We start from the raw sequence: 72,089 nt of genomic DNA, 5'->3' as shown, positions 1-72,089 counted from the left end.
GATACAGGGGATTGTTAGAGGATCCAAGAAGGTACAGAAGTCTGGTAGGTAGGCTGATTTATCTGACCATTACTAGGCCTGATATTGCTTTTGCAGTAAGTGTAGTGAGTCAGTTCGTGCACCTCTCCGAGGATTCCTTGCTGGGATGCTGTTCATAGAAATTTGATGTACCTGAAGGGAGCCCCAGGTTGAGGTCTGATTTACATGTCAAATAATCATTTGACCATTGAGGGTTGGTTAGATGCTGATTGAGCAAGTTCTCCATCTGATAGGCAGTCTACCACATGCTATTGTACACTTACTGGTAGAAATCTGGTTAGATGGAGAAGTAAGAAATGAAATGATGTGGCTATATCAGTGTAGAGGCCAAATATAGAGAAATCACATGTACTTCATGCGAATTGATATGCCTGAAGACACTTATGCAGGAGATGGGTTTACTATTCCTGAACCTATGAAGATGTATGGTGATAATAAAGTTGCAACTTATAAAGCCAGCAAGCCAGTGTTTCATGAGAGAAGAGAACTAAACATGTCAAAGTAGACTGTCATTTTATTAGAGAGAAAGTCACTAATAATCAGGTATCTACTCTGTATGTCAAATCTGAGGATCGGTTGGCAGACATCTTCACTAAAGCTCTTGGTTGTAATTGCTTTCAAACAATTTGTTCCCAGCTGGGCATGGTTAACATATATGCTCCAGCTTGAGAGGAGTGTTAAAAGTCCTTCTAATTATTATTTCTCTTTTATTTTAAGTTAATGGGACCTATATGTCCTATTTAAGTTTGTATTGTGCAGTTTTTCCCTTTTATTATTTTTTATTAATATAAAAGTGGTGTGGGAGGTGCATGAGACCCAATTGGGACACATGTCATTTGATCTCTCTCTGCCTTCTCTGACAAAACACACTGAGAAAGAGGAGGCTATATGGTTGTTGCTGCTGGAATGGAGTGTTGGATCCCATGTGACATCGATCCCTCCTGAAGCAGCCTATGCTTCCAGGGCTTCCCATTGGCAGGGTCTACGACCCCAAAGTCAATTGGCAAGTCCTTGATGTTGATAAAGCCCCTGGAACTTTTGTGAACTCCTTCACCAGTGTTTGTCTTGAACCAGGTTCTTTGCATAAATTTCATTGATTGGTTGATTGCTTTAGACTGGTTATGTTTGATGTGCTTCACTATGACAAATTTACAGCGCAAATGTGAAAAACTTCTGTTTCTTTTTCTTCCAAACTATGTTAGAAGCAGACTTGCCTTCTATTGGGTTTTGATGATTCCTTGGTGGGCTGCTTTCCACTTTTCCTCCTAATGCATATTTTGCCTTGTTGCTTCTTGCGCTTCAATCCTCCACTGTCAACGTATGTGATTACTGTCAACCCTATCACTGAATGAGCAATGACTTATTACCTGAATCGTGAACCCTTGACCAATATGAAAATGATATAGGCAAAATGACTGAAGTGCTGATACATTAATACAATGAAAGTATTGTGCACGTCAGAAACGCAATCGCATGCAAGTCCCCGCTAAAGACCAAATGATAAGTGTTACCTCAAGCGGTGTAAGAATTGTTTGATGCTCTATGCATATACTTAACAGCTAGCACCCCACTGAACCGACACTTGAAGATCATCCTGTTGGAACAACCATTGACAGCTTCTCAAACAAACATTTGTGCCATGTTCAGGTCATTCATTTGATAAAGGTGGTCAGTCAACTTGAGATCCGTGTTTATGTGATGAGGCAAGGATGCAATCCCAGCTGTTAAATGATGTTGGATTAACTGAAGTTGACTTTGATGTTCGTCACATCATGGAATACTAAGACCAAAACACTCATATGTTGACCTCTTCATAATCATTTCAAGGGGAGTATCATCCCACTTTCCATCTATGAGCCAAGTCCTATCACAATGCCTCCACATAAATGATGAGCAACCATCCTAGAATCTTCTGTCCAATGAACATGGAGGGGTCGCTCTTCTTTCCGCTAAGACCATCATGAACCATTATACCTAGAAACCTATTTGAACCATGCCCATGATCACTACATGGTCGAGATCATTCATGTCTATGGATTGTAGTCTAGCTGAGGCTGGCTTATCCAGACCTCTACGAGTTGTGCTCATTAGATCACTTCTGTGTAAATGCTACCTTCTTGGCTTTGCGTTTACCCCATTTCAAATGAGCTTCAGTGAGAACCATTCAAGTCGGATGAGTTCTGGAGCCTAATTGAGAGAGAGAGAGAGAGAGGTCCTAGTTTGTGCTTTAGCCTTGATGAGCCCTTGAAGGTGATTAACAATATCATTATTTTTGTTTTTTTTTAGTGTTAATCTCAAAATTTTGTTAGGAACATGAGAAGCTACATAATAGATGGGGCCATTTTTAAAATGTCTATGATGTCTTTAAACAACCTTTTTTTGCAGAGGTACAAAATATAAACTTTTGATACCAAATCATTGTTACAACCATACACTAATTTTTCAAGCACTCTTGTTATTCCATTCATAATTACATCCCCTGGTGGCATGTCAATGAAAAAATATCTAGTGTTCCAAGAATTGCTGTACGAAATAAAGCTTTTATGATGAGAATCATCTTTGGATTTTGCTTTTGTTGTGATTCAGTTGTTCATAGGATAGTCATTTTTTCACATAGATATGCTGATTTGAAATGTTCATATCTCAAAAATCATCCATCTTTCACACTCACAATGTGTGTTTGCGCGTGTGAGCAACCGCGAGTGTGCTTTTCTGTGTATAGAGAGAGAGAATGAGGAAGAGAGAGAGAGAGAGAGAGAGATTCGGAGGTGACATCTTTGACTTAAGCACGTTTTGAAATGATGTCATTTCCATGAATGGGAAAAGGAATTTTATTTTTTGGCCTGAAACACTTTGTATATGAAATTGGATGATTTTTTTCTTGAATATCTGATTCTATGAAATTGGATGATTTTTTTCTTGAATATCTGATTCTGAACCATAAATTCAGAAACTAAACCACTTTCGTATGCTTTACTGCGAATTTGCATGATAATTTCCAAATGATTTTTATATTGGGTACTTCCAGAATGAAAAGAAAATACAAAGGGAAATTAATGGAAGGTGATTGTTTAGCTTAGGACAAATTGCATGCCTGTACTTTCCCTTTAAATGACCAACCATTCAAATCTGGTTTGTACCCATATTGGATGACTAGCCTGCCTGCCTCTGTCTCTATCTCTCTCTCTCTCTCTCACTCTCACTCTCACCCACACCCACACACACACCCACACATATGAAAGAAAAATCTCTCCATTAATGACCAGATTACGATTAGTTATTGGAAGTGATCAGAAATTTTCAAATTTCTTGAAAAACAAGTAGCAACTAAATTTCTATGAAACCAATAACTGCACTGAAAAATTACCAGAAACTTGACTAGAATCTCTTCACTGAAACAGATAAAGATCTCGATCCGTCATAAAAACTCCAAAAGTAAACTAGAAGATAAAGCAACATGTGAAAATTCGCAATCTGCTGTGTCTCTTTTACAAAATCTCATGTTATCCAAAGTGATTCTTTACCTGTTTATTTATATTTGCATCTGTGGTATGCTAAGAAGCATATTTTCACCCATGTGTCTCTCCTAAAACAAATGCTTCTCAGAACACATTCACACCATTCAAACCACCTGAAAATCTTACAAACCAAAAAACCCAAAGGAAGAAAAAGGTTCATGCGATCCAAAACCAGAAACTATTCGTTCAGAACTCAGAAACATCTTCTTACATATACTTATGTCTAGATATACTTATGTCTATATGTATATGTATAACTATATATGTGGTACACGGTTTCAATCCTGTATCAGTCTCATAGTGTCATCTACTATCAAGTAGAAAGCCAGTCTACTTATCCTCACACCACACATGCAGCATCGTTTGAAAGTAAAAAAACCAAGTCTAAAACCTTGACAAACCTTCAGTTCTCACCGCTCGAAATAGAAGGCACCCGGCTGGCTTGGCCATTTGAGCCACTACCAGACCCAGTTGATCCACCTCCCGAACCACCACCGAACCCACCTGACCCACCAGAGCCTCCATAACCGAACCCACTCGCCCCATGGGTTCCATCACCACCGAACCCGAACCCCGACCCAGAGCCTGAACTCGAACCTGAACCGTACCCGTAACCATACCCGCTTCCACCACCTTTGTTTGAGTGACCAGACCCAGACCCGAACCCCCACCCACTTCCAGGTTCAGAGCCATAGCCCCACCTGTAGTCCCATGTTCCATCTGGGCTCGAGCCATGCCCAGAGCCATACTCTGATTTTCCTCCCTCATTGCCGGAGTTACTGGAACCCGAACCCGCAAACGGACCGGATGACACCTTTGTGACACTAACTCTAGGTGCTACAGTTGTTAGCACTAGCGTTGGAAAGAGAAGGGTGGCTACTATCAGGCTTTTGGTCCACATCTTTGGTGCTAGTTTTGTTAGTTTGTTACACAATGTGATGTGTAAGCGCTTTTATAGGTGGAGAAACGGGAGAGCCCGTGACGCCTATCCCCCACTACCACCGCCCCACAGCAATAATAAAAATAAGACCATATTTTTTTATACCTTTTCTCTTGCCATGAATGAACTAGATCAATTTCTAGGCCATGTCAGTGGGGAAATTTGGGCCGTCCACTGTTTCTGTGGGGCCGATTTGGATGGCCTGAATTAGCTGATTGTGTAGTTAGTCACACGAGTGAGGTGTGTTTTTGGTTATTCTGGTATCATTTACTAGTGACAGTTGAGAGTGTATGTGTGTGTGTTTTTGTGCACACATGTGTGGTCCATCAATTTTCAAAGGATCACCTTTAGCTGACAACACGTATGGGAGACACGTGTGCATCAATTATTGAAGTTTGGTGACAGATTAATTTGAATTTTGATTGTTTGGGGTAGCTTTCTCTAAATTCTTAGACATGGAAATGGTGTTTTTCTTCTTTTTTTCAATTTTCTTAAGTCACGTGTTTATGAACATATATGGAAGTGTTTACATGTTTGATGAACATATATAAAAGTGTGATTGGGGTTAAATAATGCATATTTTAGGGTGGAATAACTGTTGGTTATGTTTTTTAAGGTTGATTTAGCTTCTTAAAAGTTTAAAGGAGATATCATAGTGGGAAGGACATTTTTGCTTCTACCACCCCGACAAGTGATATTTGTTCTAGAAATAGCAAAGGAATTAATGACTGCTAAAAGGCATTGTACCTTTTGTCATGGTTTTTGTTATGGATCATGTGAAGGGAAGTAATTAAAGGATTCATAGAACTCTATAGGACTTATAGATGCAAGTAAAATCTCTCTCTCTCGCAGTTTTTGTTATGAATCTTGTGAAGGGAAGTAATTAAAGGATTCATAGAACTCTCTAGGACGAATGGATACGAGTAAAATCCCTCTCTTTGAAGGTAGTGTTATCGTATAGATAGATATGGATATATATCGCTGTATGGATATATATCTCTATGGATACCTATAGTGTACTGTGAAGGTAGTGTTATCGTATAGATAGATATGGATATATATCTCTATGGATACGTATCGTGTATAGATATATATCTCTCGATAAATCGTGCATCTCTTGATAAGATTGGGTGTAGCTGTCTTTGTTGGACAGGTATTATCATAACTCTTACTAACTGTATATTTATACTAGTTCTTATATATTTTTTTATAACAATCAATACACAGAGAGTTCTCTAGAGTAATCTAAAATTCTATCAGGTAGAAGACTATTATCGTCACTCTCGATGGGACGAGCAAATATCTTTCGCTTTCCCTGTCCAATTGCCCATCGATCTCAAGATGTGCTCAATTGGACCAGCAAATATCTTTCTCTTTCCCTGTCCAATTGGCCATTAATCTCAAGATATTCTCAATGGACATCCCAGATGATACCAATGAGTGGATTTCCTTGTCGACACTATTTGAATGGATAATAGAGAGAGAGAGAGAGAGATGAGGTCCCCCACGTTAGATGGGAAGAAATAGGAGTAAGTTTCCCTTTTGCCTAGAGAGAGAGAAACAGCATTTTGAAGCAAATCTTCTTTGCCACTTGCAAATAATGGATCCGCAAATGAGCATCATGATGCATGTGTAGTAACAAGTAGCAGTCCTTTATGGGCCCTTGTATGGGTTCACATAAAAGAGTTTTGTATGGTCATGTTTAGTGGATTGAGGAAGTGTCCCTGTTACTCTAGAGAGAGAGAGACATCCAGCTAGAGAGAGAGGGAATGAATCCATGAATGAAGAGAGAGAGAGAGAGAGAGTGTGTGTGTGTTGTGGATTGTGGGGTCGTTGGGCAATTGAGCACACAAACAAGTGCAGGGGGCAAGTTGCCAAAACTGAAACAGCTGCATATTGACTATTGAACATTGCGACTTGATAATTTTATACATCGTTATCTCAACTCAACACAGGTGCTTGGTTCTTTTATTTTATTTGCATCTTCAAGGGAATGCTCAGGTGTACTTTAAATTGTATGCTTTAGCCTTTAATTACCTGATTAAAAGTCGATTTTGGGAGTAGAGGGAAAAATAAAAAATATATAGGATCAGTTTCGAACTTAGTTTTTGATTGAACGGTTAGCAGCTAAAATCACTACAAAAGATCTCCAAAACTGGGTAAATATTGGTCTAATCTTTTTTATCTCAAGTCTTAACAAAATATTAGATGCTCCTGCCGGAGCCAAATGTAATCTTCTTCCCTTGAGCAGAAATCTACCTGAGTATTTGTTGGACCGAAGATTTTAGGGACTTAATCGACTAATCATAGTTGCCGACCTTTATATAAAAAATGCATAAGGAAAAAAAAAAAAATGAAAAAAGAAGCTTAAAATTTGAAGATACTCTCAAAAAATCCTGAAAAGAATTCCTTTTCTTTAAAATAATTGTGGATGTCTCAAAAAATCGTTGTGGATGACTAACTCTTAGTGTTAAGAACTCAAAATATTTCCGTTTCTTTTAAATAATTAATCTGGTGATTCCTATGTAATTTCCCAAATTTCAAATCAAACAAATCTTTTTGACTTCGTTTTTTGTCTGGGAGAGCAAGTGAACATTTTTCTCCTGCAGAAAGCTGATATACATGCCCTTAACTGCGTTTCGATGAGAAACAAACGAATTATGCAAGTGCTTCATATTGTTGTCTCCATGGTTAAGCATTAGATTTACTACTGAATCATAAGTTCTTTACTGAAACGAGCATGGAACTTTCTAAAAACTAAATAAGAAACCCTTTGTCTAAGTCATGTTTGAAGGAAAAATATACAATAGGACCAATTATTTTTGGTATAAGGAGGTAATATTCATCCTTAGTTAAATCAGATGGTTGGGATTGTACTATTGATCATGTTCCAACTCATCTTTTCTTTCTTTTTTTAACTTTGTGATACATGATTGCACTATAAAGTTGTTCAAGCATGTTTGTACTATAAAGTGTGCTCAAGTCTTTTTTTTTTTCCTAAATGTTGTGATACAGTTTTGTATGTCTAATTTCACATCCAACAGCTAAATGTAATTGTGACTTTTTTATATTATATCAAATAGTTTTATAGTATTATGATCCCATGTTTAAATGATATAGAGAGAGAGAATGGTTTTGATTGTAGCATTATCATTTTTTATTCATTATAATGCATCTTGTTTTGTTTCTAATATTGGGAATGCACATTCCTCTTTGTCTAGCTTTATTAGTTCTAACTCCTTCGGATGGGCAAGATTCTTGAGAACCCCTTAGTTGTAGAACTAAAAATCCCAAATACTAGGATGCTACTCAAGATGGTGTACAATAATTGCCTAAATATGAAATCAATGATTACAGCTATAAATGGAGTACCACAAATAAAGCAAAGATGAAAACCTCGCCACAATAAGACACGATTTATTTGGTTTGCTCGATAAGGCTACGTCCACGGCCTCGACAAGTGAAAATCCATTATCTCAATGAAAATTACAATTTTGAGTTACAAGAGATATATCTCTCTTAAACTTCACCAATCTTCCCTTATAAATCCAATTTCCTGATGGAGTAATACCATTGATCGTCTTCATCTTTTCCTCCGCTACACTATTATCGGAAATAGCCTAGTCACAGAGAGATTTTATCTCTCTAAAAGTAGAAACTAAACTAACCCAAAGTTCTATGGGAAATCCACCACTCCTTGAGGCAATATCTCTCTCTCTCTTGAAGACTCATCTCCTTCGTGGAAATCCCTTCTTATGATCACAAAGGGGTGACTCAAAAAGGGTTGAGTAGTATGTCCCTTTGATTCCTTTATACGGATATCATTAGAGTTTCTTTCTTGCTCCCAAAAAAACCTTTTTTTTTTTACCATAATACTCTTATTCTTCTTTTTTTTTACCATAATACTCTTATTCATGTAAGGATAATATGATGGTGATGAACCTTAATCTTTTGACGAAAACATAGGTGTCGTGATTTGGCTATCACTGAATCTAATAGATGTTTAGTTTATGAAGTGATACTAATAAGACCGCTTCAATGTGTCTACATATTTCTTTAATGTATTTTCAAAGAGCTTTTTACATGGGGTATTTTGTTAATGGAAAAATAATTAATTAACTGTTAGTTAAGCCACCATAGTCAAGTAATGATTGACTAGTGGGATTCGGATAAACCATAAATTTAAAAAAACTCGTTAAACAAAAAGATAAATGATTATACAATGGAAAAAAAATTATATAGAGCCAAGGCTCTCAATAATCAAATTAGAGTCCACTTCAAAAATTTCATTAGAAGAGGTTATTTTGGTGCTGAAACACCTTCCAATTGATCATCTCCACATCAAGATGTATGGACATGAGAAAAAAATGGATTTCAAGTTATAGTGCATCTTGTAATGCATTTTTCGACCATCAATTTTCAATATTTTCAAGTTTTTATAGATCTGCTCGGTCAGCCTTAAATTTTATAATTAAATATCAAAATATATTTTAAGGCTGTCGCAAAGATTTTTAGTATTGAATCCACATTTCTCAATACTATTTGAAGATGTGTTTTACTTTGATTGTTTAGAACCTCGGCTATACAAACTGCACCTTTTAAAATAAATATAAAAATAAACAGAATACAGTCAATAAATTGGTTGTACACTCCCGCTCTCCTTCCATCACCGTCCAATCCATTGGTTGGATGATCATACATAGCATGGTCATTGTTGTCATTATGACCATGGTTTACATTCTTCTTAATGAAATAGGCGTCATGAGTGTAATCACCATCCAATCAATAGATGGAGGCTGAGGGAGACCTGGTCCTCCATACTCCAGTATATGACACAAACATCGACTGGATGACGACAAACACTTCTCATGGGGAAATGGCAAAAATGTTTTTATTTATTTCCATTATTTCTTGTTCATCCTTAATAAGCATTAGTGTCAAGTATATGCTTAATGAGAGAGGATTCATAAGCATGATGCGATTATTCTGCGGCCTTTATGTTGTGTGCAGAAGTGTATGATCTAATATCTATCTTAAGTTGATTCAGGATTCCCAAATTCTCACTCCCAAACTTCAAAATTTTGGATACTTGAGGGGGTGTTTCGGCACATGAATATGTTTTATAGGGATTATGCCAATCCTCGTTTCTAAGAAAGTAAAATTATTTTTCGTCTTCACTTATGGACATAATCATTTATGATGAACCATATAAATCTTGGTGTTCACTATTCTTTTCGTTTTTGGTTTGTTTGCTTCATGTACCTTGGGGTTCTTCTGCATTCTTGTTTTTTTTTTATTTGTTTTGCTTTGTGGTGTTCTTTTCTTTTTCAATTTGTTTTGTGTTTAATCATGTCATTGTCCTTTTCTCTTGAATTTCACATTGTCATCTAACCCCTGTAGCTAGGGTTTTTCTAGGGACCCTTTGATCAGAGGTTTATCCCAATGATACATTAAGTTCATTCAACATCAAAAACGGATTCATGAACATGATTCAAGAATCAAGTCCAGTAATGGAGTCTATCCATTAATTAAATTGCAAATGGAGCTCAACATAATCTACAGAAGCAAAAGCTACTAAATTGGAATCAGTATTGAGCACTAGAGGGCTCAACAAATCATTTTTCCTTTTTACTTCCTCTTTTTTTCCTTTTCTTTTTTTTTTTTCCCCTTTTGCTTTTTTTTTTAACAGTTCACAAAACCTTTTTTTTTTAAGTAGATCGGCAGGGAATACATACCCACACCTGCTTTTATAAATAGTTAATTGAAATGAAAACTTAGACCAGTAGTTGAGGCTGCCATCACCATGACCTCAACCTCAACCTTATTCTCGACTCAACAAACACATAAAAAAAAAAAAGAAAAGAGAATGGGATTTGGATATCTAAAGTGGTTGATATAGTCACGCACGATTTATATTCGTCATTGTACGCAGGATAACTGAGTAGAGAAGTTTATTGTTCAAAAACGGGCCAGTGGCTATATTCAATAGAGGGAAAATATTACTAAAATGGTCGAACTGTATGGAAAAATTCATTAAGGTAATCAAATGAAGAGCTTTAGAAATGTTACTCGTCAGCTTCCTTAAACATTTTAATACTCTAAGACACAATTGATATAACCTTATATTATAAAAGTGAGGCACATCTTAAAAACTTATAAGAAAAAAATGTTATGAACCCTCCAATAGATCAATATGCTGTATATGTAAATAAATAAATAAAGGGCAGACTTCAAATCTTAAAAATAAGAGAAAATTATGTATATTTGTCATTATTATAAAAATATTTTTTAGTTTCCATTATTATAGATATATCCATTTTTTTAATTTCATGACATTTAAAAAAAAACAGAATTACCTAATTTCGGTTTTTCAAAATCCTAAATGGGCCTGAATTCCATTTTTGAAAAACTGAATAGAATGTGCCAGACACAAAGTTTCGACTCTCTCTCTTCACATTCGCCAGTTTCGACATTCTCTCTCTCTATCTGCATATTTGGAGCGTTGATTCAACAGGAGAACGACTCGACGGCTAGTGATTCACACGATAGGTCAACTGATTTATTGCAATGTGGGCACAAAGGAGAGTCTTCCATTGCAGGCTCTGCAATCTTTATCCAACAATAAAAATGGGTTTTGTCCTTGTCTCTTTTCTCCATTCAAACGCAATCTTTCCTGTCAATCTTAACTTGGTCTAGTTCAAATGGGTTTTGAGCCTTATAATCCAATAATTGGTCTAGTTTTAATGGGTTTTGGGCCTAATAATCCAATAATTGGTCTAGTTTTAACTGGTTTTGGGGTTTTTTTTTTTTTCCAACTTTACTGTTATTCTGGGATGAATCCCATGTGGCTGTTGTCATTAAATACCAGAGAGACCCTCTCAGTTAAGAAAGAAGATGGGTTTAGTCATATATATAAGTGTATGACAGAAAAACTTGGTTTTCATCAAGAATTTGAAGCCATGGAAAATCAAACTCCTGACAGGCAGGCTGTTAGATTGAATGTTCCTTCAAATCTTTAGAAGGGGTTAAAATTAATGTTATGCGATATTGCTGGGAAGATCCAAGAGGCAGTGATCACATTCGAAATATTGGATTTTTTTTTATTGTGAACCCTCTGTTGGATCCTATAACACAGTTATGAACATTTTGATTGATTGAGAATAAGTATTATGACCAAGCCCCATAAAGGGAACGCTAGAAGAATGATAGATAAGGGGATATTCCCTCATACTTAACAATGATAGATAAGGGGATCTCCCCCGTGTATTCTTATATTATTCGGTTTTTAAAAAGCTGAATTTAGACCCCTTTTAATTTTTGAAAAACTAAAAATGAACAGTTCTCAAGTTCAAAAATGGATATATCTGTAATAACAAATACTTTTATAATAACGACAAATATATACATAATTTTTCCTAAAAATAATACATGCCATTTCAAAATTTTCCTGTGGTTATGGATACACTAGATTAACAAAAGAATAAATAGGTTGGAAGTGTGCGATTGATTTTAAAAGTTCACGCTTTGTACAGTTTGCACCCATACTTAATTGCCTTGCTCCCCATATGAAAACCACGACTAATTTGGTCCTACTCGAGTGAATCTAACCAAACGAATACCCCTAAGAGTCCATACTTTTAATACTAAACTATGTTGTCCAAAGCTCAAAAGAGGCACATTCATATCAATGGGCTCAAAGTTACAGTGATCACAAGGCAGTGTTTGTAAAATCGAATCGGAACACTTACCTAGAGGCTTTGTTTGTAAAATCAAATCGGAGTGGTTAACCAGACATGAACCTAGAAGCATTTTAACCAGCCTAACGGCAAACCGGCCAATTCAACTGTTCGAACCGGGAAAATCACGGGCAATCAAAAAGTGTTGAAAAACATTAAAAATATACAATAAAAAACTACTAAAATATAAAAAAAAATGTAAACAATGATTAAAACCAAACACATTAAAATAAAATTGAAAATTAATGAAGAAATAGATTTTAACGAATCGATTTTTGAATTAAAGTGAATATTAATGACAAAAACAAATTTTAATATTCCAAATTCTTCATTTCAAAATAACCAAAAATGTTAAACAACCACTTTAGAAAAAGACTTTTTTTTTTTGCTGCGGTTTGTAAAGCCTGGGCTCTCAGCCAGTGGTTTAAAAAACGTATCGGTGCCCAAAATCGGGCACCCCAAAAACCCATCCGGATCGGTGAATCGGTCATCTGGATTAGGAATCGGTCGGATTAAGCCTTAAAAAAAAATCCAAGAAAAATATTAAAATTCATTATAAATGTTGTTTTTTATGAATCCAAAAAAAATGGAGGTACTATATTATTAACTTTTATTTTTTTCATCAACATGTGAATATTGAGATATTCTTTCCCTGTATGAACTTATGTTAACCATTAAATTTACATCACATAAAAGAAAAACCATAGAATAATCATAGATGAAGTATATAATCATACATAGGCTACAATAAATAATAGATTAAATCGATGAAAAAATAGTCACAAAAATCTTGAATTGGCAGAAAACCCTAATCCACTAAAAAAAAAGCCTAAATTAGTCTAACCTAACTAACTATAATCCAAAATTATTACAATTTAAATAACTATAATATTATATACTTAAATTGAAGTTGTTGGTTTACATTTTATAATTATTTTACTATACAAATAATAACAAATCCAAAATATCTTATAATATCATCTAATGTGTGTCACCATTAAATTTAGCACGGATCTATAGAAAAGTCAAGTCCCACACCCATGTGATAACTTTCTAGAAATCTATGCCAAATTTAATGGTGATCCTTTGGATACACCTATGTGATAACTTTTCTAAAGATCTGTGATCCTTTGGGGTCCTACACATAGGTGTGGGAGGATGTCACATGATCATTATTCTTTAAAATATATTATTGACAACTATAAAAAAAAAATAGTACATTACATAATTTATAATGTAAATAAATTAATAAATAAAATAAAATATTTGGTTATCAATGTAAAAATTATTAGAATGCGTACCAATTTTTGAAATAGCATTTTAATTTTTCAAAAATCTAATTTTTTAGATTTCTAGAATAATTTTAAAGGAAGAGATTATTAGTAAAGAGAGCGATTTCAAATGGCCTCATTGTATGAATGCTTTCTTTAAATTACCGTGTCTTTAAATTAAAAAGGGTGCAGTTCCAATAAGGATACAACCTTAAACAATCCAATTGTAATTTTGTTATAAAAAAATTATTGGTATTATCTTAAAATCTATTTTTATACCTAATTAGAAAATTTTAAATTTCAAAAATGGTTAAAATCAAGTAGATCGATAAATATATGAAAATATTGAAAATGGACGGTTTAGATAATGTGTTGCAAGATGCATTATTTTCGAGACTCGAAAACTTTTTTTTTTTCATATTCATACATCTCAATGTCAAGATGATCAATTAGAGGGTTTATTCAACATTAAAACAACATTTCCAATAGATTTTTGAGGTGCATATGTGATTCAACATTTTAAAATTGTAACATTATATAAACCTTTTCCTTAAATTAATATTCCTAAATTTATGTTAAATACCACCATGTTATAAAAAATAAAAAATATAATTAGACCATTTATTTCTAAATAAATAAATAAATAATCTAACCATAATCATTCGTCAATGAGAGAGAGAAAAAGAGCTAACATAGTCCAAACCTATAATGTATTACCTTTACCTATCTAATTTAAGCTTATAATAATCGCAACTTAATATTATCTTTTATTTATTTTTGACAAAAAATACTTGCTGTATTACCTTTTTTTTTTTTTTTTGACAAGAAAAATATGATACTTGTTGTATTACCTTTTATTTTTTATTTTGACAAGAAATACTTGTTGTACTACTTTTTATTTTTTTTAAAAGAAAAATAAAGAAAAAAACCAGAAATACTTGTTGTATTAAGAAATACCTTCTATTTTTTTCTTGACAAGAAATACTTATTGTATTACCTTTATTTTATTTTTTGGCAAGAAAAATATGATACTTATTGTATTACCTTTTATTTTATTTTTGACAAAAAATAAGTGTTGTATTATTATTATTTTTTAGAAAATAATTTTATTTTTGAAAAAAAAATACTTGTGTTACTTTTTATGGTTTTTTACAAGAAAAATAATAAAATACCACCAAAACTTTTTTATTTTTTAAGAAAATAATTTTATTTTTAACAAAAAATACTTGTAGTGTTTTTTTTTTTTTTGACAAGTTTTATTTTATTTTTTACCAAAAATACTTATTATATTACTTTTTTATTTTTAAAAAAAATAATTTTATTTTTGACAAAAATACTTGTTATGTTACTTTTTTATTTTTTTTTAAGAAAAATAAAATAAAATAACAAAAAAATTTATTTTTCACAAAAAATACTTGTTGTGTTACTTTTAAATTTTTTTAACAAAAAAAAAAATAACAAAAAATAAAAATGGTGCCGCTAAAGAGGTTCGAACTTGGGAGAAGATGTGATAACCAAATATACCACACACTGCTTGCGGGAAGAAAAAGCTCTATTAAAAAAAACACAACCTCAAAACAATGCATTATCAACACATGGCCATACGTAAAGAAGTTGGGCATTATGGCAATTCATGATGTCGTCTTAGCGTGCAAGGGAAAATTCCGATATATGACATCATCATACACCGATTTATGATGTGATTTACTGTACAAAACCCCCAAAAAATCAATACGGTGTGACTAATTTTCATGTCGAGAAAATACCGATCTATAACATCATCATACATCGAATTATGATGTGATTCACTGTACATAATCCCCCAAAGATACGGTGTGACCGATTTTCTTGTCGACCTCGACTCACCTATTCCCGTGTTGACTCAAGAATCGACATGGAAGAACCAATTTTCGAATCAATTCTTCCAATTCTCGTATCGACGAAAACTCAAAAAGAATCGATACGGTGCGACCGATAACTCAAGAAGAATCGATACGGTGCGATCGATAACTCAAGAATAATCGATACGATGTGATCGATTCCCGTGTTGACCCGAGCGATGTGTGACCTATTCCCATGTCAGCTCAATAATCGATATGAAAGAATATACAGTATGACCCAGTGTTTTAAAAAACACCGAGTCGAACCAGACTCGCCCTGTTCGACTCGGGAATCGACACAGTCTATGTCGGTTCTGGTATTTTACACGGAATCACCTGATTCTAGAGAGGACCGGGCGATCCTGTACAGTGAATCGCCAATTCACTGTACAGAATCGACGAGTCTCGTGAAGAACACGTGCTGTACAGTGTTTTACATCGGTTTATTCAAATTTTTTTATCATTTTTCTACTTAGTTTTGCCATATGATCGAATATTTAGGCTTTATGCAGCTTTTTTCAGCCTTTTCATGCATTAAGAAGTGAAAAAATTTCAATTTTTTGGATCATAAAAGTTGCGGGTTTTAGAGTTTCCGCTTTTCGTTTTGTTTCATGCCAAATAGAGTATGAATCTGCAAAAAGTTTGAGGCATATTGATCGTAAATGGGTTCATTAGAAATTTCTGTTATGAATTTGTGATTATCTTTGAGAAAAACAAATTAATTTGGAGATTGAAGCCACGAGTTCACAAAACCAAGTAAAAACTCTGCGTGTTTTTTTTCGCCTTTTGATCAATTTCAGTCCATATTTTGAAAATAATCAGTTAAATTTATAGAGTTTTAAATCATTATCATGTCTTTTATATTTACCATATTCAATTTTATTTAATTTACTCAATTAAATCCTGAGTTTTTTAAATAACACAGTGATGTCTATGAAAACAACAGAAATTTTTTTTTCATAGACATCACTGTGTTCTTCTAAAAACTTAAGCTGTAATTGAGTAAATTAAATAAAATTGAATATGATAAATGATAAAAAACATGATAAAGATTTAAAACCCTACAAATTTAACTGATTATTTTCAAAATATGAACTGAAATTGATCAAATGGCGAAAAAATAAAAAAACGCAGAGTTCTTACCTGGTTTCGTGAACCCGTGGCTTCAATCTCCAAATTAATATATTTTCCTCAAAAATAATCACAAATTCATAACAGAAATTTCTAATGAACGCATTTACGATCAATATGCCTCAAACTTTTCACAGACTCATACCCTATTTGGCATGAAACAAAACGAAAGCATAAACCCTAAAACCCACAACTTTCATGATCCAAAAAATTGAAATTTTTCCACCACTTAATGCAAGAAAAGGCTGAAAAAAGCTACATAAAGCCTAAATATTCGATCACATAGCAAAAAAAAGAAGAAAAATGATAAAAAAAAAAAGACAAAATTTGAAAAAACCCGTAAAGAACACTGTGCAGCCCGTGTTCTTCACGAGACTCGCCGATTCTGTACAGTGAATCGACGATTCACTATAGAGAATAGCTCGATTCTGAAATTGGGCGATTCCATGTAAAATACCAAAACCGGCACGGACTGTGCCGATTCCCGAGTCGAACCAGACGACTCGATTTTTTTTAAAATACTGGTATGACCAATTCCTGCGTTGACTCGACCGAGGTGTGAGCGATTCCCAGTCAACTCAAGAATCGATGTCAACTCGACTCACCGATTCCCGTGTTGACTCAAGAATCGATATGGAAGGATCGATTCTCGTGTCGACTCAAGAATCAAAATCGAAGAATCGATACTATGTGGCTAATTCTCGTGCCAACTCGAGCGAAGTGTGATCGATTCCCGTGTCAACTTAAGAATCGACATGGAAGAATATATGGTGTGACTAATTCTCGTGTCGACTAAGGCGAAGGGCGAGGTGTGATCGATTCCCATGTCAACTCAAGAATCGACATGGAAAAATATACAATGTGACCAATTCCCATATCGACTCGGGCGAAGTGTAACCGATTCCATGTCTAACTAAAAATTGATATGGAAGAATCGATACGGTGTGACCCATTCCCGTGTCGACTCGAGCGAATCCGTTGTGCCAATTTTTAAAACACCGCTCTAAACAATCAAATTAGAACCTACTTTCAAATGCTCTAAACAATCAAATTAGAACCTACTTTCAAATGCTCTAAACCAGCGTTTAAAAAATCGCCGAGTCGAACCGGACTCGCCCGGTTCGACTCGGATTTCACGAAAATGGACCGGATCATTTCAAGAATCGGGAATCGTCCGGTTCTAGAGAGAACCGGACGATTCCGCACAGTGACTCGCCGATTCACTGTGCGGAATCGGCGAGTCCGTGAAGAACACAGGTTGCACAGTGTTCTTCACGGATTCTTTCAAATTTGTCATTTTTTGATCATTTTTTTTGTTTTTTTTGGCATGTGATTTGATTTGCAGGCTGTAAACAGCTTTATTCAGCTTTTTCAAGAATTAAATGGTGGAAAAATTGGTTGTTTTTGGATCACGAAAATTTCGGGGTTTAGGGTTTCCGCCTTTTCTGAAATTTCATGCCAAATAGGGCATGAATCGTTCAAAATTTGTAAGCATTTTGATCTTAAAGCTGTGAATAAAAACCTTTTGTTACTAATTTGTGATAATCGTTGAGAAAAACAGAGTTTTTTGGAGATTGAAGGCTTCGGTTCACAAAAACAGGTAAGAACTTTGGGTTTTTTTTTTTTTCCGCCATTTGATTTATTTCACGGCATTTTTTGAACAAAATGAGTTCAATAATTAGGGTTTTTAATCTTTATTGTGTCTAGTATGATTTAAAATTTTCAATTTTACGTAATCTAGTCAATTACAGTAAGAAATTTGATATGAACAGTGACATGTCTGCGGAACCAAATTCCGCTGTTTTTTTTTTTTTTTTCCGCCTTTTGATTTTGTTTTCATGATATATTAGAAATAATGTGTTAAAAATTTAGGTTTTTGATTCCTTATATTGTTGTTTATCAGAAAATATACTCAATTGGATGTAATTTATTCACTTAGAGGTGAATTTTACAGTTAAAATCGCTTATGTAAAACGACTCTGTAAAGAACAATTTTTTTTTTTTTTTTTTTTTTTGTAGCCCATGATAGAATTGTTTGTAATCCATGATCGAATTTTTTGTAATCCATGATCGAAATGTTTGTTTTTTTTTGTAATCCATGATCGAATTTTTTGTTTTTATTTTTTTATGTAACCCATGAAAGAGTTTTTTGTAATCTATGATTGAATTTTTTGTTATCCATGATGTAAATGTTTTTTTCTTTTTTTGTAATCCACGATTTAATTTTTTGTTTTTTTTTTTTTTGTAATCCATGATCGAATTTTATGTAATCCATGATCGAATTTTTTGTAATCCATGATAGAATTTTCTGTAATCCATGATCGACTTTTTTGTAATCCATGATCGAAATGTTTGTTTTTTTTACTTGTAATCCATGATCGAATTTTTTGTTTTTTTTTTTTTTTGTAACCCATGATTGAATTTTTTGTAATCCATGATCGAATTGTTTTTTTCTGTTCTTGTAATCCACGATCGAATTTTTTGTTTTTTTATTTTTTATTTTTTTTTTTGTAATCCATGATCGAATTTTATGTAATCCATGATCGAATTTTTTGTAATCCATGATCGAATTTTTTGTAATCCATGATCGAATTTTTTGTAATCCATGATTGAATTTTTTGTAATCCATGATCGATTTTTTAGAAAATTTATGATTTTTTTTTTTTAATCCATGATCGAACTTTTTGAAAATTTGTTAATTTTTTTTTTTAATCCATGATCGAATTTTTTGAAAATTTACTGTACTTTTTTTTTTTTATTTCTTTTTATCCATGATCGAATTTTTTGAAAAATGATGATTTTTCGAAAAGATGTGAAAATCGTGATAAAGTTTTGATTATCATGATGTATTAAACATTTAAACCCAATTTTTAATTTTTATTGTTTGAGTTTGCTGTAATTTTTTTTTTTTTTTTTCCATGATCGAATTTTTTGAAAAATGATGATTTTCCGAAAAGATGTGAAAATCGTGACAAGGTTTTAATTATCATGAGGTATTAAACCATGTTTTAAATTTTTATTGTTAAAGTTTTTGTTGAAAAAATTGTATGTTGATGGATTATTTATGCAAAAAAATGCATGTTATTATATTTTCAATACAAAACTGTATTTTTTTTATTTGTTGTTCATGGATTTTTTAGTTGGAATGACTGATGTTAGCCGGCTCTTTGAAGAATTGTTTTTATTATTAATTTTTTAATGCAAAAAATGTATGTTTTTGATAATTGAGTTGTATCCATGTTTGGAGCTTGCATTTTGTATTATTCTAAATGTTTGTAATTGATATGTATGAAAATATTATTGTCCTTTTACAATAACAAATAACAACGAATATGACTACATGAACTACCGCAACATATTATCACTACATATGATGATTATTTTTCTTTTTGAACTGTCAGGTTAATTTAAACTTTTTACGTCTTAATTTAGATCGTATGTTACTAATTTTATGCTTTATTGTAGTCCATGTATGTTGATATACTTATTCCATGATAATTCTATATTTATCCTTTTGTGTGATGTAAATTAAATGTTGAACGACGGTTCATGCAGGGGAAGAACATATCAATATTCGCATATTCATTCAAAAACATGAAAATTCTTAATGAAGTACCCTCATTTTTTATTGAATTCCTAAAAAACAATATTTATAATGAATTTTAATAATTTTTTCGGATTTTTTTGAAATTTTATTCTGACCGATTCACCTTATTCCGATCCGGATCGCCGATTCACCGATCCGAATCGATTTTTGAAAAGCCCGATCCGGGTCACCGATCCAATTTTTAAACCATTGCTCTAAACAATCAAATTAGAACCTACTTTCAAATGCTCTAAACAATAAAATTAAAGCCTACCTTCAAATAGTGTCTAGAAATGTGGTTTTTAGAAATCTTGGAGCCTACTTTCAAATAGTGTCAAGAAATGTGGTTTCTATAAATTTTTGTGACAGCCCTAAAATATATTTTCATATTTATTTATAAAGTTTAAAAGTTCAAAAACAATATAGATTGATAGAAAACTTGAAAATTGACAATCCAAAAATACGTTACAAAATACACTATTTTCAAAAGTTGAAATCCATTTTTTTCTCTCTTAGATATCAAGATGATCAATTTTATGATATTTAGGTATCAAAACAACATCTTCTAGTGAAATTTTTGAAGTAGGCTCAAATTTGATTGTTTATAGCCTCGCCTCTATATAAATTTATCCCATTTTTTTTTATAAGGATGCTACCCAATCAAAACAGCATCACCTGAAAACTCACCAAAAATTTTAGTTTTGAGATTAAAAAAACTTCAAATCAAGTATCTCAACTTAACCATATAATTGTGAAAAAAAAATTAAAACTTCAAATTTCAAACCTTAAAAATAATATATATTATATCATCCAGACTAAACTATTATGCATTTAGCCCTTGAGCTAGCAACCCTTAAAAATAAGGCTTTATAAATAAATACACAATACCTACCATTACAGAAGCTTCAAAATTTTTTTTTTTGAACTTTAAATTTCATAATTAATATAAAAATTTGATTTATAAATTTTTAATGCTAAACGACCCCTAACCTTAAAAATAAGTATTTATAAATACACAATACCTATTATTTCTGAAGCTTCAAATTTTTATTTTTGAATTTTCAAATTTTATAATTAGTGTTGAAAATTGATTTTCGAGATTTTTAATGCTAAGTGCCTGATGGTATTTGGGTCTTTACCTTGTTTTATAGTAACTAGATAAAAATTTGTTTTGTAGTAACTCGATAAGAATCGATCAATTGGGAGTGAATAGGTTAACTAGATAAGAATCAATCAATTGAGAGTGAATTGGTTCTCGAACCGAGCTTAATTTAGCCTAAAACTTATTATTATATTTTTTTTAAGTTTGTCTAATATTATTTATTTCACTTCTAAATCTTTACCTCATAAATCCTTATTTTAATTTTTATATCATTTTATTTATTTTTAATTTTTTTGGATCACTAATATGAATCGATTCAAACTTGATCTAAATCATCGATTCAACGATAAGATACAAATTTGTTAATAACTAATCTGCCCAGTTGATCTGGGTTTTAAAATATTAGTTCACCCATAAATCAGTCCATAAATCCGTGTCAAATCACTAGATTAGCTATCCAAATCTAATTTGAAAAGTTTTAAATTAATGGTCCAAATAAGTATTAAAAATAAATAAACTAAAATACAAATTATAAATAGAGGTTTATATAGCAGGGATTTAGAGAAAGCCTAACAAAACAATTGATAAGCAAGAAAAAAAAAACATTATACAATATGGAATTTTAGGAGTGAATCCATACCACCCTGGCACTAGTTTCGTCGGACTGATTTTCATCTGGATCGCCAATCCAAATTGTAAATTGTGAGCTTTTGAAAAACTCATTTTCATCAGAGAATAACATGATAATGAAGAGATGAGAGAGAAAAGGGTTGCTCAGTGGTGGCTATGATTGTTTAGGTTCGATTCTACCAGCAAATGTCCTCACCTCATCTCAGAAGAGGGAGCTTTTTATCATCATTGCAACCCTGTCTTTCTCTCTCTAAAAAGTTTGAAAAAAAATGACAGTTACCAAAGCAATAAAATTAAAAAGAGAAAAAAACGAAAATTCACATTCTGCCATCAGATGAGAGCATACTCCGTAAACAGATACCAGAAACCCTAACCATGGAGACAGAATCACATAGAGAGATCCAGGGAGAGAAACAAGTAAAAAAAACCTTAACCATGGAGACAGAATCACATAGAGAGATCCAGGGAGAGAGAAACAAGTAAAAACTAGAGAATAGATAATACGAACGATCAAATAGAGAAAATAAAGAGAGAAAAATTGGAAAGAAGTGATTGCTCAGTTCAGCGGGGTTATCGACACACAGATCTCTCTTTCTCTGATGAGAGAGAGAGAGAGCTGTAATCCGGTCTGTTGAGCTTGAATTTTGGAGACATCACTGCAAAAATAACCCCCTTTCCATATCTCAGAATAAAAAGAAATCTTCGCAAGCAAAATAAAATATCTGAAAAGATAAAAGAAGCAGCATTCTGCCAAAGATGCAAAATAAAAGCCCTAATCAAACAGATTTTCTGGATTTTAATCAAAATCGTATCTTCAACGATAAATCCTTAAAGAAAGAACCCTAGAAAACCCAGAACAGAGAACCCTAAGAAAACCTTGGCCGTGCTTTGCTTTTAGATGGGTAAGACAGGTATTTAAAGGGGTGAATTTAGGGTTTCCATTGTGCACGGTTTGATGCTAAGGCAGTTCATGCGGCCCATGTCTTTTTCCAAATGACAATAAAGGACGAGTGCATGGCTCATCCTTGATTTCTTTGTACGCTGGATATAAAGGACGCGGTTTTGATGCGGGCATCTTAATAAACCTATTTTTTAATGGCTTATAAGATTTAATTTTTATGGATATGTGATCTCTATCATGGAGATCAAGAATATGAAAAAAAAGTTACTTTCAAAAATTAGAAATTATAATTCTAGTAAGAAAACATTTGGATTGTTAGTTTTCATGGTTTTAAAATGGAACACCAGCTTGCATCTATCTTTAAGATGGATGTTTTATATGTTATGGACCGCATATGTAGACACATGAAACAATTTTTCCTAGAGAAGAGATCATGCTAGCCCACGGGCTGATAGCTACAATGTCAGTCAATGATCCAAATTGAATATGGGCCAATTTGACTATCACGACTTTCATTTTGTGTTTAAATTTTCATTTTTTTTCTACAAATCCAAATCACTTGAAATTTGGAGTGTCTATTCTTTAAAAATATACGAATCTAACAAAAATATAAAAAATAATAATTCACGAAATATAGATTGACCAAAATACCCCGAAATATTTTAGAAGTATTTTGGTCAATTTATATTTTACAAAATATTTTTAAAATTTTTATTAGGTCCTCCTTGATGAGAAAAATGAATACCTAAAATTTCAAGTGATTTAAATTTGTAAAAAAAAATTAAATTAAATAAGAAATGAGATTGTAACCGTCAGATCCGTCCATATTGAATCTGGGCCATTGGTTGACACTATAGCAATCAGCCCGTAGGCTGACAGAATCTACTCCTTTTTTTCTTAATACCACTAAATTTAATGTTAACCATCCAAAACACAAGATAGTAGCTTCTTAAGTTTTTTATCTTGACTAAAAGAATGTAAATAATTTGGTGCTAGAAGATACTTCAAATCAATGCATCCTTGTAATTGTTGTAGGTAATTATTTCTTTAAAAACCCATCAATTTGGATTCAATCGACCGGGACCGAATTGGTTTTACAAAGCTATTCCTCTATAAAACTCCACTTTCATATATATATATATATATATATATATATATATATATATATATATATATATATATATAAAAGGTTATGAAAATATTGTATATTATAACAAACTATCTAGACCGTCCATCTCACCCTAAAAATAATTGTATATAAATCCGCAAGTTTTGAGCCTTTTTTTGTTCCAAAATTTATTGTCATAGTTACAAAATGATTTTAGAGCCATCATAAAGATTTTCGGTGCCAAAAATGTTTTACGCACTAGGATTTGAGGTGAGCTTATGACTTATAAAAACTTCATCCTATACATATATATAAGAGACTACAAAATGCCTATGGGCGAAAATGAACAGTATTTTTGCCCATAGGCTCAACGCCGTCCGATTTTTTTAGATGGCATAGATTAAAGACCATCACAGACTTAGCATGTCTTTGACAGTCCGTCACAAACATAATAAGTTCGTGATGGAATTTTTTACGCAAATTTGATGCAAAAAATTACGGGGGAACTGTCACGGCTCCCGTAAGTCTATAGTGGTTTTAAGCAAAACCGTCAAAGACATAGCAATCTCTGTGACGGAGGCGAAACATTGTAGTACTTCGCCTATAGGCGGTTTTAAGACTTTATATATATATATATATATATATATATATATATATATATATATATATATATATATATATATATATATATATATACTTTCCCTTCCACATCCCACTGCTTTCAAAATTATAGAATGTGATGCTTCCGACAAAGGATTAGGAGGTATTCTCAAACATGAAATTGATAATCGAGAACAATTACTCTGATATACGTCTAAAGCTTGGAATACTACACAATTAAATTATTCCATGGTTAAAAAAGAATTATTAGTCATAGTTCATTGTGTTTCCAAATTTCAAAGTGATATTCTTAATCAACATTTTCTAATCAGAACTGACTGTAAAGCAGCCAAAGATATCTTGCAGAAAGACGTTCAATATATATATATATATATATATATATATAGAAGATACTACAAAACGTATATAAGGGAAAATGAACAGTGATTTCGCCTACCCTCATTACCGTCAAAAGTTCATTGTACGGTCACGATTGTCCAGTAATGCTTCATTCTTTATTTTTTTTCTACAAATCGGAATGACCTAAAATTTGGAGAATATGTTCATAAAGTATAAAATATCAAAACAATATTTTACATGGAAACAATTGACTAAAATACCCCTAAAAAGTTTTGAGGGTATTTTGATCAATTTATTTTTCTCAAATTATTTTTTTATATTTTTATTAGGTGTGCCTCATTAAGATGTACGCATGCTCCAAATTATAGATCATTCTGACTTGTAAAAAAAAAATGAAAAATTAAATACTACCGGACAATCATGACCGTGCGATGAATTTCGCGGTAAAGAAGATAGGCGAAATCACTGTTCATTTTTCGCTTATAGGTGTTGGGAAGACTTTATATATATATATATATATGGGAAAAGTTTATATACAGCTGAGGCTCTAAACAATCAAATTCGAGCCTACCTAAAAAATTTCACTAGAAGATATTGTTTTGATGCCCAAATATCCTTAAATTCATCATCTTTGATATCAAGATGCATGGACATGATAAAAAAATGGATTTCAAGTTTTGAAAATAGTGTATTTTGTAACGTACTTTTGGACCGTCAAATTTCAAGTTTTCATAGGTCTCTCGATCTACATTAATTTTTAAGCTTTAAACTTTATAAATAAAGATGAAAATATATTTTAAGGCTATCCAAAAGATTTTCGGTATTGAAACCATATTTCTCAATACTATTTAAAGGTTTAAAGGTAGGCTATAATTTGATTGTTTAGAGCCTGAGCTCTATATAAATTGCACCCTATATATATATATATATATATATATATATATATATATATATATATATATATATATATGTATGTAATGGCAAGAGCCTAAACAATCAAATTAAGGTGAACTATAGAATAGATAAGGTTGTTTCGAATGTATGTATGTATGTATGTATGTATGTATGTATGTGTTTATATAATGGCAAGAGCCTAAACAATCAAATTAAGGTGAACTATAGAAATCACTAGAGAAGGTTGTTTCGATGCTCAATTTGATCATCTCAACTTCAAGATATATGAACATGAGAAAAAATAGATTTCAAGTATCGAAAATAGTATATCTTGTAATATACGATATTTTCTTGAACACATCTTGTAATATATTATCTAGACTGTAAATTTTAAAGATTTTCAAGCGTTTATATATCTGCTTGATCTTTTTAATCTTCGAATTTATAATTAGAGATGAAAAAATATATTTCAAAACGTTAAAATGATTTTTGATACTTAAACAACATGTTTCGGCCTAATCTTTTTGGCAATATCTAATGAATCCTAACCATATTTTTAATCAACAAACCCTGGCATATATTTTTAAAATGTTTTGGACCTGAACAAGCCTCTAAGAAATTAGATAAGCAAAAATATAAAAACCTCTAAAACACAAAGACATCCATAGAAAACAATAATCTATTAAATGATGTGACACTCTACATAATGTTGAACTGCCACTCTTTAGGGACAACTCAATTAGCAAATATGATTAGATGACATAGTGACTTCCATTCATACTATGGCAAAGGTAGAGGTAACCACAAGAATACAATTTAGGAGGAGCAAATAAATTTAGGTCAAATTGAGAAGATGACGTGTAGGAAGAGGAGAGTGAACAATAAGCAGCTAAGTTTGCAATATGAATATGGCCAGGGGGCAACCTTGTTTTGCTATCTTTTAGATTACGAATGATGCATCGAGTGTCCTCTTTCCCATCTCTAGATTTTGGCTTTTTCTATTGTTAACTAAAATTTAACCGAGTTACATATTGCTTTTAGTCCCCATGCAACAGTAAATTTTAATCGAGTTACATATTTGTTTTAAGGGAAAGCTTTCTATGCTTTTTTTTAGAAGTTATATATATATTTTCCTAGCTGTCCTATATGAATGGATGGCTGACATAGATCCAATCAGTATGTCATGCTTTTGCACTTTTTTGTTTTTGATTTTTTCTACAAAATATTTTGACACCAAAATTTGAACATCCATTCCTCTCTTAAACTTACACCGGTAAATAATATAAAAAGTATTTTTGATAAAAGAAAAAAAAACAAAATACCCCTAAAATTTTTAGGGGTATTTTGGTTATTTTTTATTATTTGGAAATAATTTTTAAGCGTGAAAATAATCTAATGTGTCAGATCTAGATCTAACGGTTAGTAGCTCACTTTATCTAATTTGGACGGCTGGATGGGAGGGGTATATAACTACTAGACAATAGGGGAAGTATAGAAAGTTTTCCCTTCTTTTAATTCACATGATGTTTTCAAAACCCAAATTGTTAGGGTGGATTGTCTGTTGCACTGATCCGTGTCGAATTATCAGTTAGTTTTGTGTTGATTAAGCAATTTGGAAAATATTAAGATTTTTTTTTTTTTTTTGATGGAGTACTTTTGCTTGTAGGATAAAAATAGGTCAAGATCCCGTCGGGTCCAAATTTTAGACCCATACCCAGACCTAGGTCGAGTCTGGGTCCATAGCCTGAATATTATTAGGGTCTGGTAGACCTAACCTAGATTATAAAGTTAAATTAAATATATTAGTTTATAATTATAATAGTTGAATAATACACACATATATATTTAATATATTTATAAAATATATTATAGTATATTTAAAAAATATATATTTTTATTTTTGGGTCGGGCCCGAGTCGCTTATAGATAATTTGGGTATAGATCTGGGTCTGGTTCCCATATTTTTTTTTTGGGTTCAAGTGTAGGTTCGCCAAAACTCGAATCTGACCTAGCTCCTTGCCAGATAGGGCCCTAAAAGATAATTAGGAATATATCATAAAGATAAAACTAAATAGAAGATGTAGTTACGAGAATTCTAAAAGGATTAGGATTATTTCAAATAAGGGTTATGGATTCATCCATAGCTACTGAGGTAAGGTGCACCTTCAATATTTATTATGGCATATAATTTTGATGTAAAGTGTTTTTAGGATTATCTCAAAATCTATTTTTATATCTAATTATAAATTTTTAAAATTTTAAAATAGTTAAAATCATGTAGATCCATAAACATATCAAAATATAAAAAATAGACGGTGTAGATAATATGTTGTGTAAAATGCACTATTTGTGAGATTAAAAACCTTTTTATTTTTCATGATCATAAAGATGATCAATCAAAAGGCTTTTCTACATTAAAAGGACTTTTTCCGATAGATTTTTGAGGTGCATACATAGTGGTTGCATCCTTAATATAAACTTTTTCCTTCGAATAAAAGATGGTGCCCTAAAAGATATTTAGTACTATATCGTTAAGATAAAGCTAAATAGAAGATCTAGCTGGACTTCAAATTTTGAAAATCTTGCAAAATATGTGCCAACTTTCTACGCTACGTGCGTTCTTCTTTCTACTTTTCTCTTTCCCTAAGTTATCTCAGACAAACAAATTTCCATTAGGAGTGCTCGTAGTTCATTTAATTTGATATATATATATATTCCCAGGGTGTGCCAGATTTATTAGCAGAGAGAGAGATTCTGAAAAGTTCGGTTTGCGGTGTGAAAATTTAAGCGAATTCTTGAGGCGAAGAGGAATTGCAGAAGAGATATGAAACATATTCCATTGCTGTTATCCAAAAGCTTCAATTTTCAGCAGGTCTTCTCCCTCCCCTTCTTGTTCTTGTCCCCTATTTCCCCTTCATGTCTAAATTTATTTATTCCCCTTCCTCTCTAAATTTGTTTGAAAGAGGACTCTGAATCCCCTTCCTCTCTAAATTTATTTGTAAGACGACTCCGAAGATCTTGCTTGAAAGTTAGTATCTTTTGATTGAAAATTCTCAAAATAAACCTAACTTCTATACAGTTCCATGAGGAAAGAGATGCAGGACGGCCCACAAATTTATTAAGAAGGTTTCTGGTTTTTGAAAGAAGCTCAATAACTTCCTTTGTGAAAGTAGCTCGATAAATTCATTGTTCGTTTGACCTTTGAAATTCTTCCGCATTAACCGAAAGGTATGAATCTCCAACTTTATCTGAGTGTTGCATTGAAAACTCTCCATAGTATAATATGAACAGGAAACAATTTTTTTGTGCTTATCATGTCAAAATATATGTCGTGCTGAATGCTTATTAAAAAATTCGTCTTTTTGCATCTTTTTTTAATGAATTTAATGGTAATTTCATGCATGTTCCAATTTGTTTTTCTTTAATTTATTTAGTCTGGTTGAATAACTCCAATCTCAGGCGGCTGCAATTTGAGTTATTTTTATTTTCTAAATAAATAACTTCAATGTTGGGTGCCAATACTTTAAATTGATTCAAAGACTATTACTAATGATGGTCCTATTGTATCTTTAGGAATCTATACTCTGTTTGAATACTTGTCCTCTCATGATGGTGACTTGACACTGCTCTAAAAGCCTAATTACCTCTGAAATTTCAAATTTTCTCGAGAATTATTGCTTTTGCAACGTGTTTTTGGGTCTCCACATATTTTGGAGGAAGCTGGGTTTGATAAGACACTGGCCTTCAATTGTGTCGAGTAAGTGAGACTCCCCTAGAAGTTGGCAGTTGTACACTTTCCATAAATCATTAGTCGTCCTCTTTCTTTTTTTTCTTTGGTGCATGTGCCCCTCATGCACATTATAGTTTATCATTGCTTTCTCTTAATCAGTTTTATTTTAACCAGTGAGCTTCTCTTTAAACTGGTCCTTCTATAGCGAAAAATTTGATGCTTCAAGCAATGGAATGCCTGCTGCCTCAACCCTTGTGCGATGTCTATCCTCTATTTAGAATTCGCTCTCTGGCCACAAGTAGTGGCCATTAGCCCATGCCCTTTCTCGATTTGTATTCATATCTTCCCAGGAGCACTCAAAGAATTTTCAAAGCTCAAACCTCGCATCGTCACCTCGCCCTTGTCTTTTTCCTCTTCAGGATTCAATGCAATAAGAGTTTTTCTAAACTCTATTTCTTACCATGCAAGAGAGATTCAATAGAGATATAAATATGGATGGATGGGTAGATGTGCATATGGTTGTGTTGTAATGCTGGCAATCTCCATTGAAGAATCTCTTGTCATTTTATATATAACGATTTATGCTTTAGATTCCATGGTATGCCCATGGTTCCTGTTAGCTCTTCCACTTGCAACATTATTTCATGAATCACCTATCTGGATCTTTTTTGTTGCAGGAAGATGCCTCGGAAAGTGAACTACAGAATTGATTATGCTGAGGACTATGACTACCATGATGATTATGACTATGATCATGATTTAGAATCTAATGGTTGGTGATAACTTCTTCTTTGGAAATGGAGTTGGCTGCATATGTTTTTGAAACTGTTATATTTTCCTCCCAACATTTACATGGTTCATTTTGTTTCGTGCATACATGTACATATGTGCTACAAAGGCGTATCTATCTGTAATGTTACTCTTACCTCTTCATATTCTTAATGTTTAATAGCATAAATATGCTGCTTCATATTTGTTAGTTATGCTTCCAAACGTGGTTTTTGCATGTCTGTTTAATTAATTTCTACTTCCCTTGCGGCCCAAATGCGTTTGTGTAAGTTGAGATGCATACTTGCTTGTCATTGAAGATGTTGTTTTGAGTTAATCTTAAAAGGTTCCGTGAATAATTTCTTCGCGGTTGTTTTTGAGCTCCCACTTTCCATATGCTGCAACTGCTCTTGATATAAGTAACTCTAAGAAGCCCAAAAGGTTACTTGGACATAGAACTAATTATTTATGGTAACTCACATTCTTTATCAGTCAAATGACATCACAGGCATCTTTCCACCATTTATCAGAGATGCACATAAAAGAAACAGCATAAAAGGGCATATAGAGAGCCACAAAATGCACCTGCCACTCCCCATAGGATCAGTACCATACAAGAGAACCATGCTATCTTCTCTCTACATGCTTTTACATCTCCTGCCAGACTTGATGTATGCTAGTTACTCTTCCAAAATTAAACTTCATGGATACTATTATAATTTTGCAAATGAAAGTAGCCAAAGCATATCAATGACAATGTTGATGAAGATTGGGGTGGCTGCCGAGTGACCTAGGTGGTGGCACTGTGCAAAAAGGAAGGGGGGGGGGGGGGGGGGGGTTGGAATATATTATATATTTTGATGTTTTTTGAAATATTACTCTACATTTGGCTACAAATTTTGAAAAATAACTATGTTTGGCTATAAATTTGAATATTACTCTATTATAGCCAATGGTCTAAGAGGGTGATGGCCTTAAACTTTACCTTAACCCGTCCTATGTCCGGTTAAAAGGGCCGGGTTGTGTTAGGTAGGCAGCCAACATAAAATTTTACCAAAATTTATCATGAATCCTGAACTGACAATATTTGCTTAGATTGAGGATATTGACCCTAAACAAAGCAGAATGACGGAACAAGATTCTTGTAGCCGACCCCAAATAGTCGGGATAAGGCTTGGATGATGATGACAACTCTATTATAGCCAAATAAAGAGTAATATTTTCAAATTTGCAATCAATGTTCAAAGAGGCGTAGGGACCCCCTAAGCGTTTTGGGGGATTGGCCACCTAGGTGGCTAGGCGGGCGCCCAACAACGGGGACGGGTGGACTATTAATTAAGATGAAAATTATATTATAATTATTAGTTATTAATTAATATCCATAAGATTTGGTTTTGGATATCAAATACTTACAAATTATCATTTTCATCCAAAGTTTAAGACTATTTACAAAAGCCCAATTTCATCTTCCAAATGAGAAAAAATTCAATAAATCGCAAAAAAATTCAGTCTTTTTTTTGGTAATAAAAAAGATTCAATCTTTCAACTACAAACATGTAAATATATCATAAAAGAAAAAAATTAAAAGCAAAAAAAAAATGATTCACAACATAATATGTTATAGCAAAATCAAATCAAAACCTTTATTCAAATACGATAATACTTTAAAAATATCAAAATCAAATCGATGTCGATGCAAACTTCGTCTATTAGGTCGCCAAAAGTCCTCAAGATCGACTACTGGAAGCTCCAAAAACACCCACGAACTATTGCCTTTGTTTTGGGAAAAAAAGAAAAATAGAAAATTTAGCGATCTTTCGATAAATCACAAAAGAGGGGTTTTTGGGGAGTTTCGCTCTATCTAAAAGGCACGGTTTTGGTTTCGGGGGCTTAGAATATTCCCCAAAACCCTTCCCCCTCTTTTAGGGGGGAAAAATGGTAAATTTTGAACCGTGCTGAGGGTTCTTTCCGCCATTTGATAAACTGTCACGAGGCTGTGCCTAGACGGTTGCCTAGGCGGCGCCTTGCCTGCCTAGGTGGGCGCCTAGATGCAAGACACCTAATTGTCTTGCCTAACTAGCGCCTAGGCGTTCTTGAAAATTTTCCACCTAGGCAGCTAGGCTGGCGAATTTTCGAACATTGTTTGCAATGTAAATTAGAAATATAGCCAAACATGGCTAAAAAATATATTATAAAATTTTAATTTACATTTTAATTTAGAAACATAGCTAGACATATATTCTAAGCATTAAAATAGAAAACCTTAAAAAAAAAGTACTCATAAAGTTTTATCATAAATGTAAAGCCAAACTTCAAGAATAAATATAAGAAAATGATAGAAAAGTTCTTGTGGCACAAATCAAGTTCTGGGTTTCGGGGGGGGGGGGGGTGGTGGCGGAAATGCCTCCCAATACAATTGAAAAGGGGGGAAAACGACAATTTTGCCCTTTCCGTGAGGCCCATTTTCGGGCTTCGCCAAAAGGGCCTTGGGTGCTTAGTTAACCGCCTAGGACCACCGTCGACCATATAGGCCCAGGGCAGGGCTGTGAGGCGTCCCAGGTGGCTGGGCAGCGGACTTTTTGAACTTAGATGAATGATATTAATGTATTGATATATTGTATTGGCCCATGGGCCTCTAGCTTTTTCGAGGTCCTTCAGTTTGGCATTGGCCATATCCGGGATACCAGTACAGAAGAGTTGTACGATTTTAAGCAAGCTGGTGACTTGTGTTTCCCCATGAACTTTGATTACTAGTCAAATTGAGCCCGCTTATAAAAAAAATGGATTCTATAGGGTGCCTTGTCTGGGCATTGAAGGTACTTTTGTTTGTTTTTTTAAATGACTTTTATTTGTTTTTTTAAATGACTTTTATTTTGTTTTTTTGAATAACTAAAAAGTAAAAGGGTTGCATCATGTTCCTTTTTAAATGAAAAAGGAATGGAGTAATATATATAGGTCAGGTGGGGCACAGAAACTTCCCAATCAAAGGGTTGTCTTATACTCCATTGTGGTTTGACTACTAACCATGTCATCTATGTTCTCAAAGCTAAGAAGTTACTTACTGTAAAGGTAGTATGTACGAGTGACCATATATATGCCAACTTCTTTATCAAATTACTTGTAAAGAAATGAGTGCATATGTCTATGATCAGGCTGCTTTCTTAGCTTGATTGTTTTTTTTTTAGGTAAATAGCTTTGATTGTTTTCCATGCTCTTAATTTGCATACTTCGGAATCTGTTGGTTTAGGAGAGGCACCTAAAGAAGACCAATCGGTTTCAAAGCCAGGGTATTGGCGTTGCGCAATTTGCACATACGACAACGACAACGATGACAATTTAACATCTTGTGATATATGTGGTGCTGTTCGCATTGCCCCAGTTGGGAATTCCTTCGAGGTGAAAGCAGGTACATGGTGAAACTGGATTATTTTATCTTGCTTGGTAGTGGTCTAATTCAACATAATCCTATTACATATCAAGTGTTATGAGTTGTCCAAGCTTTTAGTGCATCATATGGGTCCCACTTTTGAGTTATAGAGTGGAGTCTGTTTCATGCAGTTGATGACATTTGCAAAGACCCTGGAGTATCAGTATTGGCTAAGTCTCTTTTTGCGTCATTGCCTCGTGGGAAACCCAAAATGGCTATAACCATGCAGCGTCAAGGAAAATTTAGTGATTTCCAGAATGCTTTTAATATTCCCGATTCTCGACAGCATATCAACATAGGTTTGCATGTGCCATTGCAGAGAAAACATGCATTTCAAATTTTTTCTCAAATTTTCAGAAGATGATCTTGTTCTTCGTGAGAACTTGTTAATGGACACTAAACAATTTTTTTAAAAAATTTCAGTAGTTATATTGATTTACTCTTATGGAAGGATTTCTTCTATGCAAAATTTCATTTCAAAATTTCTCTGTTTTTTTATTTTTATTTCTCTGTTAACTTTAGTGTACTAATACCAGTTGTAACTGTGCTCTGTTTTTTCCAGCCCCTTTTAAGTTTGATCGTGCATCCCCAGATGATATGGTTTCTGCTGGGAAGAAATCGTATGGAAAAGACATAAAAGGTGCATTAAACCGCCATGTTTTCATTTCTAATCATATGCTTTTTGTTATTGTCCTTTGTGCTTTTGTCGGGTTTACATCTATTCTCTCTTTTAAATTGCGTTGGCCGAGAGGGTCAGCTTGGTTTTTTTTTTGGGGACAACCTTCGAGGACCGAACCCTTGATCTCTGGCTAACAAAACCTGGGATGTGCACAACTAATCTGAAGCCTAAGAGATGAAATTTTACCATATTTATTAACTAGATAAAAGCGTGAAAATTGGGCCTTTTGATGTAGGACCAAGGGCGCTTTATGAACTGGCAGAGAGAATGAAGGTCAGTGTTTTGCCTTTGCCCCTTGCCTATCTGGCATTCCCTGCACCTCTGAATAATGTGGTCCACATCATGCTTATGACTGGGCCAAAAGGACCAATTTTTTATGAGGGCAGTGGTATTATAACTTTGTTATTTCACTCTGGCCCAAAGAGACCATGAATGAGGTACAGGTTTGAGTTTATGAAATTGCCACCCTATTGCTTGTAATCTTATCATGAAAAGTCAGTAACTGCCACTAACTAGGAGGGCTTACCTAAGTGATTCACAGCCAAACTGCCAAACAAATTATTTACTCAGAATGCTTGACCTTTGGGTACCACGCACGAACTCTCTTTTAGATTAGATAAGCCAGCTAACATTGTGAGGTAGTATGGACAGTTTCAAACCAGTGATCCCCAGGCATCCATTTGAAATGGGAACTTTTTAGTCCCTCAATGCTTGCTTGTTGGATAATTTTCCCTTACTGACTTTTGCCCTATTTTAATATGAAATCACAATTTATAAAACTTTTTTTTTTTTTAATGTTATATATATATATACTCTTAAGCTGTTAAACTATGATGGCAGTGATCCTTAAATTTTAGAGTTTGAACTTTATGTGAGGTACACAAATATGGGAATCATTTAGTTTAACAATGCAATTTCCGTGACCAGGAAAGTTTATCCTTGTACTGTCGTTGCTTAAGGTTGAAAAGCTAATTCTTTTAATTTTTGTTTCTGATACAACTGTTTCCTTTCTTGGATTTATATGAATTAGTGTCTGCCTTGAATTGCACTGAATTATTCAATTTGTCATATGACCTTAGTTGGATTTTTCAAACTGTCTGTAGATTCCTAACTGGATTCTAAATCTGCTTTGGTGTTTCTTTGTAGCCAAAGTTCCACAATTTCCACCATCAAAAACTTCCCCGGTCATTGCTGAGAAGGGAAAAATGAAAGCTGTATCAAATGCCAAGAAGTATGAGGCTTCATCATCTACATCAAATAAAGTTGGTCGTCTGAATTCTAATGACAGAAGTCCGATTAGTGGTTCAGGTGTTGTTGAAGAAGATAAAATACAAGCCACGACCAGTGATTTTCTCAATTTAAAGTTGAAACCAAGCATTTATAATCAGAAAAATGATGTTAATGGTAGGAAAACAGCTTCATTTGATGAGTACAAACCAGAGCCATGGATGCTTCCTGACCAGAAAGAACAAACTCTACCATTGCTGAATCTTGCAATTGTAAGCTCACCTGACTTCAATACTTCTGAGTGATTTAGATTTGTTGTTCATTCACTTCACATTTATTGTCTTTACTTTGAATAATTTTAAAACTATTGGACTTTTTTTTATCTTCTCTAAATTTGTGGCAGGTTGGCCATGTTGATTCTGGTAAATCAACACTCTCTGGGAGATTGCTTCACCTCTTGGGACGGATTTCTCCAAAAGAAATGCACAAGTATGAGAAGGAGTCTAAGCAAATGGTACACATAGATTTCCTTCTTTTTTTTTTTTTAAACACTATATCACTCATAAAACAGAACTTACACTGTATATTCGTTTTGTCAATGTTCTTGCTTTGGTTGGAATTCATTCTTAAAGTGTTTTTACTGTAGGGGAAAGGCTCTTTTGCTTACGCATGGGCATTGGATGAGAGCTCTGAAGAGAGAGAAAGGGGTATAACCATGACCGTGGCGATTGCTCATTTTGAGACGAAGAAATATCATGTTGTTGTGCTTGACTCACCTGGCCACAAAGACTTCGTTCCAAACATGATATCTGGTGCCACCCAAGCAGATGCCGCTATTCTTGTTGTAGATGCAGCTCTTGGCTCCTTTGAAGCGGGGATGGATGGATATGGAGGTGGTGGGCAGACAAAGGAGCATGCCCAACTTGTTCGAAGCTTTGGTGTTGATCAGATTATTGTTGCAGTAAACAAAATGGATGCTGTGCACTACTCTGAGGAAAGGTTTAACTTTATTAGAGTGCGTCTTGGGTCATTTCTCCGTACATGTGGATTTAAGGAATCATCAATTGTATGGATACCCTTGAGTGCTATGGAGAATCAGAATTTGATAACAACTGCTTCTGAGCTTCGCTTGCTGACTTGGTGAGTTCTATTACCATTTCGATATATTGATTTGCTGATTTGTTCTTTTCTACATTAATAACCCATTGGTTTGAGATAGTCATTGGACTGCCTGAAAGTTTTGAGATGTTATATTTATGGGATACTGTACTATAATCCAAAGAATTATGTTACAATGGTATACTAATAATTAGAGTCCAGTGAAATGATGGATGGTGATAGACTGAGTCCGCCTACGGAGTTTAGTAAACTTCCCATTAGTACTTCAGAATATGTAATGCATGCCTCAATAATGCAAGCTGAAGTATGCCATCTTAAAGTGTGTTATCTTTTCCTTTATTGAAAGGGTGTGGTTTGTATAAGGTGTCAAACTTAAACAATCAAAGTAAGGCACTTCTCTAAAACTTGCTCAGAGATGCAGTTCGGGTGCCAAAAACACTTATGATGTAAGAATCTATTCTAACACATAATTATAAAATCTAAAGCTGTGAAAATTGTGTAGATCAAGCATATTTGTAAACACTCAACAATTTTGAAATGGACGGCGTAGATGTGTTACAAAGATGTTCCATTTTTATGACTTGAAATCCTGTTTTTTTTTTGCAATATACATTCATGTTCAAATGATCAATTACATCGTTTTTCAATGTCAAAATGACATTGTTGTGTGGGTTTTTGAGGTGCACCTTATTTATTATAAGGTGGACAGCTTATATAAACTTTTCCCTTATTTGAAAGCAACCTGTTATTTGAGCACTCCTTTCTGATATGCTGATCGACCTGAAATTCTTCATAAACAATGTTCCAGTTCTCTTTGGGTATTGGAAATTGTATTTCGTTACTTGCATTTTTCCCCAAATCTTCCAAGACTAATCTAGTCTGAAATCCAACTCACTAGGACACCACGATGTAGTTGGAGCAATTTGATCATTTTTTTCTCAAAAAATACCAGGAATACCATGCTGCAAATTGAGTTTCTTTGAAATATTGGACGTGGAACTTATTTCCAACACAATGGAGTTGGCCAAACTGGCCTTTATTCCTGTCATCTATGTTTCAAGCTGGTGGCCCATACATTTTATTCTCAAATGTGCATATGTACCAACTAGCTTGAGATAGGAGATTGCCAGTAAAAAAGAAAACAAAAAGCTAGAGACTTCTTTAAAGAAAAAAGGAAGAGAGGCTTGAGATAGTTCAGCATATTTGTTCTGAAAGTTATAGTTTTTACAAGGTTTTGCTTCTGCTATAAAGAACTAGATAACATTGAGATCCATAGATGACATTAAACCAAATTCTGTTTTTAACTTATGATTGCTGCATTGAAGGTACAAGGGATCAAATCTTTTGGAGGCCATAGATTCGTTCTTACCTCCTGTTAGGGAGACCTCAAAACCATTGCGAATGCCTATATGTGATGTCATGAAATCATTACTGTCATTGGGGCAAATAGCCGTTAGTGGTAAACTAGAAGCTGGAGCAATCAGAAATGGGTCAAAGGTCTCTCTCTCTCTCTCTCTCACACACACCGAAGTTACATGCATGAAAAATTGAAAACTGTCTCCTCTCTCAAATGTACATGCATGGCAACATCTCTCTCTCTCTAGCTAATGTTAATGAATGGTGGTCTTAGCCTCGCCTGTGAAGTCCAAACTTCAATTTTCAAACTGACCTGAAAGACGCTGTCATGCCAATTTTCAGGTTTTAGTGATGCCCTATGGACATATTGCAACAGTGAAATGTATTGTGAGAGATTCACGTGCTTGCAGTATTGCAAGAGCGGGGGACAATGTGGATGTGGGCTTGCAGGGCATCGATGCATCTATTGTAATGGCAAAAGGGGTTCTCTGTCACCCCGAGTACCCAGTTGCAGTAGCAGCTTCTTTGGAGTTGAAGGTGCTCATCTTGGATATCACAATGCCCATCCTAGTCGGCTCCCAGGTCAACATCACTAACATCTTTGTTTGTGTATGTGTGTGTGCAGTGTTTTATTTTTTCATCTTTTACTATGATTTTAATGGAAAGGAGAAATCGCAGGTGGAGTTTCATGTGCACCACGCAAAAGAGGCTGCAAGGGTTGTAAAGATCCTCTCTTTGATAGATCCAAAAACGGGGAAGGTCTCTAAGAAGGCACCACGATGTCTTACAGCCAGGCAAAGCGCAATGATAGAGGTAAGAAACATTCATTTGTTTGTTATTTTCTGTGTTGGTTTCTGTGCATTTGGCTTCAAGGCACAACCATGCCTTGCAGTAACAACTACCGTTGCTCTCTCTCTCTCTCTCTCTCTGTGGGCTAGTATGGGTGTGAGTACATTTGTGGCAGCTCTCTGTCGTTCATGTGTGTGTGTTGAGTTTGTTGGAGTGCTTCTCTCTCTCTCTCTGTCTCTCTCTCATGCTGCTGATGCTCATGCTTCGTCCTGTGGTTCTTCAGGTGAACTTAGAAAGAGCAGTTTGTATTGAGGAATTTTCCAAGTATAGGGCACTTGGGAGGGTGTACCTACGAGCAAACGGGAAGACGATCGCAGTAGGTGTAGTAACCCGTATAATCCATCAATGACATGGCACACGCCTTCTCTTATGGTGGGCCACTTGTAAACGCTCTTTGTAATGTGAATGTATATTATGAATTTGCACTTGCGATGCCTGATCTCCATAGCTGCTGATGAAGAATGGGTGACCTCTGGAAGAGAGGAGGCAATTTTCTCTGAAACTATATCAGATATACGATGATCCTCATGTCCATGCAACCATAGCCACCCATTTTTCGGAAATCATATCTGAAATAAGCCTTGCTTTCTAATCTGACATATGGTCTCTCTCTCCCCTCAATTTTTTTATTCTCTCTCCCCTATTATAGTTATTGTAAAAGAGAATGGTGTCTGTTGCCTCCAGTTCCCTTGAAATGGGGTAATTCCCCTCGGCTTTTGTACATGAAGTTCATGTCTTCCCGAGTAATGTATTTTTTCATGTTAGTCATTAGAACGCGCAGATATCTCCTTCCCTTTTGAAATTGCTGCAAATATTTTGAGAGATACACCTAACGCGGCAAGCCCTCCTTTTTTATGCTTTCATAAATGAGCCTTTTGCCTTGGGTGTTTAGGGTGGCAGTTTTTAAAATGATCAATAAAATATTCTTTTTCAGATTTTTTTTTCCATTTGATTGCCTTTTCTGTAATTTTTTTAAAGATTTTTGCTTTTGTGATTGTCTAGAAAAAACTTAAAACTTGGAAATTTTCTTTTTACAAAGATGAGCCGGCGGTTCGGACTCCGTCCCAAAAAACTAGGTCTTGAGCCACATAAGTACAGGGCTGAGGACAAAACCCTTTTGTCATCTTTTTCCTTCTGTTTTTTTTTTTTTATTCCTTTGATCAGGCCTAAATCTCAACTCAAGCTAAAAAGTTACTTGATGTGGTCTTGGGGCATAAACTCAAGGTTTTAAAAGATATCTTCCAACCTCTTATCACTTTAAATCTATTTTTTAATTTAAACAAATGTGAAAAAGATATGTTTTTGTTTAAATCCAATTTTTTCTTACTCTTCACTTATATATTTTAAATTTCTCTTTTTCTCTTATACTCTTAGTTTTTTTTTTTTTTTTCTTTTTGTCTCTCTCCTCCCGTGTTTTTTCAAACACTTCTATCTCTCTCTCCTCCCGATAATTTTTCACCTTCATGGAGCTCTTCTTTTTCTAGAAGTTTGGGATGATGATTTTTAAAAAATACATATTTTTTTAGATTTGTTTGGTATAAAAAAAACACGTTTAAATCAGCTCAGGGATTAATAGATCGAGGGAGCACCAAAAAAGCCCCAGAACATCACTTTGGACATAAGCACCAGCAACCCCTTAGCTTCACTCCGAGACTCGAGAGGCAGCTCATAAGGAAAATAGTCTCATCAATATCCCCAGTTATCCTAATAAAAAAATATACGTCAAGATCACTCAACCACTCCCGAGCGAAGCTGCATATTCTCACCAGCTTAGGCTCGACAGAATAGTCATTCAAAGGTCCCATGTGAAAAGGTTTACACTTCATATGAGCTATTCTTCCAACTCCATACTCCCACTTGGCTCTTGCAATCGCCCACATTTTTTTGGGAAAATTACACAATTTTGAAGTCACCTAGGATTGAAGGCATCTCTATCTAGTGCGGACGACGCGGCAAACCCCTTTTTCTTTATGGCACCTCACACAGTGGTAGACTTTGTGGTTTCGCTCAAAGCCAAGGCATAATAAAAGCCATAATAATCCATTAAAGGAAAACCCAACTGAAACGAGCCTAGCCAAACGGACCAAGGATTAATGGACGAGGTAACCAAGAGCGACTTTGAGTCTGGATGAAGGCCGCTCGGCCATCTAAACTCTAGAATTCGTTTGTAGCAAGGACAACATAAATGACTCCAAAACACTCAGAGGGCAATGACCATCACCATCACTTTCCAAGATGTAAGTAAGCTCAAATGACGACCCTTCTTTGGATTGTAACACGAAGACCAAAGGATCGAGGGCAAAGAGGACGCCACGATTCCCAGCCCCACGATCCTAATTAGGGTTGGCTCACCTCTAAACAAATAACTAATCAACTCTGAGCTATGAGAACTTCCAAAAGATCTAAAAACATCAAATAATTCGGATCACATAATTCATTTTCCAAAATTTAGCTATATGGTTCGATTTCGGGGTTAATAAAAACCCGAAAGTTTCTCAAAACCTCTATATCGTGGTGAAAAACTATGAAGCCCACACGCATATGGTCACAAGAGGGGAAACTACCGATCACACTTGTTTTTAAAAATGTCGGCTATCTTTAAAACTTTAATGTTTTAAATTTTTCAGTCTCTTCAAATTTTTAAACTCCATTTCAAGGATAGTCACGATTTGTATTTTTTTTTTAAAAAATGTGTGTTTGTGTTTTCAAAAACTTTAATTCGTTAAAATCATAAAATGGCGCTAGTCTCTATTTCCAAAACATCTCCCCCTTACAATATTTCTTCAAAATATTTTCAAAAATAAAAGAGTTGTATTAGCCTCCTGCAATGATGAATATGTTGGGTCCTGTAGAATGAAATGATCAAACCCTTTGTCCAAAGGAGGACTGAGCTAGAGAATGCTCGAAACATCAAGCGCATCTGAGATAAGGATAAAGGGGCCAAAGCAAGCAAGCAAACCTCTTAACCAAACATCGAAAACTTCCAATCTTGAATGCTGACCCTTGAAACTCTAGACCTCAACCTCTGAGGATTCATTATTCATGTCCATGTGGAAGTGCTACAATAAATTAGGCGGAGTTAATACTCTTTTATAAGGATTGAAGCTTTTATAGGAAAGGCACAATGCAGGACTCTGCTATGAGGAATCTACCTAGTGAAGGGAGATTCTCTCAAGGTTGTCAACTGGTACAATAAAAAGTACAGAATACTTTGGGCCTTGAAATCCATTTTGAACTATACAACTGTGTGGAGGAGGTGTCTTTTACACATGTATACAGAAAAGCCAATGTGGTGGCAAACAACCTAAGTAAGCATGTTATTTCATTACAGGCGCTGCTTGTCTCAAACCTATTGATTCCTTGATCTCATTGTAAACACATTTCATCAACAAAATTTGGTAGTAAAAAAGAGAGAGAGAAAGAAAGAAAGATGATCGACCAAAAAAACATCAAAGAGAAAAAAATAAAATAAGAGATCCTCTATAAAGGAACCATTTACGTTTTGTACAAAGAGATCACAATCGTTCTTTTTCTTTAGATTTCAAAATAGGCGGTTGTAAGAGAGTTATTGATTCGACACAAAGTTCCAAAAAAAATTATTGGACTTCGTGACTCAACCCAAGCCACCCAATTTAACATCTAATGAATGGGAATAGTTGTGATCTCCTTGTACAAAAGATAAATTGTCTTTTTGTAGACAATCCCATAAAATAATAATAACAAGTATAATCTGTAGGGGAAAGCTTTCTATGTTTCCCCTACAACATATAAGTTCTATCCTACCCCTTATCCAACTGTCCATTTTTTAATGGAGGGTTAAGATTGCCTCAATCACAATGTCATGTCTCTATATTATTTCTTTTCTTTTTTTTTTTCTATAAACTATTTTGATACCAAAATTTGGACGTCCATTCCCTCTATTAAACGCGCACTAATAAAAAAATATAAAAACATATTTTCAATAAAATAAAAATGACCAAAATACCCCTGAAAGTTTCAAGGGGTATTTTTGTTATTATTTTTTATCGAAAATTATTGTTAATATTTTTTATAGGTACGCCCCAATGAGAAGATGACACGTACCAAATTTTATATTCAAAAAATTTGTATTAAAAAGCTAAAAATAAAATATTTTGAGACGTCGGATCTAAGATCAAATGGTGAGTGACACTCTTGATAAAAAATGGACGGCTAGATGGTAGGGGGAGGATAGAACTTCTATGTTGTAGGGGGGAACATATAAAGCTTTCCCATGTGTGGGAACTGGCAATTCAGCAGGTCCGAGTTACTTGATTCCTGACATACTTATATGGTTCCTAACAGGATTGAGCTAGTATATAGGAACTGGATCGATTCACGATTTTGTCAAAGAACCAAGCCGGTTTGGACTGATTCCAATCCAAATTAGTGATTCATACTCCGAATTGCGGGTTCTTAATAAGCTAGGATGCCATTTTACATGTTAACAAAAGCAATTGACTTATTGTTAATAAAAGAGGGCTTTTATGAATTTGCCCAAGGCTGACTGCCACAACGTTCATTCATCCCCTTCGTTGTGGGATGCTCTACTTATTGGGCAATGATTTCATGCAACTGTGGTATAGTAGTATCATACAATAACCTTAAAAAAAACATCTTATGGCTATTTGTTTGATTCAAAATTTGAAATATACATTTTTTTCATTCTAATAAATAATTACAAAAAAAGAAAAAATTGAAAACACAACCTAAAAAGTATTTTTTTAACCCAATTAACATAAGTCGTTCATTTTAGTAAGATGCTTAGATCTAGGCCTTAAAAGGATTTTTTTTCATTTCCAATTTTTTTGGATGGCTTTATTATCATTAGATGAACAATCTTAAAAAATAAAAAAAATGATTTTGAGTTTATAAAGGTTAAGTTCTTGAAACTCAGAAAATGAATGGTCTAGATTCATTTTTGAAGGGGACTCATTTTGACCATATCTAGGATTCAAATTGAACTTTTTTTTTTTGGAATGATTTATTATTGAGATGAATAGAGTACGTGTGCAAAATCTGAGGTCATACGAATACCACAAACATGGTTTTCTAGAAGTGTCGCTGCATTATACTATGATACAACCATTGCATTGGATCATTGCTCGTACTTCTTTCATACCAAACTTAGCATCCACATCTTATTAGCGTTGTTGGAGAAGACCACGAGAAAAGGTAAATTCTCTTTTTTTTTTTTCTTTTTTTTTTCCCACTACATGTTTAAATTGTCTTATAGCCGATTCCAAATAGTTGAGAAAAAACTTTAATAATGACGATGAGTATAAGTTGTCCATCTTATCAGTTGCTCGATGGAGTTCTTTGAGCAAGCTAAAATAATTTTCTTTTTGGGTCACCTTGCAGTGTATAGATTTTTGAGTTAAAGGGTTTTCCAGAGGGTGTGGTTTCTATAAGGTTGTAGCTTTAAACAATCCAATTAAGGCACACCTCCAAATTTTATCATAATATGTAATTTTATTTTAATTTTTTAAAAGATTATTTGAAATTCTATTTTCATATCTAATTATAAAATTTTAAACTCAAAAAATAGTTAAAATCAAGTAGATTTGCAAACATATGAAAATCTTGAAAATGGATGATCTAGATAATGTGTTGCAAGATGCACTGTTTCTAGGATTAAAAATGTTTTTCTTTTGTTATATTCATAGATCTCGATGTCTAAATGATCAATTAAATGTTTTTTCAATATTAAAACAACATTTTCTAATGGATTTTTGAGGTGCACTTGTAATCCTACATTTAAAGGTTGCAACCTTATACAAACTTTCTTTTTCCAAAATCCTCCATGTAGCATTAACTTTGCTTTTTAACATATTCATTGTATTTTCTCTCTCCTCAACAAAAATCGTTTTTATATAGTTTGTTGAATTACTTTTCACTATCTTATTCAAAATCAAACGGACATAAATGCCAAATTCAAGGCAACAAAATTGCCAATAATTCTTGTTCGGAAAGCACTTTTAGCAATGTAAATCTTCATGATGGCTCTAAAATCAATTTCTAACACCAACAATGAAATTTTAAAATTAATTTCTAACACCAACAATGAAATTTAAAACTAACAAAATGGTGAAAGGAACTGTCTAGATAATTTGTTGCAATATACACTATTTTTAGAGCTTAAAAACATTTTTTCTTTTTTTTTCAAAACCTAAATAGTCAAACCAGGATAATCCATAGAAATATTTTCCAATGCTTGAACTGCAATTTTGTATGTTGTAAGGTGATGCTTTACTTATTTTGATAATGTTGCAGCCCTATCAAATTATTTTCCTATACCAAAATGGGGATGGTAGATGTATCGTGGATCAATGTTTTTTCATTGGATATTTCATAGGGAAAATTACGAAAAACACCTTAAAATGAACTATCTATGCAACTTACCCCTACCCCAATCTTTTCTCACACTGTTTTCCCCCAAACAACATTTCCTCGCAAACTCCGCCCCCCCCCCCCCCCCCCCCCCCCCCCAAGGTAAAAAGTTCTTATTTTTTGGATGAAAATGCCCTTCTTGTACAAACCAAATCAATTTGCGGATGTCAAGTAGAGTAGTGCCGGAGCGTAGTATACTACTACCGGAGTGGAATGTCAACAAGCACTGCCGAAGCGCGGTGCTACATTGCCGGAGCACTGTGGTTCCAAAGACTTCATTGCTAGAGCGAACTACAGGAGCACGTATTTTCACTGCCGGAGCGCGTTCGCAGAATGTCGAAGCGCTGTGGGTCAGACAAATGACTACCGGAGCTCACATTGGGACTGCCGGAGCACGCATTCAGACTGCCGGAGCGCTATGGGTCAGACAAAGCACTGCCGGAGTGCACATTGTAATTGCCGGAGCGTGCATTCGGACTGTCGGAACGCAGTCCTCCATTGTCGGAGTGCTGTGGCTCTAGAGGCTTCATTGCCGGAGCGCGTTATCAAAATACCGGAGCGCTGTGGATCAGACAAAGTACTGCCGGAGTGCACATTGGGGTTGCCGGAGTGCGTATTTATTGTAGGAAACAGGAGAGAGAAGGCCGTGTGAAAAGAAACAGGGTACTTTAGTTTTATTTCATGTTACTTTTGGATTGAGGGGTTTTTGCGAAGAAATGTAGTTTGAGGAAAAAAAGTGTTAGAAAAATTTGGGGTGAGGGTAAGTTGCATAGATAGTTCATTTTAGGGTGTTTTCTGTAATTTTCGCTTTTTCATATTTAAATAGTTAACCATACATCTCAGTTGTATGGTAAATGTACATCGTAGTCGTATTCACCATCCGTTTCCATAGTGGGACATGGAATTTAACTATGGGATGTCATTTACAGGTGTACTCCGAGCCTATTAAAATATACAGTTGTAGAAGCCCTTGTCATGCACTATGGGTTTTTAAACTGCACTTATTTCCATCGTGTAAAGTTAACCGGAAAAGCATACCGTTACTGTTACCGCAAGGAGGCCGTAATCACTCTTATCCTTTGAACTTCTAAATAGGTGGTTGTGAGTTTCTTATTTACATACTCAATTAAAAAAGGACCCGGTTTCTATGCGGCAAGCTGGCATAGGTAGAAATGCATGCCTATTAATAAATCTATTTTTGAAATGAATTTTTAGACTTAACTTTTAAGGACATGTAATCTCTAACATGGAGATCATGAGTATGAAAAAATAAGCAAATTTTAAGAACTAGAAATAATAATTTTAGTAAAAAAACATCTGGACTGTTAGTTTCCATTGTTTTTAGATAAAACACCTACTTGCATCCATCTTTAAGATGGATGCTTTACACTTTGTGGACCACATATATAGTCATGAGGTCCAGCCCGCATGAAACAATTTTTCATTCAAAATTTTTTTTAGATCTTTATGACATGCCCCAAGCCATCCATCCAATTTATAGGAAAGATAAGTGATTTCATAATGGGAAAAATTTATATAGAGCTCAGGCTTGAAACAATCAAATTAGAGCTATCTCAAAAACTTCACTAGATGAGGTTGTTTTGATACCCAAATAACCTTAAATTGATCATGATCGTTATCAAGATGCATGAACATGAGAAAAAAATGAATTTCGGGTTTAGAAATAGTATATTTTGTAATGCATTTCTGGACCGTCAATTTTCAAGATTTTCATAGATCTGTTTGTCTATACTATTTTTAAAGCTTTAAAATTTATAAATAAGATGAAAATATATTTTAAGGCTATTACAAAGATTTCCAGTATTGAAATCACATTTTTCGTTACTATTCGAAAATAGGCGCTAATTTGATTGTTTAGGGCCTCGGCTCTATACAAACCACACCCTTTCATAATATACAAGTCCAAAATAACCGTCTCAACTATTTCCTCTCCATCATGTACGCCTACTGTATAATTAATCTCCACCGTCTTTCACAAAGAACAGAGGGTGGATGTCCCATATCGTCCTCTTCAACAAACCAACAAACATCTGGACTAATTGTTTCATTTTAAACAGTGGCAAAAGTTTATATAAGGATGCAACCTTATAATGTAGAACTACATATGCCCCACAAAAATCCATTGAAAAAGGTAGTTTTAATGTTGAAAAACCTTTGATTGATCATCTCGATATAGAGATGTATGACTATGAAAAATAAACAGATTTTAAGTCTCGAAAATAGTCATCCCAACATCGTGACGTATGATTATGAAAAATAAAAAGATTTTAAATCTAAAAAATAATGTAATTTACAACATATTATCTACACCGTCCATTTTCAAGATTTTTAAATATTTATAGATCTACATGATTATAACTATTTTTAAAATTTAATATTTTATAATTAGATATAAAAATAGATTTTGAGATAATCCTAAAAACATTTTACATCAAAATTATATACCATGATAAACACCTTACCTCTGCACCTACTGATCCATCCGTATGATAACTGCACTCATTTAAACGTTTATCCTTAGGGGGATTTATCGCGTTCTCCGATTTAAATGTTTATCCTTTCGGGGATTTATCGCATTCTCCAATTTAAACGTTTATCCTTTCGCGCCTATTTTGGCGCGAAAGCGAGAGAGCCACCCTTTCAAAAGACCCTCTCTGCGCTCTCTCTCTCTCTAAAACTCGTAGTCAAGAAATAGGAAGGATTCTCTCTCTACAAAACTTCTGAAGGAAAGTGCCCTCTCATGTTAAAACACCATCTCTCTTTCCCTCTGATTATCCGCGCGTCTTTTCTCCTGAGAATACCAGAACCACAAAAATTAGCAATCCTCTTTTCCCATTCAGCGATTTCTTCTACATAAATTTTGTGCTCAGTAAATTATCAGAGGCCTGGTTTCAATACCCCTTGTGATAAATTAACACATATGGCGAAAACTTTGATAGAGGAATTGGGGTATCCAAGTAGCTTCCCTGAAGGTCTCAGAGTTTTGGTAGTTGATGATGATCATGCCTGCCTCAAAGTTATGGAGGAATTGCTCCAATCCTGCAAATATGAAGGTAAGAATCTTGGCTAATTTTGTGGTCATTACAGTTAGATTGTTTACATGGGATTTGATTCTTTTAGTAAAATTCTCTATGATTTTTTTATATGACTCGTAGTGTTGATTTTCTGGTTGGGTCTATGGTTTATGGGGAAATATGGAGATTCTTATTCCTTAACATAAGGACTTTAGATTATGGGGATTCTTGTTCCTTATCTTGACAACTTTTTGAGGTTTAAGTACCGTGTGGTGATTTATATAACTTAGGAAAGGTACAACAACAATCTTGCAGAATTAATTAAAAAAATAAACAGATAAAGAAAAACTCTGTCATGGATTTATTGAATGGGTACAGTTTCTTTGCGTGTTCGTTTCCGGAAATTTTTTATGTTATTTTCCCACAAATTTGATTAACTAGACACCTTGGAAACATATTTCTTCTGTTTTATTTTTAGACACAACAAAAAATAAATTGTAATTCAGGGCTTTTTCCCTTTTGGGGAGTTTTTTCTAGTAATTATCTCTGTCAATACTCAAAACCTGGGTGGCCTAGTAGAATAAAAAATTATTTCAAGGTTAAATCTTGTGTAAAAAATTAAAATCTAGCTTTTTTATTTTTTTTGAGGTTTCTATCTCTCTAAAAGGGCTCTAATTAGATTCTAGGCAGTCCGCCTTTTGGAACAATGTTTATTTTCCTAAAACAAACTAGGCTGTCCGCCTTTTCGAACAATGTACGCAAGTGATATGGTATTATTTTTTCAAACTCTTTAGAAAGAATTTGAGCATTGTATGGAGTAAGGACGGTTAAAGATCATAACTAAATCTATCAAACCCTAAGTTTTTTGATGATGAGCCATTGATATAGGAGGCATGCCCTAGATTTGGATGGGTGTTTGAGGATTATACTAATCAATGTTGACCAATTGTTAAAAAACTCAACCGAGTCAACACGCACTCTGTCAAGTAACTCGGCCTTGGCCACCTGCTGAGGCAAGTTATAATGCTGAAATTGGGATTATTAAAAAGGTTCCAAAAAATTAATTATTTTTTTACTACATGACTAATAAATAGTGTAAAAATATGTTCCTATTTAATGTTGATGTTTTTAATGATGATTTGCTAATTTTTCTTATGATGTGCTCTGCTTTTCTATTTTTCCCTTTTTATGAATTTTTTTGAATTGTTTCTAGCTACAAATCAATGTCCCAACATTCCTTCCATCTTCTACGTATATTTTTCTATTTTCTGTATACTTTTAAGGTTGTCTATTATACATATACATATATTTTTTACAAATTTTTAGACTTTTTCTTTTGCAATTTTGAGCCCAGCTCGGGTGAGTCCACTTGGACTTGCCGAAGATACTTGGCATGGGCAGGGGCCAGGTCCCGAGCCACAGTGGAGTTTTTGCATATTGGTGTCAAGTGTCCAGCAATACAAGTAGCAGAGGCCAGGACCCAGCCAAGCCACAGTGGAGTTTTTGCACATTCGTGTTAAAGTATCCAGCAATACAAGTCCTAACTTATCCATTGTACATATTGAAACTTGTGTGGTGCTTGTATTATGGCTTCTTTTCTTGCTTTTTGATTTGCTTCATGCATTGCTCATTCAGTTGTGACTTGCTCTGAGGCAACTGGTGCTCTCAATAAGATTCGAGATGGAAATGGCCGATTTGACGTGGTTTTGTGTAATGTGCATTTGCCTGATATGGATGGGTTAGAGCTTCTCAATCAAGTTAGAATGGAAATGGACTTGCCTTTCATCAGTAAGTGCCTTTTCAAAATAAGATTTGATTTCCAGGCTACAAAACCAACATTAACTGTTTGGAGTGTCATATGTCTCACCAGTTCTCCTCTTCAATTCCTGCTTAAAATTGTGTTGTCCCTGTTTAAATAGCTTTCAATTCTAACTTTACAAACCTAATACTTTATGGTGTCTCTATTTTCACATGGACTATAGCTTAACAATTTATATACTTGTTTGTAATGCAGTGATATCAGTTGATAGTGAAAAAGACATTGTAATGAAAGGAATAGAGAATGGGGCCTGTGACTTCCTTATAAAGCCTGTAAGAAAGGGGCAATTGAAGACCATATGGCAGCATGTGATTAGGAACAAGATTACAAAGAAAAATAATGGATCGAAGGAAGTTGTTAAAATTATGAGTACAGAAGATTGTGGTGGACACCATGGATTATTGAATGGTCTTGAAAATGTACATTCCAGGAACGTAGAAGATAGCCTTGGACATCATGAAGCATCAAATGGTCTTCTACATGCAACATCGCTGAACAAGGGGAATGACAAAAAGGGAAACAAAAGAAAGGACAAGGGGAAGGAGGAAAATGATTCTAGATGTACTTCTGCTTCTTGTACTCCTAAGAAACCAAGAATAGTTTGGACTAGTGAGCTCCATCAAATATTTTTGGATGCCATAAACAAATTAGCCCATAACCATGAAGGTAAGACTACATGCACTCTAGTAAGATATATGTCATGTCACGCTCACTTTGTTCCTTCCCATGAGAACTATCTATCCCCATTTTATTCTAACTAAGATCTTTTTTTTACCCCATATTTTTGCAGAAGTTATTCCCACGAAAATAGAAGAGCTAATGAATGTTCCAGGGTTATGCAAAGGAAGCATTGCTAGTCACTTGCAGGTAGGTTTTTGTTTGCCTAAATGATTTATTGATATTTTATTGCTTCATTTTGCCATTTTTAGTGTTTTTATTTGCAAATTTTTCTATGGACTTCATAGAAATTTAGCATCAACTCAATTCCAAGTATTGATGGAGATTGCTATTTGTCTGTAAATTGATATCATCAAAAACTCAGTTATGGGGGCTTGCAGTGCATTATATTAATTAATTACAACCCTTTCTTGCGATCTGGAAGCATAGTGGTTTCTGTTTTTTGTGAAAGCAAGGAAATGAAGCTGAATCTTTGTACTTTCAAAGTTGATCAGCATTGCTGGCTTGTTGGATTGTGCTTCCATTTTCTGTGTAACTTCTGCTCCTTGTTGCTTATGGCTTCAGGAATTATGGATGATACTTGTTCTATAAGTGAACTTCTTTATTTAACGGAATGTCGGAATGTTATTGTACAGGTGAACTTTTGCAAGCAAATAACTGTTATTGGATTTCAGAATCAAACTTATTTGGATTGCATTCAACAAGAAGCAGACATTCTTCTATGTTTGCTTGGTACTTGACTATTGCATAGCTCTTCTATTATATATATATATATATATATATATAGACTTCATTCTTTCACATCTGTTTAAGTTACTAAACTTTTTATATGATTAATGGTCCTGGCATGGATGTTTAGTGAGACATGAATCCGTAAACTTCTCAAGGTAGCTCTTGTGACTTGATCTGCTTTCATTGAAGTAAAAGTTGAAAATTGGGACTTGGTTATTAGCAAAACTGAGTCAGCTCAACGCGTTCTTCCTTTTGGAAAAATCTTTAAAATTTGGCAAAAATATAAAGAATGTTTTAATTTGTTTATGATATATAAAAAAAAAAGGTAAGTAATTTGTTTATGATATAAACTTCAGAAGTAGTACGTACTGCTGTCGGTATGCTAATGCTTATCATACACAATAAATATTGAGGAAATTTAGATCCAAGGATTTATATTGGGAAAGCAGGTACCGTTCAATACTAGCAGGTAGGTTTTTGTTTTCCGGAAAGATTTATGGATATTTTATTACTTCATTTGCCTTATGTAGTGCTTTTATTTGCAAATTTTGTTATGAACTTCATAGAAATTTAGCATCAATTCAATTTCATTTGAAATTTGCAAGATATGGTGCTAATTACAACTTGAAACCCATTTCCATGACACACTGTTTTTCAACCAATTGGGTCATGGTGATTTCTAGTTCTCTGAGACTGTAAAGCCTGAATCAATGGGTTTGAGCCCTGGTTTTGATCCTCCTGTTTCATTTTTCTCCCCATTTCATTAAAGAAGAAGGGGTTTATACTCCACTTGAGTCGACTCTCTCTCCTCTTCCATTAGCAAATACCAGTGCTTGGCTTGCGTCTATTGTCACATAGGTGTCAGAGAAGGGAGATAATAAGAATGTTGGAACCAGTACAGAATTGAAGAAATCAAAGCCAACCTTGAGTTCTTCAAGAACAGAGAGCTTGTCTCATAAGAAGAGAACAAGCCCCCAGAGAAGGACATAGGAGAAGGTATCTCTGTCCCTTTCCAACCTGAAGAAGCTCCATGTAGTGAACAGGGTCTGGAGCCAGTGGGCTTCCTGTTTTCATGTACAAACGCGATCACTTCGAAGAACTTCACTCTCATTAGTTAGTTTATTTCTAGATTGGGGGAGCTTTACTTCACCAGAGAGCAACTCGATTCATAGGGTTGGGGCCCGTTTCACAGCGGCTCTTACTCTCAGAGTCTTCAAACTCCGGCCCAATATATTCCGTCTCTCTCCTCTGCAATCTGATTTCTTAGAGGATGATTCATCCATTGGCTTTAGGCTTCTCAACAAGATGAACCCAATTCCATAATTCATCCAAATAAATTACAAATGAGATGATATTGCGAGCTTTCAAAAGGGAAGTAATGAGTATACATAATAGACTTTGACATAAAGCAAGGTCTTCAATGGCCTGGTTAGTTTTAGAGCTTGGGTTCTAGGCCCAACCGACCAAGCCATTTTAGGATCACAGCAAATGGGGAATCAAAACATGAACTTCAAGAAACAAGGGAGAGAATAGCCGAATTTGTGGAAGCAATGAACCTGAAGTTTGAATTCCATGCAGTTGTTGGTAAATTAGATGATGTGAGGCTTTGGATCCTTCAGGTCAAGGAGGGAGAGAGTGTACTAATTACCTGTATTTTTCAGCTTCATACAATTCTCGTGATTATAGTGGTGGGGTTTAGAGGCATTTGTTGGGTCTGATACAGTGCAAGGCCTGTAATGGTGGTCATGGCTGAACAAGAGGCTAGTCATAATGATGACTTTTTTCAACCGAGTTAGTTATAGTTGTTGTCTGTTTTGTATGTATACAAAGTGAAGAACATAAAATACATCCTGAAACATCATTACCAATAAAACAAATTCCTTGAGCATCTATGTATCCTTTTAGATGATGGTAGCCTGTGGAGTCATAATATAGCATCTTCAAACAAGAGAATGTCCTATCCAGTGATGGTAAGTCTCTGGCATCATGGTGATTGAGAAGGAGATGAAATGAGAAATATGAGCTTTGGAAGAGCAAATTTGCTATGGTCCATGTTAGTCTTGATGACTAGTTTTGAGCTCACTTGTCACTCCATGTCCCAAGTTGACTTGGCAAATCTTTGAACAAAGAAAAATAGTTTCAAAGAAATTTATAAAGTGATTTTGCAAAATATGACATGGAATACATTTTATTTTTTTCATAAAACTCAAACATGGTCTATTTGAGTTGAATTGGTTAGATTTTGATTTTATTGCCCATTTGAATAATTGTGGATTTTTTCCTTGTTTCCAATTTATAACTTTCTTTTCATTTTATTTGTTTTATGCTAACAATGACAACTATCTTATTACAGAAATACCGCAAAAACTTGAGGACAGAAATAAAGGATGAAGCTCCTCAAGGTGATTCTGCCCCAATTTATGTGGGAAACCTTCCAAAAGAGAGACATGGCTCCGTTATTGCTGAAACACCAGATCTCGATGCTCAAGTATTTGCTTCTCAAATGAATCCCATGGCATCTGAAAGAAGAGTTGTCAACAGAAAAGGACATACAAATACTTCTACGAATATGGTTTCTCGTCTACCAGCAAGTCTTGGAGTCTCAATGGGAAAGGAACAACTAATGACAGGTTCATTGATTTCTCCATCGATGGCTCCTGTCCATACAATAAGCAACTTCCTCAACATGGCCTCTTTAGAACCATGTGACATTCAATCAATGCTACCATATTATAAAGGTAAATTTCATTACTTACTCTTATACTTTCGAATTATATTAAGAGGCAGGAAAGATTGCTAAGTAGATGACTACACGGTAATAATAGCTACTTCCTTCTGTTACTGACATAAAGAATTGTACCATGGACTTAGCTGGTGGTTTCTTGCAGTCATGTAATACTGTGAGAAGATATCATTTGGGGAACGCAAGGGACAATGACATTGCCTTGAGGAGTTCCCATTCAGGTTTTGGTTATTTCGATAAGCATAGCCAATTTCACATGCAAAACCTGAAAATTCAAGACATTAGTCCCGATATGCGAGCATGCACTAGTGGGGCTCAGTCATGCTCAATGGGGACTGGTGAGAACTCACCTCTTAAGAACCTGGGGCAAGTTACTACTGAGATGGTTTCCACCAATGAATTGGTACAAGAGAATGACCTAAAAGTGCTGTATATGGCGCCCTTTCAGAATAATATTGTGTTTGAGGGTTCATCTGAGGCAGCTAGTGTGGATATGCTAGATGCAGCGCTCAATAATGAAGGTGGCAGTAATTCATGATCTGAATAGTTTGAAGATCGTTTTGTTAATTCTCTCCTTAATAAGGTTAGTTCTTCTGGATTTCAGTTTTAGTGACATCTCCTTGTCTTCAGAGTCTTGTATGCTTGTCATTACTTGTGCTGGTTTGTTTGTCCTTCTTTGCATGTCTATATGAAATTGTGTGCTTATGTGACAATATTTCTATGCTTATATATGCTTTTCACATGTTCATGATTTTCGGGATACATGTAACTCTTCCATTATGTGTTTGGAAGATCCAGTGGGGGCTTGGATTTCGTGAGTACCATACTCATAGTTTTGTGTCTTGCTGTTTCAATCATTTTGTACATGATGCTTACATTAGAATTAATGCCTTTTTGTATGTTTTTGTTATGCATAACTTTGTTCTTCTAATGTACATGTGGATCATCTCACATGCAATATTGTAGATACTCTACACCTTTCTACAGCTAAGACAACATTCTTTTAACACTAAGGTTATAGTATCTTTTATGGCTAAGGGTTCACATTATTAAAGATTTACTAATTTACACTACCCTCTAATTATATTGTGTGGGTTGCACAAGACAATCCCATTTCTTAGAAACCTCCAGCCTCTTTCTATCTCTTGGTGTATAGCTGCTCTTGCCAAACTAGGATTTATGGGTCCATCGGATATCTATCCTCCAAATTCAGAAAACTTTTCTAGATAACATTCAAAGAGATCCTATAAAAAATGTGATTTCGTAGCATGCTTGTTAATAAGAACTTTCAAGGTTTTGATGAAAACAAGAATCCTCAAAAACGGGACTAACAATGGTATTTAAGATTTTTTCTCCTCTATGCCCGTGCAATGCATGGACTTTATGATAGCAGGATCCATAAGCTGCATGCAATTAGAATAAACTAATGTTAAGGAACTTGTTTCCTCTCTTTCCAAATTCCTGAAAAGATGGATATCGGGCATATTTTTATTGGAAGTAGTTCTCCTTTGGAAGCTTTGCATGAAACTGGAATAATCATGAGGTTTTCCACTAGTTTTGGTAGCACTGGCCGTCTTGAACAATTAACTTAGAACCATCAAATTCAACAAGAATAGGGGCTTGGGGACAGAACTTTTGCTTCTTTTGATATTGCATACTTGGTAGATGTGTTTTTTAGTACTTTGTTTGTCGGGTGAAGTACTAGAAGATTTCATAATTAATGATTGAACCTTCCAGCATATGTTATGTATGTAAAAATAAATAGATCAATTCTAGTTTACATCTTCTTTATGAAACTCCTTGCCTCTCTCTCCTTCACTCATACACACACACATACACATAGGAAAAGGATTACATTGTCCTATAGGCGAACATAATGTTTTCCACACACACACATGCTCATCCATACACAAAGGCACAAGCATATGAAATATCCTAAAAACTATATTTGTATTAATCATGGATAATGTTCTTGCAGATAGAAGTGTGACAAAGCCAGCGTCTAAGCTGTATATATCCAATGATAGCAGATGAGTAGCATTTATCTCCATTATTGTCCTGGCTTTTTCCATCTCAATGCATAAAAATGTTGATATAAACACCATTGTCATTCAGTGTTCTCTGGTGGCTTTATTCAGCTTTTGTTGATCCCAGTTCGTTATCCTGCGAATGCAATTTGAGCCATCATTCAACAAGGCCATTTCTTCACTCACTTTTGACCATTCAGTTTTGTGAATCTACTTCAATCTTGTATTTGGGTAGAGATGTGTTCATAGTTGAGTAGATATTCTTTGGCATTCTTCCTGTAAATAAGGATCAACAATTTGAAGGCATTGATTTATGACTTATAGTACATAAAGACTATTTAATTCTTGCAGCAGATTGTGGATTCCCAGGTTGTGTAAACTGGTTTTGATATACTGGTGTGACATCTGACCTGGTTGTGAGACTGAATTTGAGAGGCCTTATGATAGAATAAAATAATAATAATAATAATAATAATAATAATAATATATATATATATATATATATATATCTCAAATCACACACGCACTCATTGGGAAAGCCCAGAGATAAATGTAATGGATGATATTGTTCTGCCTTTTTCCTCTGGTTTTATCAAAATTTGGTGGTCGTCAATTTGCGTTCTGTTTGTTTATTGAAACTTTTTGTACTCAAACTACCTTGATATAGATCATTGCCCCAATTTCCAGAATCCAAGCCTGGCATCTAGCAGTCCAAAAGTTCTTATTCAACTTATGAACAGTGGTTTGATTTATTATACACAAAGACCATTTTTATTTATTGTTATAAATTGAGAATGGAGTTTTGAGTGGAGAACTCTATATCTAGTCACTATGTGTAAATTAGAGGAAATTATGGGCGTAATGCGTTATTAATTTTGAGCTATTTTAAAATTCATAGTAGAGTATTGTCTGATGTGTCTAGGACCAAGTTTTTTTTTTTTTAAATTTCCTTTTGGTTTGAGGATTCCATCTTAAAACCATACTTTCAATTATTTAGTTCTTCCGTTAGTAGGTCATTGTCTAAAATGCAACTTTAAAAATAAAAAAATTCATTTTAAAATGAATTATGATTTTTTAAAATCCGAAATTGCTAAGAGGCTAAATGCAATTTTTGGATTTTCAAATCTGAACTTTCAATTGTCAAATAAATTTTGGATCTTGAAATCCCAAAATTGTCAGGACACTTTCTTTTGGGTAAATAAAATTGTTACGACATTAATTTTCTTTTACAATATTTGAATATATAAAATATAAAATGTTATGGAACCTAAAAAGCAATTAATCAAATGCTGAACATTTGGAAGTTTAAAATGGATTTTGAAAATCTAAACAAGGGAAATTTGGTCATTTAAAAAAATTAACTGCAGATTAAAAAAAAAAGGAAAAGAAAGGGAAATAAAAATGGCATAAGACATAAAAACAAAAAACCGATATTCAAATTTCGTCTACTAATCCGTGGGTTTTTTAAGATTAACCTACCTTGGGGTTTTTAAGATTAACCTACCTTAAAAAGAGCCTTTGAGGAATGCAGATTCTCTTATGCCCTCTCTCTCTTTAACTATTGCTTTGGTTTTCTCTCTCTAAGATGAAGTATCTCTTTTTACTATTGCTTAGGTTTTCTGTGAATCTGTAATATGTAAGACCTTCTATGTATATACATACTTTTTATGAACTCGTAAGGTTTCTTGATAATAAAACCAAAACAACAAAAATCAATAAAAAAGTCGTACGGTTTCTTGATCATAGTTATCTTATCTTTTATTTTATTCAGGATGCGATCGACTACGAAGATAGTGCGTGTTGTGTTAAGGGAGAGAGAGAGAGAGCGTGTTGTGTTAAGGGAGAGAGAGTGTTCAAGAGAGAGAGAGAGAGTTCAAGAGAGAGAGAGAGAGAGTTCAAGAGAGAGAGAGAGAGCGTGTTGTGTTAAGGGAGAGAGAGTGTTCAAGAGAGAGACAGAGAGCGTGTTGTGTTAAGGGAGAGAGAGTGTTCAAGAGAGAGAGAGAGCGCGTGCATGTTAAGAGAGAATTTGAATTTGGATTTGGATTTCGCAGAACCATGATCAACATCCTAGTGCATCTCTATTTCTAAAAAATAGAAATTATAATAAATAATTACTATGCGACACTGAAAGAGGAGAGAGTATAAAAATACAAAAATTGGTATGTTTAAAAAAGGCGATAGTGTTAGTTTTAAATCTTTTATTATTGGGACATTTTTAGGTTTGCGTCTCTCTTTATCATATGTGAATACGATTTTTAATACATAAAATTATTAATAATAAATAATTAATGTGGGAAAAGATTTTGTTAACCTGTAGGCTGATGGAACAATGTAAACCCAATGGTTCAGATTGATTTTATACTGATCTGGCAGACATGTCGGTATTTTGTATTTTAATTTTAAATTTTTTTTCAACCCAAATCACATGAAATTCAGGCCATTCACTCTTCTCATCGATGTGTACCTAACAATAAATTATTTGTCAAAATTAAATAGACCAAAATAACCTTGAAAGTGTTCAAAGGTATTTTGATCCATTTAACTTTTATGAATTAATTTTTTAAATATTTTTATCAGATTCACTTATTTTTTAAAAATACAGATTCCAAATTTCAAGTAAGTTGGATTTGTATAAAAATAAATAAATTAAAATTCAAATACGAAATACAAGCGTGACCATTAAATCGACCTAGATTCAATCTGATCCATTGGACATTTACTGACCTCATACTCACCCAATAAGTATATATGTTAATCATATAAAATTACTAAATATTAAGTGATTCTCATTCAAATATAATTTTTTATTGTATTATAACTATTGTATACTTAATGTATTCAATTAGGAAAATCAATTACTAAATATTAAGTGATTAGCATTCAAATACAATTGTGGTCATTTGATCGGCCCAATTTCAGTCCGAACTATTGGGCATTTACTGACCTCATATTCTCCCAATGAGTATATATGTTAATCAAATAAAATTACTTAATATTAAATGATTATCATTCAAATAAAATTATCTGTATTATAACTATTGTATACTTATATGTATTCAATTAGGAAAATCAATTACTAAATATTAAGTGATTATCATTCAAATATGGAAAAAGTTTACAATAAGGATGCTACCTAATAATGTAGAACTACGGATGCCCCTCAAAAATCCATTGGAAAAATGTAGTTTTAATATTGAAAAACCCTTTGATTGTTCATCTCGACATCAAGATGTATCACTATGAAAAATAAAAAGATTTTAAGTCTCAGAAATAGTGCATTTTAAAACATACTATCTACACCGTCCATTTTCAAGATTTTCATATGTTTATTATAGACCTACTTGATTTTAACCATGTTTGAAATTTAAAATTTTATAATTAGATATAAAAATAGATTTTGAGATAATCCTAATAATATTTTACATCAAAATTATATTGAAAAAGTTTATATGAGGATGCAATCTTATAATGTAGAACTACGGATGCACCTCAAAAATCCATCGGAAAAGGTAGTTTTAATGTTGAAAAACCCTTTGATTGATCATCTCGACATCGAGATGTATGACCATGAAAAATAAAAAGGTTTTAAGTCTCAGAAATAATGCATTTTACAACATATTATCTACACCGTCCGTTTTCAAGATTTTTATATGTTTATAGATCTACTTGATTTTAACTATTATTGAAATTTAAAATTTTATAATTAGATATAAAACTAGATTTTGAGATAATCCTAAGAACATTTTACATCAAAATTATATACCATGATAAAATTTGAAGGTGCACCTTATCTCTACACCTACGGATGCATCTGTATACAAACTAAACTGCACCTTTCAAATATAATTATGTGTATTATAACTATTGTATAGTATTTTTCCAATATCCTCGTATTTTCAATTAATAAAGGTCTTATCATACAATTTCTTCATCTTATATTGAAAAATATAACAAAAATTTCGATAGGTACTTGAGAATATCTTATGTATCATTTTTCTTATTTGTACGGGAGTCTCTACCTTTAAACTAAAAGGAAAGCTTTCGATGTTCCCCCTACCATCCAGCCGTTCATTTTTTATCAAGAGAGCCACTCACCGTTTGATCTTAGATCCGACGTTTCAAAATATTTTATTTTTAGTTTTTTTAATACAATATTTTTGAATATGAAAGTTGGTACGTGCCATCTTCTCATTGGAGCGCAGCTATAAAAAATATTAAAAATGATTTTTTGATAAAAAATAATAACCAAAATACCCCTTGAAATTTTCAGAGGTATTTTGGTCGTTTTATTTTATTGAAAATATGTTTTTTATATTTTTTGTTAATGCGCATTTAATATATGAATGGACGTCCAAAATTTGGTATCAAAACTGTTTATAGAAAAAAAATTAAAAATAACATCGTGTAGAGACGTGACATTTGATTGGGACAATCTTAGCCCTTCATAAAAAAATGAACGATTGGATAAGGGAAAATAAAACTTCTATATTGTAAGGTAACATAGAAAGCTTTCCCTAAACTAAAAATCTCTCTCTCCAACTAAACCCACCTTAAGGGAACTTTCTCTCCCTTAATATCTGTCTATCAGCCTCTTTACATGACGATAACTAACCATATTGAATCAAATCTTTCTCCCTTCAGTACCAAGAATTCCAAACTCTCTATTCCAGCTTTATCTCACATGCACCGTATCTCAGGAAGGACGGACTATAAGAAATTCATTTGTATAAAAATTTACATAAACTTATATTACCAAGGGAAATGAGTGGGCATGTGTTTCTCAATCCCATGATATTAGAAAAATGAGCTGGGGTCGTGGTGGTAACACCCTCACACCCTAGTCACCATGTTGTGGTTTTTGTTATCACTGATACCACCCCATTAATATCTTTAAAAAATAACTCTTAAACTATTTAAAAATGGGTAAGGGCATGTCTTTCCCCTTGAATTACCCTCCCTCCCCCCCCCCCCCCCCCCCCCAAAAAAAAGAAAAAGTATATATAAAGTTGCAACTTAAAATGTAGAATTAAAGATGCACCTAAAAAATCTACGCCATTAATATCTTTAAAAAATAACTCTTAAACTATTTAAAAATGGGTAGGGGCATGTACCCTTTAATATCTTTAAAAAATAACTCTTAAACTATTTAAAAAATGGGTAAGGGCATGTCTTTCCCCTTGAATTACCCTCCCTCCCTCTCCAGCCCCCACCCCAAAAAAAAAAGAAAAAGTTTATATAAAGTTGCAACTTAAAATGTAGAATTAAAGATGCACCTAAAAAGTCCACAGGCAAAGGTTGTTTTAATGTTGAAAAACCCTCTATTAATTATCTCGACATCGTGATGTATGAATATGAAAAAAAAAAAAGATTTTCAATACCAGAAATAGTGCATCTTGTAACACATTATCTAGACCGTCCATTTTCAATATTTTCATATGTTTATAGCTTTATTTGATTTTAACCATTTTTAGAGTTTAAAATTTTATAATTAGATATAAAAATAGATTTTCAAATAATCCTAAAAATATTTTATACCCGAATTATAAAATATTTTATAAAATTTAAAAGTACCTTTTAATTGGATTGTTTAAGATTGGAACTAGAAACCACACTAAAATAAAAATATCATATTAAAATTTCAGGCACATATGGTCTCTATGAGGTTATTTCTAGGGGTCGTTCATCCTAAAACTACTCCCGGGCAGTGTTGCCTCATAGTCATGAGGTGATGATGACAATGTAGACTACGGAAACCAATACTAATGATACATAGTCAACGTTCAAAGATTATGAGAGAAAAATATTATGAGTGATCATGATCGTATAGGTCGATCATGATTAGGGGGAATGGTTTTCACCATAACTTCCACTTATTGAAATTCACAACCTCGTTGTCCCTCCATCGTAGTATGAGATGTGGCCTTGTTATAGGGTCACCATGGTTATATGATTCATATCTCATAAGAGATAGCTATAAAAACCACTTATTATTATGGGGTAAAGTTTGTATTAGGTGTCATTTTTATACTATTGAAGTAAGGTATACCTCAAAACTATGCTGAAAATTTCAGTTTTTGTGCTACAAAGCAATGCTATGATATGAAAATCTATTGTTGCTCCTAATTATGAAATTTAAAATTCTCAAAATGGTGATGATCAAACAGACCTATAAAGACTTGAAAATTTTGAAAATGGGCGGTCTAGGTAATTTGTTAGAAAATGAACTATTTTAGACTAGATATCCCTTTTTTTCATGTCTATGAATCTTGAGGTTGAGATAATCGATTTGAAGCCTTTCTAACATAAAAACAACCGTTGCTAGTGGATTTTTTAGGTGCACCTTACGTGTATAGTATAAGGTTGACACCTTCTATAAACTTTTTCCTTATTATTGACGATGGGAGAGAAAGTGAGAGAGACGTATGAGTAATACAATTAAACTGATTAAATAAAAACGAGTAAAAGAAACAACTACGTTACGAACAAAAAATTGGCTCAAAATTGGCAATAGGAAAAAGTTTATATGAGGTTGCAACCTTAAAATGTAGAATCACATATGCACGTAAAAATTCCATTGAAAAAGGTTGTTTACATGTTGAACAACCCTCTAATTGATCATCTCGATATCGATATGTATCCACATGAAAACAAAAAAAAAAAAAAATTTTGAGTCCCAGAAGTAGTGCATCTTGCAACACATTATCTAGACCGTCCATTTTCAAGATTTTCATATGTTTATAGATGTACTTGATTTTGGCCATTTTTAGAGTTTAAAATTTTATAATTAGATATGAAAATAGTTTTCGGATAATTCTAAGAATTTATAATACCTACATTACATGTTATGATAAAATTTTGAGGTGCGCCTTAATTGGATTGTTTAAGGTTTCAAACTTACAGAAACCACACCTTTGGAAATAATCTTTAAAGCTACAAATTCATATAAAAAAAATCTGAAAGAGTTTTCAATGGTTCAAGTTTAATATAAAGACCCGGTTTCTATGCGACCAAGCCTGCATATCTAGAAATGCGGGTCTATTAATAAATCTATTTTTGAGATGGACTTTAAGACTTAATTTTTGAAGATATGTAATCTCTAACATGGAAATCATGAATATAAAAAAATAAATAGGTTTTAAAACTAGAAATAACAATTCTAGTAAGAAAACATTTGGACTAGTAGTTTCTATTGTTTTTAGATGGAACACCTACTACGATGGATGCTTTAAGCTGGACCGCATGTAGAAATGCGGTCCAGCCCGCATGAAGCAATTTTCCTTCGTATAAGCACACTTGCTCTATTGCACATCTTTTACTAAATTCAAATTCTGCACGCCATAACTTAATTTTCTTTCCTTCGGTAAGGCTTTGATCATGGCTGTGTTTTTCTACGATTAATTACTTTTACTTTCTATCCAATGTACATTATCAAAACACCTTTATTTCAAAAAAATTTTCCTGTTTATGAATTACTTGCCTTTAACTTATAAGAAAGAATCTATTAAACCATAAATAATGAAACCCAAACCCAGTCCGGAAAAAAAATTATAGGATCCGGACCTAGACCTGGACATGGACCTGATTAGACTTGACCCCAAAAAGAAAAATATCTATAGATAGTTAAATATTATATTAAGTATATATATGTATTATTTAAATATGGACCAGTTTCTATGTAGCCAAGTTCACATATGTAGAAACACGGGCCTATTAGTAAATCTATTTTTGAGATGGATTTCAAGATTTAATTTTTAAGGACATGTAATCCCTAACATAGAAATCATGAATATGAAAAAATAAATAAATTTTAAAAACTAAAAATAATAATTCTAGCAAAAAAATATTTGGACCGTTAGTTTCTATTGTTTTTTTGATGGAGCACCTACTTGCATCCATATTTAAGATGGATGCTTTACACTCTTTGGACCGCATATGTGGAAATGTGGTCCAACCAGCATGAAACAAATTTTTTTTAAATATTATAATTAAAATATATTGTTATACTTAATTAAATATTATATATTAAATATTACTCAAATAATAATACGTTGGGTCCACCTCCTTAATATTTAGACCCAGGGCCACCGGGTCAAATTTTGGAGCCACACCCGGGAGGAGTATACTGTTCATTTGCTCCCTCAGGCAAAACTCAAATTTGGTCTATTTTTTTTTTTGCATCCCAATTTTGAGGACGTAATCTATAGGACCTAGCGACCAACATCAAAGAAAATAATAATAATAAATCGCACCCTCAGTGCGCCTAAAAAAAGATTGACTTCCCAAGATTGAAACCGAACCATGCAATTTTTAAAGAGAAAGATCTAGGTATTTATAAACTCAAAATCCAAATTTTTTATGGTAAAAAGAACCATATAGCTACACTTGGGTCCCAAACTTTCAGATAAAAAACAAATCTCCCAATGTAGCTCGAGGGAGTTTTGCACAGGATGCTCATTAGGAAGGGTGTACTCCTTACCGTACGCATACTTCATTGGCCTCATAAAGCAGTTTCTTAGCCGAAGCAACGTTCATACTACGATTTTGGATGAGGCATGTGCCATGAAATCATTTTTTTGATACCACAGGAACTCCTGATATCATGTATGGATTTGTATATCTATGTCTATGTTGTTTACAATCACTAATGCAAAACTGATAAATGCAAAACTGAATGGGTACTGTGGATTTTGATCGATCTCTCAATTTACAATATTGGCATAGCACAACAAAGGATCTAACAACGTAAATAAGCATTGGGAGCAAGTTTCAAAGTCACGAAATTGTACACGAATGTCAAAGTTTAAAAGTATGAGAAATTTTCAATTCAAAATTTGTGAATTTGAATTTATTCCAAAGAGGAAGTTATCATTACATTTTCAAATAAAAATAATTCATTACAAAATTGGAATAAAATAACATCTCTAAGTCTCTAAGCTGTCAGTATAAGGAACTTCATACGGCATAGTGCCTCTTTGAGAAAGGAGAAGGTAACATTTGTATTGTAAAAGGACCCTGAGGTAACATCCCAGCAGTAAAAGGGAGCGCAAAGGGGTTTGGAAATAAGGATTTCCATGAAGAATATATCCATCCATTGCCCACTGATACTGAGGCAAAAAAGGATTATACCCGCTTGGTGCCATAAAGTCACTGGACTGCGTCTGAAATTGAATAGGGTCGCATATCTTCTTCCTCTTCTTCACTCGTTGCTCACCAGCAGGTAGCGTATGTTGAACTTCCTCCTTACCACTCTCTACTGACACCGGCTCCTTCTTGCTCGTTGTTTCAAACTTGGTGTCAACACTTTTTGCATTTCCAGAAAGAGCATGGGAGGGTGCTTTAGGGTAACTATTAACACTTAGCGGATCATGTGAGCAATCTGGGGTTGCCATTGAATCAGGAGTGCAAGCTGGTATCACCCTCTTAATATCAAAATTGGGATTTCCGTTTGTAGGACAATGTTTAATGAAGTGACCGGGAGTGTTGCATCTATGGCACACATAATCTTGTGGAGGTGTCCTGTCTTCGAAGCCTCCTCCTCTTTGCTGCCTTCGCCAGACTAAAGCAGTTGATTTTAGACATGCTTGCCTAAAACCTCGTCCTCGACCAAAGCCATGCCCGTCTAGCTTTTGCCGCCAAACTAAATCATTTGAATGTACATAGCCCTTAATGCTGCTGTCTTTATTCGCCTTGTTCGAAAGTGCCTGACTTGACTGAATTGGAGTTGAATGCAAATCGTCCCCAAAATCATGCCAATCAGGCTCATCAGCCAATTTCACTTCATCGTCACCAAAATCATCCCATCCATTGATAGTTTGTGGAGTTTTTGAAGTTTTTGGTTCTTGTTTTTCAGTGACAATGGGCACGACACGCCTTTTACTTTTTGAAACCACACGAAACAAAACCGAACTTTTTGGTTCTTGTATTTCAGTCACAATGATGGAGAAACGCCTCCTTTTTGGAACCAACCCCAACAAGAGGGAACTGTGTTTGGGCACCAGCGCCTCATCAACGTACTGTTCATTTGTTTTTGAATTAAAAACAAAAAGATCGTCATCCCTGCGCAAGTTCTTGCGCGTGAATATCTTTCGCTTCAAATTTAAAACATTTATGAAATCACCTTCGATTGCTAGAGAGGCGACATGCTTTGCACTTTTAAACTTACAGTAGACTGTCATTCTCTTCCTGTTTTCTCTGCACAAAATATAAAGAACCAAAAGTCAAAACAAAATTTCCCGAAAAGGAGTGAGAAGGAAAAAAAAGAAAAACAATTCCTTGTTTTATACCAGAGCAAGGATTAAAGTAACTCATAAAACATATTTGAGCAAGTATTAGAGAAACTCGTAAAACTTGCGTGGGTGAAGTATTTTAGATGTCTTATAAAAAGTGGACTGATATTCAAGAATAAGAAAAATTCATTCAAGAACAATAAAAATTAAAAAGAAACAATCCCATGTATTATCTTTTTCTAATATATAAACAACAATTATTCTTGTTTTGTTCCATAAAAAAACACCTGCTAGAATGAGTTTTGTGTTGCTTATTAAATAAACAGAAATTATTCATGCCTTTCTTCAATAAATAAGCAACTGATAATGGATACCTCTTTCAAGTTTAATGCAAAGGTAAAATCCTTCTTTTAGTTTGGACTTTGGAGTATGCAAATCTTTCCACTCAAAATCCTAAAGATGAAACATTCATTTTTATTTGGCAGTGCATCTTATAGCCAATGGTCGTCTTGATTCATAGATGGAATTACTCAATTAAAAAATCAATTGAAAGTTTAAGCTACCTAGCAAAAAACACAAAACAAAACAAAGCATACGCAAACAACCCAAGGTAAACAAAGCAGAAAACAACCCCAGATCTAGAGAGAGAAATTAAAACCATACATAGAGCACAAAACAAACTATACGCATAGCAGAAACAACCCAAGATCTTGAGAGAAAAAAAATTATGCATCAAAGAAAGAATCTGAATACCAAAATCCCTCTCAAACTAAACCAAAATCTAGATAGAGAAACCAATACCTTGAAGAAAGAAATTACATGCAAAAATACGTACCAAAATCTAGAGAGAGAAACAATTTGATACTTCAAAGAAAGAAACTGCCTTCAAGAACAAGCCTCTCTCTCTTTGTCTTAAGCAGACACTCTCTTTTAGAATGCCCCCTCTATTGGCCACACGTGATAATATGGCTCTCTCAATCAGCCTCACGAGACCTGATAAAATGCCTCTTTCTCAATCAGGGTGACTATTTATTAACAATTTTTATGTAAAAAATATCTTACATGAGTCAGTTAATTGGACGGTTTAAAACAAAATGGCAGATTATTAAATTTCAAGAACTTTATCTTTTTGTATTATAATTATCTTTATCTTGAATTCCTAAAAATCTATCATCTATTATTAAGGGTAAATTGGCAGATTTTTAAATTTCAAGAACTTTATTTTTTTTATATTATAATTATCTTTGTCAATTTTTATGTAAGAAAAGTCGAGTCAGCTAGAGCCTTACAATTGGACGCTCCAAAATAAATTCCTAGCAGATTTTTTAATTTCAAGAACTTCATTTTTTGTATAATAATTATCTTTATCTAGAATCTCTAAAAATCTATTCTGCCTTTATCTATTATTACGGGTAAAACGGCATATTTTTAAATCTCAAGAACTTTATTTTTTATATAGTAATTATCTTTATCTGGAATCCCTAAAAATCTATTATTGGGATTGTTTTACAGGTATGTTTAGATTCAGAAGTATATTTCAAAATTCATATATTTCAAAAACATCCAGAGTATTCTACTCCAAGTTTCTATTATTGTATTTTTCTAATCCAAGTTTGAAATAACTTGGATATTCAAAAAACTTGGAGTAGAAAAAAAAAAATTGGTATATTCCAAGAGTGAATGGTCCTAGGGACCCTCTTCTCTCTCTCCTCTTTCAGTGTCCCATAGTACTTATTTATTATAAGTAATTTTGGTCTTTAACTAAGTTTTGAAAAATGTGATGGATGATTCCTTGGGTCATTAGACAAATTTATATACGCTCTCTAAATCTTTTAAGGATAAATAAAAAAATAAAAAGATCCAGATTCAATGGATAATTCTCTCTCTTTCATATACCTATTTCTATGGTTTCTTGATCCTATGTCTCATTGTAATTCAATTACTATTTTATGGTTTCTTGATCCTATGTGTCATTGTAATTCAATTACTATTTTATGGTTTCTTCAAATTGAGAGACAGGGTGAAGAGAGAGAGAGAGCGGGCAAGAGATATAGAGGGAGTTGTAGAGAGTGAGAGAGCTTAAGTAGGGAATCCTTCGTAACTTAGGTTACTAGGAGTTTACTGCATATTCGGTGTTCCTGCAGGACCCAAATGAGTATTTGGTCCTCTAGGCAGAACACAATGACTACATATATCGCTGAAATTCTTCAAAAAATATTTGATTATCCTTGTGATCATTTTTGCCAAGAGATGAAATTAATAAGATAATATCAAAACCATGTAAGAAATAAGGAGGAATCTAACCCATAAATAATCAAGAAAATCCCTATGTTCTTTTTAATAACCAACCAAACCAGACACAAGCAAGAATCAAATTATAAGCATGTTCAGATGAGTTTCATCTATTATCACAAAAAAACTCAAAAAAAAAAAAAAAAAAAAAAAAAGGGGCAAGAATTGCAACCTCTGGCTTTAAAGAAATACAAAGCCATGAAACAAAATGGTGCAAGAAACTAAAAATAGAAAATCAATGCCAAAAACAATGAGTGAGAGAGAGAGAGATTGTCTTGCACTTTCAAAAACAAAAAAAAGAAGAAGGAATTAAAGTATCCATTATGAAAATGCTCATTTTTATGTTTTCTTGAGCTTATACTTTGATTAAACACAAGCAAGAATATCAAACGAAAATTTCAGGAATTAAACTATCCATTTTTTATTCAATCATGTTGGATTTACTTTCATCATAACACTTTCATTGTTATTGGCTTCTGGTTCTCATGTAACATGCCTCAACACAATTGAATCAAAATCCAAGAACCCAATAACAAAGAAAGTAATACATGGGATAACCTACGAGAAAATTAAACCACAAAGGAGAAAAATTTACATACGATGATAAGGAACTTACTTCAATGCAATAGCTCTGACAACCAAGCGTGAACCAGAGAACCACTCTCTTCTCAAACTTCCTCCCTCTTCCTCTCTAAAATTCAACAATCAAATTTAGGTGTAATATTCTTAATTTATAATACAAGGGGGATTCATTAATTTATAGGATTTGGGGGGCTTGATATTTAAACTTATGATTAAGATAAGATAAGGATCTTTTCTGATTAATGAATAAAAGTTTGGAATATTGTCACAAAAAATAAAAATAAAAAATAAATAAAAATAAGGATCTTTCAAAATAAAAGTTGAGTTATTATATATTACTATTCGTTGGGTGACTTGATACCATCAATATGAAGAGAGAGAAAAGAGACACGTTGGGATAAAATAGGAAAAAAGTATGGAAAGTTGAATCTAACGGTTGAGATTATCCCGTAGCTATGTTAATACGGTGTAGATGAAGAGAGAGAAGTTGGTGGCTGTCCCAATGCAATAGAAATAGGATAGAGAGAAGTTGAGATAGATAAGAAGAGGGAGATAGGGCCATTTCAATTTATTTAAGAATTTAAATTTCAAGATTTTATTTTTGATACTTATCTGATTTTCCCTCTCTCGCTCTTAAAAACTTAAATTTCAAAATCATGTAATAAGATTTTAATCCATAAGTAATCAAGAAAATCATAGCACCAAATCCCAACTATTTACCTTTAAATTTGGGCTTTCACACAGAACGGTGATTAACAACCTATTACATATCTATTTCTAATGTTCCTCCCTTTAAAATTAAGATTTGATCAATTAAAACAAATAATTTTTATATTAGAAAATCTGGATTTTTTTTTTTTGACAATAAAAGTCTGTAATTTATTACAACTAATTTTTAAAAGCATAAAAATTCATCCAAAAATACAATGTTATCCAAGTAGTAAAAAAAACAAGGAAATTATACTCTCATTCTTCATATATATTTGTGCATATGTATTACAAGTATGAAAATTGCCCATAAGCCCAGCGCATGGTTAATCCAATGTCTATGGGAATGCAGTAGAATCGCAAGCCTTGATTTCAAGTATCATTAAGGTGCGCCCGTTCAAAATTTTGCAAAATATTAATGACAGTGCCTATAAATTGGATCTTCCCACCCATATCAGCACTTCTTAGGTTTTTTATGTCGAGCTTCTCATTCCGTCAGAATACTGCTATAGAGTATCTAGACAAAAGAGATAAGTTCGATTAAATTTTTTGACAATTGGAACTTTTTTTTCATAAAACATCCCGACTTCTAATCGACGCCTATGGTCCGAAGTTCGATTAAGTTTTTTTATAATTGGAACTTTTGCTCAAGGCATCCCAAATTCCAAACCACACGTATGGTCGTAAGTTTGGTTAAGTTTTTCTTTTTCTAAGGCGTGAGAAGTCTTATCATCTTAAAAATTGGGGATTGTACCCGTCCAGTCCTCCCCATATGGAGAGTGGAGCTTCCGTTGTGTGGATTGCACGCCTTGAGAAAAATAAATGAATTTTCAGTCACTTCGCTCCCGTGACCTTTTGCTACTTACTTTGTTTTCCCTCTCCAACTTCACCCTGAACCCCAAAACATTAATATTCAAGCCAAACATTAATATCCAAGCCAAACATTAATATCCAAGCCAATTTCTATTCTTCTCTCTTCCCCTTCTCACAAAAGCCTCTCACCTACTCTCGACCTATCTTCAGCTCTATTTTTTCTATCATCTTCAACTATACTGATGTTTTTTCCTTTTTTTCTTGGTGCTTTTTTTCAAACCTTTTCGCTCCGAGTCACATTTATAAAAGCCTCTCTCCCACTTTCATCTTCAACTATGTAGATCTCATTTCTTGATACTAGCTCGACTTTTTCTCTCCCTAAAAAAAATAAACATTTACATCTTCTCTCTAAAATTGTTTCTTTTGATTTACTGCAATCTATTTATTGTTGGCTTTTATTATCAATATTCACTATATTCTTCTAATTTACTTGATTATATCCTTGAAGAAAAATTATTTCATGCGGGCTGGACCGCATTTCTAGAACATACAGTCGAGAGATATAAAACATTCATCTTAAAGATGGATGCAAATAGGTGGTCCATCTAAAAACAATTGTAACTTACGATCCAAAATATAATTATTATTTCTAGTTTTCAATTTTATTTATTTATATATTTTTTCATATTCATGATCTCCATGTTAAAAATTATATATTCTCTAAAAATTAGGATTTTAAAAAATATATTTATTGCCAAGCCCGCAGTTCTACAATGTGCAGGCTGGCCGCATAGAAACCGTGTCCTTTATTGAATGGATACAATTTGTTTTCTAGTTTGTTCCAAAAAATTTCTACGTTATTTTTCCACAAATTTGATTAATTAGAAACATTGGAACTATATTTCTTGTGTTTTATTTTTATATTTAGACACAACAACAAAAAATCTGTAATTTGGGATTTTTGCCCTTTTGGCGGCCGGGGTCCAAGAAGCTCAGCACTTAGGCGCGCGCCAGAACCCACCACCTAAGCAAAATTGTTTTAAGATTAGATTTTGTCTAAAAAAATTTAAAATCCAGTTTTTTGAGGTTTCTATCTCACGTCAGTTTGAACATATTTTTTTTTTTATCATTTATCAAATGAACGTGAACCCTACCTTTTTCCACTTTTATTACCA

General features: G+C 33.7%; 2 protein-coding genes and 2 non-coding genes across 12 annotated transcripts; 2 read left to right on the top strand and 2 right to left on the bottom strand.

Moving 5' to 3' along the window:
* Nucleotides 1-21,973: 21,973 nt before the first annotated feature.
* Nucleotides 21,974-22,072, bottom strand: LOC148782941 (small nucleolar RNA R30/Z108). Its single transcript, XR_016053141.1, has one exon. It is a non-coding gene; the product is annotated as a small nucleolar RNA R30/Z108 (small nucleolar RNA).
* Nucleotides 22,073-22,383: 311 nt separating this feature from the next.
* On the bottom strand, nucleotides 22,384-22,497 carry LOC148782940 (small nucleolar RNA Z107/R87). Its single transcript, XR_016053142.1, has one exon. It is a non-coding gene; the product is annotated as a small nucleolar RNA Z107/R87 (small nucleolar RNA).
* A 5,938-nt stretch (nucleotides 22,498-28,435) lies between these two features.
* Nucleotides 28,436-39,622, top strand: LOC18429164 (Translation elongation factor EF1A/initiation factor IF2gamma family protein). 6 transcript variants are annotated; one of them, XM_020664508.2, is made up of 13 exons: nucleotides 28,436-28,568; nucleotides 28,776-28,924; nucleotides 30,104-30,198; nucleotides 33,442-33,600; nucleotides 33,753-33,920; nucleotides 34,184-34,261; nucleotides 35,447-35,799; nucleotides 35,931-36,041; nucleotides 36,174-36,667; nucleotides 37,972-38,143; nucleotides 38,345-38,584; nucleotides 38,681-38,815; nucleotides 39,075-39,622. In XM_020664508.2, the coding sequence occupies exons 3-13, from the start codon at nucleotides 30,108-30,110 to the stop codon at nucleotides 39,198-39,200; spliced, it is 2,127 nt and encodes a 708-aa protein (XP_020520167.1). In that variant the 5' UTR covers nucleotides 28,436-28,568; nucleotides 28,776-28,924; nucleotides 30,104-30,107; the 3' UTR covers nucleotides 39,201-39,622. The 6 variants fall into 6 exon arrangements, 4 of the variants coding, with proteins under 4 accessions (XP_020520167.1, XP_020520169.1, XP_020520171.1 ...); XR_016051511.1 differs by lacking the exon at nucleotides 37,972-38,143; XM_020664510.2 differs by lacking the exon at nucleotides 28,776-28,924.
* An 8,249-nt stretch (nucleotides 39,623-47,871) lies between these two features.
* On the top strand, nucleotides 47,872-56,658 carry LOC18429163 (two-component response regulator ORR22). 4 transcript variants are annotated; one of them, XR_016051509.1, is made up of 8 exons: nucleotides 47,876-48,333; nucleotides 49,930-50,082; nucleotides 50,309-50,779; nucleotides 50,904-50,980; nucleotides 51,427-51,523; nucleotides 53,877-54,261; nucleotides 54,412-54,849; nucleotides 56,245-56,658. XR_016051509.1 is itself a non-coding variant. In XM_020664189.2 (7 exons), exons 1-6 carry the CDS (start codon nucleotides 48,201-48,203, stop codon nucleotides 54,802-54,804), a joined length of 1,629 nt encoding a protein of 542 aa, XP_020519848.1. In that variant the 5' UTR covers nucleotides 47,872-48,200; the 3' UTR covers nucleotides 54,805-54,849; nucleotides 56,245-56,658. The 4 variants fall into 4 exon arrangements, 1 of the variants encoding a protein (XP_020519848.1); XR_016051510.1 differs by having other exon boundaries at nucleotides 54,395-54,849; XM_020664189.2 differs by lacking the exon at nucleotides 51,427-51,523 and having other exon boundaries at nucleotides 47,872-48,333; nucleotides 54,395-54,849.
* Nucleotides 56,659-72,089: the final 15,431 nt, after the last annotated feature.

Source organism: Amborella trichopoda, chromosome 3, assembly GCF_054954075.1.
Source record: "Amborella trichopoda isolate Santa Cruz 75 chromosome 3, AtrichopodaSantaCruz75HAP2 v2.0, whole genome shotgun sequence".
NCBI lineage: Eukaryota > Viridiplantae > Streptophyta > Magnoliopsida > Amborellales > Amborellaceae > Amborella > Amborella trichopoda.
Note: the sequence above shows the minus strand (reverse complement) of the source record. Positions and strands in the feature narration are given on the sequence as shown.

Excerpts from the sequence above, each read along its gene's own strand:
- LOC18429163 (XM_020664189.2), top strand. The coding sequence starts at position 48,201 with ATGGCGAAAACTTTGATAGAGGAATTGGGGTATCCAAGTAGCTTCCCT. Across the intron at positions 50,083-50,308 it reads AATGGACTTGCCTTTCATCA|TGATATCAGTTGATAGTGAA; the intron begins GTAAGTGCCTTT and ends TTTGTAATGCAG. Across the intron at positions 54,262-54,394 it reads AATGCTACCATATTATAAAG|CTGGTGGTTTCTTGCAGTCA; the intron begins GTAAATTTCATT and ends CCATGGACTTAG.
- LOC18429164 (XM_020664510.2), top strand. The coding sequence starts at position 30,108 with ATGCCTCGGAAAGTGAACTACAGAATTGATTATGCTGAGGACTATGAC. Across the intron at positions 35,800-35,930 it reads CATTGCTGAATCTTGCAATT|GTTGGCCATGTTGATTCTGG; the intron begins GTAAGCTCACCT and ends AATTTGTGGCAG. Across the intron at positions 38,585-38,680 it reads CCATCCTAGTCGGCTCCCAG|GTGGAGTTTCATGTGCACCA; the intron begins GTCAACATCACT and ends GAGAAATCGCAG.